Below are 67,598 nucleotides of genomic sequence, written 5' to 3' on the forward strand. Positions count from 1 at the left end.
CATTACGTGTTTGGGGTTTTCTTTAAATACTTTGAGATCATCATTCTGTGTGCATGTGAAGTAGTCCATATTAGATACACTTTGCTTGTAGCTAAAACATTGCTAAGATCGGAGGAAGCTACTTTTCTACTCCTGCACTCCTGTCTTCTTATGTCTCTCTTTTCTTTCCACAAGTAATCCTTGTTGGAGTAGATTTTAGTTATTCCAGTAGCACAAAGGTAGCTATCTGAACAAGGCCTCTTGGACACGGGAGCTCTGACTCCCCTCTTCTGTCTGTGTGTGTAAAGAGAGATTGTTTTGATTTTCAAAGCAGTGTGAAACAGAAACAGAAAGCACTTTGTCCCAGCCAGAAATAGTAATTCCTCACACACAGCTTTTTCAACAACACATTGCAAAATGTCCCCTCTTGTCTCAGGGCAGGCAGGAACTGACTCTGGGAACTGGTTATCGCTGCCCTTGGAACAAGCATCCTGTTGAAGTACTGATATGGAGAAGGCAAGTTAAAGACTTGAGAGTATTTTTGTTGGAGAAAGGAGTTGATGAGTGAGTTCTAATTGAGGACTTTATAATAGAACACAGCTATAGAGTTGTGGCTTTTTTTGTCAGCTCTGAGAAAACAAGGATATTTGAGAAGAGGAAGCCCAATAACTGTAAAATAAACATGCTGAGAAGCAGAGATTTGTAGAGACAGGCTGTTCAGCTGCCCAAGAAAGGCTGCGGTGACCTCAACAGCTTCAGGTTCACTGAAAACTTGATTCTGATTTGCATCATGTGATTTACTATTGCAGATAGGCAAAGTTTCAATGATAATAACTTAAAATAATCCTTTGAAAAGCAGCAGTTTATTAAAAACGACTATCCAAGATGAGCCACAAGGCCCAAAATGGAAGTTTTTAATAATTGCTGAGCTGAGGCATTACCAGATATAGCAAACAGGTAGGCAGGCCCAGGGAGAAGACTCAGCAGGAGCCACGACAAAGCAGTTGGAAAATAGATATGTAGATGTTCCAAGGCTCCCCATTGTGAGTATTTGCGTCACTGGGAGGGTAGCTCTTGAATATTCAGCACACGTAGCAGGAATATTATGATCTATTAAGAACATTCTATGGTTCTGTAACCTCTGGGTTATAAGTGTTGAGCACTCTACATTTTCTAAGCAAACTTCTCATGTCCTCAGTTCACTTTTCACTGAACTAGCTTTGCTTAGCTAGCACGTATATTTATACACATATACATACGTGTGTGTATACATACGTACATGTGTGTATATATAGAAATACTCATATGTTTACTAAAAGATTTCCAGCAAAATCCACCATCCACACACAAAACTGTCACTGAGACCAGCATCCAGATGGGGATGCCTGTAACACTGAGGAGCTGCGCACAACTGTAAGTAGCACAGCTGTCACTACTGTGTCCCAAGGTTCTCAACCAAAATATTACCTTCACATTTGCTGGTAAATTTCAACTCAGTTTCAACTGAAAGTCGAAGCTGTTTTTGTTTTCCCTCCCAGAACGTTAATAAGTATGGGCACATAAGCAACTAAGGAGGGATGGCTGCAGAACTGGGGCACAAAGCCAACAGAAGCTCTCTGAAGAGAAGGTGGTTCTGAGAGCACAGGCTGCACAAGGGTTTCAAGACTTACTTGCATGCTCGGCTTTCAACGCGTGGCTGGGCTCAGGTCAGAACAACTGCACGGCTGTGGCCAGAACTCTGTCTCAGGCTCAACCTTAACAGACATTTCCCACATAAAGAAAACAACCCAGAAGTCGTATTAATATAAAATGTTTTTATTGTTTTTGAAAACATTTAAAAAACAATTTTTGAGCACTTTCAATAAAAAAAATAACTGAAATGCTACTGCAATATTCAACTACTGTAGTTTCAGCAGTACAACAGACAACGAAACACTGCGGGAGAGAGGGAGAACGGGATTTCCTGCATTAAATGAAAATGTAGTACAGGGATTTCTTTTTTTTTTCCTTAGGGTGCAGTTAATAAAGCACGGTATGGTACAGGATTATTATATGAACCTTGGATGCACTGCACAAGAAACGCTTTCCTTCTTTTCAGTTCAGAAGTCAGTGCTTATTGCAATTATCTGCAAATTATTTACTTCATGAATTCGTATCATGATAAAACGATGCAAAAATATCTCTCAACACCCGAACAATAAAAAAAAAGAATCCGAAAAAGGAACATATTCAACAATAACTAAGCGGAATTAGTTAACATAAAAAAGTAAGTAACTTGTGAATAACTATGCTCACCTGGTTAACACCGAACCAGCTTCAATACAGCAAAGAATAAAAAAAGAGTGGTTACAGGGATATATCTAGTACTGTACAAGATTAAGTCATTAACACTCATGCACATTTTGTGATCATGTATTAACATGGTGAAGCAAACTAAACTTGATTTTTCCTGCTGTAATATTCTCGTTTAAGAGAATAAGAAATAGAAATATCTCATTGAGATCAATGCACATTGCTACATAAGACAATTTCACCTGTCACTTTTAATGACATTTTGCCTTTTAATAATGAAACACGTTCCATTTTTTTCTGTTTTACTTTTTTGTGGGTTTTTTTTTTTTTGTTTTCTTTTTATTCTTTTATTTCAATCTGTTGGCCGTATTTGTTGCATTTATCCTAAGGAATGTGCCTGCCACAGGTTCAACAGAATATTAGTGCAATACATGAACCCAGATAGTTTGCTGGACTAACCAACCAATCTTAAAGTGTTTGCTGCAATACTGTACACAGTGTACAAGATCACTAGTTTGTATATTTTAGCAAAAACTGCTATCAGAATTATTTATCACCTTAGTTGGAAGCCAATTATGTAAACAAGGGGTCAGAACTGTCTCATCTTCTTTGTTCTGGAGTGTCTGACAGACAGGCTTCCGTTTGCTAAAATCATGGAACCTTCCTTTGGGTGTTGCATACTTTGGTGTGCAGTAGTGCTCTGTCTCAATGTAAAGAACTAACTAGCACTAAATACAGGGACCTCATAGAACATCGGTTATAACACCAACACACAAACACTGCTAAAAGGACACATACCAACGTACAGAGCTGTGTCTATGCCTTGGATTTCACTTGAAAGAACCCTTCCTGAATAGAACACTTCTTCAGTTAAACACACATTTGCTTTAAATCCACTGATCGCAGAATATTCCTGTTAATTAAATCACTCGTTAGGTTCAAAGTAATGCTTGTATTTAAAAACAATCTAAAAGGTACTTTAAAAACCTTTGGTGATGGCTGCATAATTTAGAGAGCATCAGCTTCAAATCTACTCTTGTTTTTAGTAAGAAATGTTCTGAAAAACTAGTGGAGTTGGGTGAGAACTTGTTTACACCAAGCCCACGTCAGTCTCAGCAACACGGGGGCCAGGCCAGCACATCGTGCAGATGTAGAGACTGCCACAGCACTGATGGAGCTCGAGTCCTCCCCTCCATCTCCACTGGGAAGCAGAGTTCACACATTCACTGGCACTTCGCACAGGGTCAGGAAAAAGAAGCGCTGAGCGTGTCTCAGACCCAGCCAATTCAACAAGGTAAGAGGATGGTGAGCCATACCTCTGGCTAAAGGCCGTGGACAGGTTTGCAAACTTAAGTCCTGCCACTGGCAACTTGTGTCTAAAGGAAAAACGGTTCCAGCCTCACTGCAGATACCTAAAAGAACCATACCGTGCCGTTTTTAGACTCCTGACCTCTTCCTTAACTAACTAAAAAGGGTGACCCGGTCTTAAAACAAACCACACCATTGCATATCCCTATGTTTCAAGGAGCAATCTGAACTCTCCAAGCCTGTTCCTAACGAAGCAGCAAAACTTCTGATGTGAGCACAGTGAAATCATGCTCCCTGTAAGGTGCTACGGTTTGTCACAACAGTTTTGTCCCTGCAGAAGCAGCCACCGACTGGTGGTCAATCAGGGCAAGAGCAAGAGAAGGCATGATACACCAGCACCTGAAGTGACAATGCAGCAGCACAGTTCAGACCAGCACTGCTAAAAAGCTCATCAGTATGAGATCAAGTCCTTAGCAAAAACTGAAGAAACAAATGACCGCTTAGTCACTTTAACAAACAAAAATCAAAAACAAATAATAATCTGAGCATCTATTCCTTAATAAATCTTAGGGGGGCTGCTGTGCCTTCCCATTCATAAGTTCATGACCTCTTACCCAAAGAAGGAATGCAAAGAGAGGAAAATGTCTTCTGCTCTTATTTCAGTTTGTCAGTTCACAAGAGAAGTAAGAAATCCTATTCTGAGCTTTAGGGATGGTACTGTAGCATTCTCAGAACAACTATTTCTTAACAGCCGGCCTCTGCAAGTCCTCTTCCTAGCATCAGGGCCGTGGCTGGCCAAGCACCTCTCCATCATCAGAGAGACTCGCTCCATGCTGATAAAGCAGGCGGCCGTTTTTGTTTTGGTTCAAGTGAACTGGTGAGTTAGAAGTTGAGATTCCATTTTCAAAGAGGGGCAGCTGAGGACGTCTAACAGAACTCAGCTTCATCAGTTCATCAAATCATTCGGTGAAAACTGAATTCAGGCTTCTGAAACCAGTAAGCACTTTTAAAATAAGTTTCATCCAAAGTGAGATCACATCTATAAAGTGCCTGGCAGTATTATGGCTCTATACAAAATATTTTTAGATCCACCACGTTTTATAATATTTTAATCATCTTTTATTTAAAAGAGAGCAAGACAGGCTCAACCTACTGAAATAGAGGAAAGAACATCTTCCTACACTCTCCACTATGTTAGAGAAGAGCAAACTTAAAAGCGAATCTTTAAAAATAGTATTTAAACGAGCTCTAGCAGCTCTTATCTAAAAAAGAGAGGGAAGATCCCACGTCACTTCTTTACCTGCCATAAATAATTAAATAGTACCTATCATTTTAAAATGCGGGGTTACACCTAGATTAAACCTCAGCGCTAAAATCTTTTCTTACTAATTTTACCTGACATAAAAACACCGAAGTGAGAAGTAAAATATCAAGTATGGCGTCAGAAACATTAATGGACAAAATAACTACATAGATCTCTTTCTGTTAAATAAAAAATTAGTGCATCTTTCTTTTTTTCCTTGATCGCTCCTGCTTCCTGTCATCTCTTCTATCTCTGTGTTTTACTAGAGATGTAAATGGCACCAGTTCACCACCAGGCAGTACTCAAGACAGCTACACAGTGACCAGGCACCAGCGTGCCCCCTGCTTCACTACTATCCACTGCCTGGACATGCCCCACATTGCCTGCAGGCTCCCTGCATTTCAGACCTGAACGACAGAGGTCAGTATGAATCATGTACTAGAAGTAACGAGCAATACCAAGTATGGAAAGCCTACCTATGAGCTCAACTTAAAACCCTCCCGCTGCCTCAACCAGAGCTGTTGTTCCTAGCTATTAATCACTTATTTACTACAACAAGAAATGCTGAATGGGAAACACTATCAAATTAACAAAGTAATACTGGCTCTTTGATGGCCCAATCACCTTCAGAGATTTGTTTCGAAATTGCTAAGGCTGCCCTTTCTGAGCAACTGGTACAGCAAACTCTTGTTTGTTTTTTTAAATGCCACAATACATAGCAAGTGTTTCTGCTGCAGGAGGCACTTCCATTAAGACAAATACAATACGTCTGTCTTTTACATACAGTGTGCTACATACATACTATAAAACAATATTAACCCAACATTTCAACAGCAGGATGATCCTTGCTCTCCATCCACTCAAAACCTGATGTATTAATTGAGTTCATGGATTCGTTGCAGATTTGTTGAAACAAGGGGTCGTTTTTTAATTCCTCCAGTGTAGCATCATCGTCTTGTCCCTGCTGACGACCTGGATCAAACAGTAGATTTGTGTCTAAAGTGTTCAGATCGTTAATGCTGCCTGAGAGTTCGGAAGACAACCTGATGTCGCTGGGAAAGACAGATGTAACGCTGAGATCTGATGCCACCTGATTCACCAGCTGCTGGTTTGTTGGCAGACCGTCCTCCCCTAAAAGGTCTTTTACAGTGCTGCTAAAATCTAATTGCTGTTCTCCGATGTCTGATTGTGCTTGGTTATCTCCAGAAGAAAAACTGATCTGATCGGTGCTGCTTTTAGTGAGGTAATTTGGTGTTTGGAATTCGTAAATTGAAGTGCTGGAATTGATCATACTCTGTGGGTTGGCACTAGGAAAAGCGGAGGACGTCTCTAAAATCTGAGTGAGATTCATCCTGGCCGTGTAATTTGAGGGCATGTTGTTCATTCCCAAACCTCTCACTGCATCATCGCTATCAGAATCAAGTTTGTTTAACAACACATTGGTTATTTTTTTAGCGTTTGTTTGTTTCTGAAGAGATGGGAAGGCCGTCTGCATCATCACAGTCAATGGGACCGACTGGCTTCTCTGCGCTATATTATTGGCACTAGTGTCTGCATGGATATTAGTAAATACGTTGTGAACTTCAGGAGTCACTGGACTTCCAAAAGGTGCCAGGTTGGAGCGTGGTATATTGGAAACAGGGTAAACGGTGCTCCCGCTGAGATTACGCTGACGATGGACAGCGGGGCTCACGCTCCGGCATCTCAGACTGTTATTGAGAGAGGAACTGGCTCCTTTGTTGTCCAGAGGAGCAGGAACTGCAAAGCCCTCCTGCTTGGTGGTGCTGCTTACAGGGGCTGCCTGGTGCTGCACAGGTGAAACAGGAGTCACACGGCCAAAGTGAGTATCGTGGTGGCGTGGCTGAGATTGGTACGACTGGCCAGGAACTGCAAAAGCATGAGGTTTCCTGAAGCGATCTTCCACTAGCTCCTGGTAGCTTGGAAGAATGCCATGGTTTGCAACAGATGAATTGCTAACACTGCTGTACCCGTTATTCATCCACTCAAGTTTGGTTTTGTCAGGGTGGGTAGCCATAGGCCGCTGCATTGGCTTCACAGGGCTGCTTGAAACGATGCTGGCGTCGTGGTAAGCCATACTGGAGCTTATGGGAGTAAATGCAAATGGGTTCCGGCATTCCACAGGACTTGGAGGAACGCTGCTGCTGCAGTTCGAATGCGGTGTGCCAATGGGTGTGTGCCGGCTGCTTCCTAAAGCACTGTCCACAGGAGTCGTCTGAGCCAGCCTGGAACAGGGGCTCTCGCGTGACACGTTCTGAGATCCAGCAATCATTTCAGAGGTGGGCGTTGGAGTCGGGGTGGGGGTGGGAGTCGGAGTGGGGGTGGGAGTGGGAGTGTGAATTGGAGTGCTGTTATTATGGATCGAATGGTAGAAGTGTGTGCTGCCTGGGTGGGATGACACAGGAGCCCCTTGAGCTGCTGTCTGACTCTGAAGTGCCATTCCTAGACAGCCGCCGTAAGCATGAGAACTGTTCATTGACATTTGCTCCTCCATGAGCACCAGCTCCTCCACAATGCTGTCCTGGGTCAGGTCATCATCAAAGGAAAAGAAGTTCTCATTTGACTGAGGGACTGTATGTTCAAATTCTTTCAGCTCAGACTGCAGAGGTAACTGATTTGAAGACTGTGCTTGTATTTGACTCAAGGAGGAGTCTTGGATCTGGCTCTGTAACTGCTGGTTGTACACATCCTGCTGCATACCCTCACAGTGCACTGGCTCCCACGCAGCCTCCTGTAAGTCACTAGAGCCAGAGTGTCCCGCAATAGTCATAACACTGATATCTTGCTGCTGTTCGCAATTCACAGATGCAAAATCGGAAGTTTTGGTGATATGGTGCCACGCATTTGGGTTAAAGCTGCCATCGGATTTTGAATCACTTTCTATAATAAACATGTTTCCTTCCAATTTCACTTTTATGTCTGGAGATGATGCTGATGCAAGCTGCTGTTCTAAAGTAGAATCACTGGTATTTAAATCGGCGCTCAAAGAACAGTCTGTCACTAAGTCTGCTGGAGCTGCAGAAGGTACAGGTACACTGACAGGTACCTTGCTGGGAACTTCAACAAGCGTGGTATTGTCACTGCTAGCTAACGATACAACCTTTGGAACCTTCGTAACACTGTTTGCTTTCTGACTCTCCTCAGCATTGCCAGTTGAAAGCTGCCCCACCAGTGGTTTCTTGACAGGCGGTACCTGGGAATCCTGAAGCATAGAGGGTTGTCGTTTTCTTGGACTTTTAGTGCATATCTTGTCTTTAATTGAAGACTCACCAGTAGGAGGTGAATCAATGCTGGTGCTGGACAAGTTGTGACTGGCAACAGAGAGCTTTAGAGTGCTTTGATTATTGCCTGCTGAAGAAACCGGTGTGATCTCACTGGACTGCATCTTGTATTTGGTCCCTGCTTCTTCAGCTCCCTGATCACAGCCCTTAACTGGTTTTGCCTCCACGACACCATCAGCTGAAACCTTCATGGTTGCAACCTCGAAATTAACCTGTTGAGCAGGTGGCAGGTCAGGGATTGCCTTTATGGACTTAGATGTGTCGGAGCTCTCCTGGCCCTGTCCTGGGTTCTCATCCAGCAGTCCTTCTGGTTCCATTTTGATCTCAACTGCAGATGCAGCCACAACAGTGCTGGGCTTGGATCCTGGAGACTGAAGTGAAACAACAGAACCGTTTTTGATCTGTGGAGTAGTCCTCCCCTCTTCCACTGCTCCTGCGCTACTATTAACTGAAGGTGTCTGTTTGACGGGCACACTGCTGCTGCTTGGGGCAAGAGATATTGCTGTCATTTTTACGACGTTTAAGGAATTCACGTGTGGAGCTGGCACAACAGTCTTGATTGGGCTACTGGTAAAAAGCACCGTTGTGGGAGAGCGGATGGTGAGAGCACTGGTATTTGCTGGCTTCGGTAAGATCTGCGGGTAGCGATGTCGGGCAGAGCGGTCACCAACTGGGCTGGCAGGAACGTTCTGGGGAGTCTTTGGTGACTGCTTGACTGATTGCATGTGCTGAGTGACCACCTGAACGTTGAGTGGCAGGACCTTGTTGTCAGATGATCCCATAGGACTTGGAGATGTCACCAGCTGCCTGGTCCTTGGCACCTGTTTAGAGAGAAAAAGAAATGGTGTGGCAATGAAGCAAGGAAGTCAAAGTCCACAGACCGTTCCATGCGTTTCAAAGATTAAGGACAATGCAACTCAACACACCAAAGCGTGTACACTAGCAAATGTCATTTCAAAACAAAGCAAGATCTTCAACTGCATGCAAGACAAGAGATACGTCTGCCTACGATTGGTAGATATGAGGATTTGATTTTTAAGGTATGCCTTTAAGGCACTGGTCTACACATTACTCTGCTCTTCTATTAATCAAAGGGTTATTCTCATATAGTTCTTCACTAAGTGGAACCAAAGACAGCAATACAAAGGATGAAGAGAGGGCATGTCCAAAACTACTAATTTTCAGGATTCCAAAATCAAACGCAAGCTGAGTATTAGTATCCCCTATCTATTGCAATGAACAATACAGCTGAAGTCCTAAGAACAAATAACCTTCCTCCCAATCTTGTGTTCTATGTCCGAAAAACAAACAAGTCCCATATTACAGATTTCATGCAAAATTAAAGATGTTGCTGTCACTAAATCCACCAGGCCAATGCAAATCAATTTAGATTCTAAATGAGATGGCTCGGTGACCCACGTGACCTGTAGACTTTGCCATCTGGTTAAATTCATCTCAAGAGTAATTATTCCCACACATAATCTACATTATTGCTAGCTGAAATTCCACTGTCATCGACTTTGAAGATGAACTCAGCCAATACGATGTGATCAGAATTCTGCTGCCTCTTATTCCTAGTTCAGGCATACTGCTATACCAGTCACTGGGACAGAAAAGAGCCAAGGGATTCACATCTGAACAGAAACCATATTTCCATCCCACTGACACCACTGCTCAGCTACGGGCCATCTTCAATCCTTTCCTAAGGGGACTTCTATAGAGAACTGCTGGAGAATTACCGGTATCGGGCTGGGGACAGCTGCCACAACAATGCCAATAGGCTGAGGAGACAGAATAGCAGGACTCCCATTCGATATACTAGTTACACCATTGGTTGCGGTGCCTTCTGTTTTCTTTGCTGGAGACTCTCCTGGCAAAGGAGACTGCAGTTTCTGTTCTTGCTGCTTCTTCTGGATCTTACGCTGCAGCTGCTGCTTGGCATCAACAGGAGATGACAGAGTTTTCACTTGTGGTTGAAAGGAGTTGCTTTCAGCAGTAGGTATAAAAGCTGAGGGCTGGGGGATCCCTTTGATTCCTGAATATAAAAGAAGAATTAATTATAACAACACACTCCCTGTCTGCTGTAGTGCCACATCTGTATCCAGCCGCACAGATACACGGCAGCATCTCCACAGCCATTTGGTGAACATCTCACCCATGAGAGCACTTCATGCTCAGTTCCCCCCAGTGTTACAGTTTCTCTCCACACTGAGGCAAAGTCTCTCTCTGTTACGCAAGCTGCACACTGGCTGCTAAGTGCTGGCATCTTGTTTCTAGTAATCCCAAATAACATCTTTTGTTTCAGCAAAATCTAAAACCAATGCATTTCATTTAACTGGCAGTAGAGGGCAGTGGATATGTTTCAGATGAACCTTTAAAATTCATCATCTCCCATGTTTTTGTTTTGTTATCTGTACCGAAAGCAGTTTTAAAATGAAAAATCTTTCCAGGAAGCCTTTGCGTCACGAAGGAGCAGCTCTGAAAAGATGGTATCGGCATGTAATGCCAGAATGGATCAACATCCAGCGTGTGAACAGGGACAACAGTGAAAGAAGGGCAAGAAGAGAAGTGACAAGGGAGAAAAAACAATCAGAACCATTTTAAGGGCAATTATTTCTGTTTAGCTACCCAGTATGTGCTCAGTAACTGCCTTCTGGTAGCCCACCCTCCCAGCAGCAGCTTGCACGGACCAACAGAGAGCATGAACACTGCAACATCTCCACTTTGTGCTTTCAATTCCTCCTTCACAGAGCAGTGAAATGCCCCAGTGTATTGCAATTACTGGCAACTAAGTGACCTATGTCGGCTGAATACTGAATTTATCAGGAAAAAAAAACCAAACCCACAGCTTTACATTTGAGATTAAAAGCTTTTTCTCCCCCCCTGCAGTTAATACACAGTGACAATGTAGTTCTTTGCAGTACTGAGGAATGGGAATATCTCCTTTGCCATTCTAGACCATACAACCTCTCCCAAAATGACTGTCCACAACACACTCCAAGCCCCCCAGGGATGCAGTGGAAATAACGGCCCATTTCCTGGAAACACCATTTTCTGTTGAAGGAGTAAAGGGAGGGAAGCTACACGAGTCAGAGAGCTACGCATATATCCAGATTTCCTCCTAGCAGCCACAGAAGAAAAGCAACGACAATCAAGAACTGTCACCATCACCTGTTAGTTCCAAGCTGGAAAAAATAAATAAATCCATAAGGAAAAAGAAAATGATCCAGCATGATCCAGAAAGGGATCACCCCCATCTTCAGCCCTGGCCATCAGTCTCCACTTACAGTCTCAAGCCAGTTCATTTGCCTCGGTTCAAACACATTTTCCTAAATAGGCCTGAGCCTTCTCTGTGGGAAGTTGGAGGGAGATGCTGCATGTGTGAACTTCCCACACCACGCGCAAGCTTTTACAGAGACTGAGCACAACAGGTATTCCTCTGATGTAGCAGAAGTACGAATAAACCCCTCTCTTTACCTAGAAGCCAAGTGCTGGGATCTCAGCCACACAACTGACTCCACAGAAGGCCCTTCTGTCTCAGGGGGGCTCCCAGAGCCTCTCAAGCCCTTACTTCTAGGATGAAGAATGTAAAGGAACGCTGATGTGGTGTTACTACCTGACACAGATCAAACACTTCAGGAAAATTTGCATCTGACACACCAGAAATGCTGGTAGGAAAATCTGCTATAGAGAAAATGGAGACAGATAATTGTTTCCAGATTGAGACAAACTATCAGAGAAACACAGCTACACCAGCAGCACGGCTACAAACCCCCACTATACTGGCCCCAAAACCCAGATCAAGCAAAGTACAACTCAGCAAAATTACTCACATACTGAAAACTAGCAATTCCTTTGAGTGCTTTATAAGACCTGCATCCTCAGCAGAGGAATTGGAGGAGACTGCAGAATCAGTTTGGGAAGATAGGTTTTTCCATCCAAGTTCCACATGCAATTACTGCAGGCTGTCTCCCAGGAATCACCAGTCAGCCAGTGACAGCACTGCACACACATTCCTGCCTTTGGTGTAGGAGATGCTGATCAGAATGGGCCAGGATGGACTACAAGACCCAAATTCTGCCTGCTGACACTCAGAGATTAACTCCTACCTTTCATTACCTCAGAGAACATAAGCTAAAAAACTGATGTGAACAAGACCACTCAGATTTATTTCATTAATTATTTACTTGACACAGGATTTCTTGCTTCAGTTTCTCTGTTGCTAATGTGTTTACTCAACCGTAAGCGTTTCTAGAAGAGTAATCAGGCTTCCAAAGTCTTCTAAGTGACCAGACCCCAGATAACCTATGGTTCAAACTGACTGTTGTTACATCGTCACTTCAAGGCCAACTGAGACTTCCCCTCCCTCAGGTAGCGAGCAGTTCTCAAGAAGCACAACTGCTCTGTCAGACATTCTTACCCCCAGTCCTTAAAACAAGACTATTAACATGAATCTAAACAGCAGCAAAAGGCTGTCAAACAGATGACAGTGACACAAAGTAAACATCAGAGCATGAAAAGCTAACATCACAAAATAAACTTGAAACCACTGCTTCTCTTCACATCTCCCTGCGCAGACTACCAGCAAGAAGAGTTTACAGCAACATGGATGGAAATAATATAAATGCATGTGCAAGACTCAGCTGGTGTCACTGTTTAAAGTCTGCCCTGAAAAGAAGTGCTTCTTCAGAGATATGACACAATCAACAAAGGACTAAGCCATCATGCCTCACTCCGGCTAACACTCACGGAAGAGCACAAAAACAAAATGACCTGAACCGGGATACATTCCCACTCAGAGCAGGGAAGACAAGATGCATCAATCCCTAATGGTCCAGGCCTGCCCAGCCATCCCACTCTTTCTAGTCACACCAGGTAAGACTCAAACAAGTCCCTCCCTCTCACACTATGTTACTCCAAGGAAAGAAATTCCCACTATCCAGAGCTCATTACCTGCTGGTGCCCCTGCCATTACAGTTAAAGCTGCCATTGACTTGGTACCGATGTAGTGACTTTTGACAAGGAAACGAGCCAGTTCCAAGACTGTATCAAAAGGCTGGCTGAGCACTTTCTGGGCCCACTCGCAAACAAGCCGGCAGGCCGCAGAGACAACTTCCTCATCAGCGCTTTGTAGCTGTCCAGATGATTCTGTCCCATCCAACTAAAACAAACAAAAAAGGTTACTTCAGTAATTGAACATTATTGAAGAGCGAAAACAAGAATACAGAGCAAATGATGATGAGAAACATGCAAGTCGAGTAACTATGCTCATATATTTACATGAAATTGGGAGAACAATTCTGATTCTCCCTACACCCATCGTCTTATCAACTCAGCAGCCATTTACACAGGAACTGCTTTCACAGGAGTTCCTCGATGCTGAATTATTATTTTAAATATGCAGCAAAACCAAAACAGGCTCAGAGTTAAAAAGCACAGCAGTGCCATTCTCTATGAACCTGACAGAACCACCAAACAATAACTCAGAAGCTGAGCACTATAAAGTTAAAAATGCTAAGAACTACACAGCTTCTCACTTTGCTTTAAAAACGTCAGATTGTAAAAATAACATATTAAATGTTAATTTGCACAAACGTGTACGAATAAGCAAATATATACCATACCCCATCTCCAGTCTTATGAAAGTCAAGGTTGGGCAGTGTTGGCATATGCACAAAAGCCTTCTTCCTCAGTCCACTGTAGCAATATGTGATCAAGAATTAAGGTCTACATAATTTCTGCTTGTTAGCTGGGGGCAGGGAGGCAGAGCAGTAATTCCTTCCGTACTTCTCATACACAAACTCACCAAGAGGTCTCAGTTTTAGTGCCATTAACATAACCTCACAGCAGGACACAACCAAAAGCTTCTAACGGCTGCACACTTGGGCATGTCAGTGGGCTCCCCAGTCTATGCAGAAGAGAGATGCTGGATGTGATGAACTTTACTTGACAGTGACTTAGAAGAACCACTAAACTAGGCCAAGCAGTCTCAACTAGATCACCAGTATCATTAACATAAACCATGCCATTATATATCAACCTAACCAAATCATTAACAAAGAGTTGGGCTAACCTCTCTTCCCAAACCAGAGTCAGAATGAGATGGTGAATACATCATTTCCAAAAGCTAACAGATACAAAAAAATAACACGTTCCCATATTTAGGTTTTACACACTGTGAGGTTTTGGATGTGGGTTGTTTGGGGTTTGTTTGTTTGTTTGTTTTCAACTTGCTTCTTTTTACCTCCCCAAGTAACTGTTTGATCTTCTCCTAAGGGACTTCCACAAACTGAAGAAATTCCCCACGATCAAATAAAGAGACTGAAGTTCCCATATGAACACATTTCTTCATAAGATTTCATATGTTATTTTTTGGCTCTCACACAACGCACCATTTTCTTTAAAAATACAGACACCAACACCAAGATACTCATTTACACTGATCTCATCAATGCTGCACACAAAGATATACTCCTACCTTCATTCTTCTCACTTGCTCATACACCTAAGAATTAAGTCAGCCCTTCTTCCTTCCCACAGCTTTACTCTGGCAGTTCATGCAGCGTCTCTTCTCGATGACAAACAAACCCATTTCAGAATCACTCATTTTTCACTTAAAGTATGTCTGTATTTCTCTTCCCTAGACCGTGGAGTTTACATTTCCTTACATTAACAGCAAAACTAAACTGAAACAGCAGAAACACCAGTGCTATAAGCTGGCTTTTTTCCACAGCATATGCTCTGACCTTTTCATAGTGGATTCCTATTAGCTGATGGGCTAATCTATCCCAGCATTTAATTGTGTATTTCTCCACCTGTAACAATGTCTTTACTTACACTACGACATCATCACACTTCTGGGTCCTTTAGGCTTTCTAATAAGTTTCATCTAAACAGGGTACTATTTCTGCACGCCCTCTGGGATGGACTATTTCTCTACCACGGGTAAGAAAGGAAGGAAGCAGATTTCCATTCAAGGCACAGGGAACAAGACTGCAGTCAGGGGAGAGAGGAGACACTTCCCATCCTAGGACCTCCGGCTCTAAACTGTCTTTCCTATCTCAGGAGCTCTGCTCCATGCGAAGAAAGCAGTCTCTCCCTTTCCCACTGCAGGACACCTCACAGGTAAGTGCCTTCCAAGCCTGTAATCAGTTTTTTTGACTGCTTCCCTGTTGTCCTCTAATCTCCTTCAAACCGTGGGTTGGAGGAATAGTCTTATCAAAGATCTGTAGAACCTCTTAAATATCTTTGGCTTTACAGCCAACTTTCCAACCACTGGTGTGCACAAGTACAATGTAACGAGAGCAGAAACGTTTTGATCATTCTCAATTCTACCAATGAAGTGTTAGTTACTGCACTTATGTGAGGCAAGTTCCTTTGCTCCAATTCCTTTGCTCCCTTTACACAAAGTGATACGACTCCACTGGTTCCCTGCTGCTGTAGCAATGTAATATTAAAACCCAGAAAGACAGTATAAGCTGTATTTACCTTCCAACTCAAGGCTGTAGCGATTAACAATTTTTTAAGGATTTTGGGAAAGCGTCTGCATTCTTTTTAATGTAACATTGCTTCTACATTTGGCTGATAATTAAGCCATAATGGCAGACGTTCTCCAGGCATGCACAGAAGTTACCGAGAAGCGTTCTAGCAAAGGATATTTTGATTTGCCTCTTGTGCCCAGACGACGAGCCTTCATATTCGGAAAGACATTCTTCATTATCTTCCCAAAGTCAGCAGCACTTAAGGGGTGGTAGCCAAGATTGTCGCAATAGCTCCTGCAACAAAGGGAAATAAAACGTGAATGGAAGCAAAGTTAATACAGAAGGCCAGTCGACATCTTAGACTCCATCAAAGGTTATCAAAAGAAAACACTCAAACCCATCCATATTTAGTACCACATTTAACATTAATGAAGCTATCCAGAACGAACTGAATACATTAAAAATGTATACACAGAGCTATTAATACCATAGCTTTTGCCTTGTTCTCTACTGAGTTCAAAGACAAGTCATGTGAAGATTTAACAAGTAGTGGCATTAACTAGAGCACAGTTAAAATATACTCCATAACTTAGTCTCAAGTTTATGCTTCAATTCACTTATTTTAGGACGCAACAAAGGCAGCGACGTTCTCCAGCCAGAAGTACGGCTTGAGTGTGCTAAGGCCTGAAGGAATATTTGGAAAGCAGCAGGTCGGCGACTTGCCTGTGTCCACACAAAGATTCTGCATACACAACTGCAACTTAATAGAGCTCAACTGAACTGAATGAAGCATATCTTCCCATAGAACCAGCTTTGCCTTTACAGCGCTAACACAAACATGTACTGAGGAGTTAGTCCTCTTACTACTGTACAAGCAACTATTTGCCCACGTTGAACTGTAAGGTCTGTTTATAGATGTCCTTGTTTTAATTAACAGCCCCATATTAACAGATTTCATCTGCCTCTGCATGTGTAGATGTGTTTATCTTCATACAACTGAGTGCACCAACCTGGTAACAGGGGAAAAAAAAAAGCAACAAAAGACCTCATTTTGCTAAATTCACTGTTCTAGTAAAAATGGGCACCATTATCTGTCTAACACTCAAAAACAGCAGTTTTGTTTCAATATCTATTCATCTATTTCAATGCCTGAGATACTTAGAAAAATATCTCCTTTAGGCAGAGAACAAGAATCGCTCATTTCACTGCAAAATGTGAACGTTCTGGAAAATCACAGTCATGTGAAAACAGAGGAGAAAAATGTAAACTGCTCTGGAAGGTTAATCTACATAGCAAATGCTTAAGGCAGCACAAAGATATGAGCACTATTACATATTGACTTTTGTTCCAAGAGCTGTGTGGTATTTCACTGATGTTAGCATGCTTGGGCCCAAAAACATACACGAAAAACACTCTTATTCAGACTTCTACGGTCAGAGAGTCAGCACCATAGCAATGGCCTCTTTTATTTCACAAGTCCTGAAAGAAACACACAAAACCAACCTATCTCTGACAAAGAGGAGGTGACTGTACACAGTCCTGTGTGGGTATCGCAGCAGGAATAGTGCAGACAAACTCCCCCTGACCTTCACAATGACAGTGACAGACCACAGGTCTGTCCGTAGCTGGGGAAGCTCCACCCTCGGAGCATCACAGACAAACCTGAGTGGGAACAGTGCCTGGTAGGACTTCAAACCCCATCCTGAAGCAGGCTCAGTAAAGCAGGCTGCTCAAGGCATTGCCCAATCAGGTTCAGAAAACAGACAAAAATGTTTCCTGTCCCCTTTGGGCTGCCCTTCTAATATTTGATTTTCCTCATTCATAAATAATCTGAATAAGGCCCCCCTGCACACCATGAAATGTCAGTGTCAAACCCTGCTTGCACTGAGGGGCTGGATCAGGTAACTCCAGAGGTTCCCTCCGACCAGTTCAAGTTTCTGTATCAGACACCAGGAAAATTTTTACCCAATATTCATTTCATTGCATGCACGTCACAGCACCTGGATTCCAGCTTTGTCCCTTTGAAGTTAATACAAAGGAATACTTATCCAGCTTTCCTGCACCACCTTAGGAATTAAGTCACTGCTTCATGCGTAGTGGTGTCCTAAACAGGTCTCTCTGCTTCTTTGTTTGTGTTAAATCTCGCATTTTGCCAAGCTCTGTTGGATTTTAAGTTTCCCCTGAACATTCCTAAAAGGCAGGTCCTTGTCACCTACTGATGCTGATTACAGGCCCTGAAGTCTCAATTACCACGTAAAGGAGGGCTCTCCAAATTCCTCTGCTGTAGTCAGCAGTATCTTTGACTGCAATTCAACAACGTCAGCAAAACAAAACCTTAATCGTGTTGGTTTGCTACCAATCAATGAACTTTAAAGTTAAAATTATTCCCTCTCCAGGAAAATAAAAAGACAATAAATAGTTCCTCAAGCGAAGCACATCTGTTTCAAGACAATTACTCGCTAGCAGTAATAAACATACAGTTATATGGTCCCCTTGTATCCATATTTGCAGTTCCTGCAAGACTGTGCATTCTGAGCTAATACTATTATCATGTAATTTCACTTTTCAGACACATCGTTCCATATGGCCCCTCCTTCTTCTGCCTTCTGAGAACCCTACTGCTCCCTCTGGGATCTCTCACTGACTTGAGATCAGGAGTTTCTTCCTCCCGTGAAGCTCTTCTCTCTGCCACTTGCACTCTTGGCACATCACTGAGCCAGGAGCTGCTGTGCTTATCTTAAGGGTGGGTGAGAAAAGAACCATGGAGGGGCGGTCTACACAGAGGTCAGAATGACAATGGACACACAGCTGCTTACGTTCCTTTGTACAGAGCTCCCCAGCACAGTGTGCTGGACAAGAAAAGTCCTCTTTTTGGTAAGATTTTCAAGACATAAAATACAGTGGGAGTGCACTTGAATTAATCCTCCAAAAAGATCAACAAATTAAAATCCAGTGAAGATAGACTATGCAACTCAGCTTAATTAGCTTTCTGAGCAAAGGACTGGATGAAATGGTGATAACAGACTGCACTGAGACAGAAGGGTCACAGCAAGTCTACGTACACAGCCATTCAGAAACAGCCTTGAAAAGAAGTGGTATAATTACCTCATTCTGTAATATTTGGAAGCATCGTTAAAACAAACTGACTGGGGTGTTATAAGGAAAATGAGATGACTTGATACAAGAACAAAAAAAAGATGAAATAGTTTAAAATGCAAAACAATGCGCAAGAATTAACAGGTGCTACTGCTGCGAAGTATGCAGCCATCAAGAGATAAAATGGATCTGTTAGCCTCCCTGTTACTATCTACAATATAACCATCGCAGCTGATAACGAGGTGGATACAATGTTACAGCAATAACAGCAGCGTTGTGTGAAGGGAGTTTCAGCCTCACTGTATGTACAGGCACAGGCATCATATTTCTACACCTACTCCCCTCTTCTGTTCTGGCTTCAGAATATTCTAACTTGTTAGTTAGAATCCTTCACACCTAGTACACATACAACCTATGCATCAAGTGGCAACAAGCAGCCCAACAGCCAGGAACATTAGGATTAATGATTTACAGACCAGATGAAAGAGATGGAGGCTCATTCTAAGACCCCTTCATCTGTATTACGTGCACAAAGTGAATCTATAGGGCACCAAATACGGACGATGTGACTTCCTTTCCTTGTGTCACCTGCAATAGCAGCAATGCAGGCAGACCCAAGTGCTTACTGAAGACTCAAAAAATCACTTTGTGGACAGACAAGCATTTTTTTTCTGTGAACTGCCAGAGTCAAAATCTTAATTCCCTACACTCAGCTCACCCCACATCTGGGAGCTTCCAGGAGGGTGTTCACTAATAGGAGAGATGCCAAAGATACCTAAGTACAACTGACTTAGAACTAGAAAACACTGAAAAGATTTCATGGGAAGCAGTACCTATTCCCTGCAGGCTACATAACATGGTAGGCAGCTCACCATGAGCCCCCATAACATTTTCCAGATGGCATCAGTCCCCCATCACTCCCAAAGGAAGCTGATAGACGTACCACACACGTCCAACAAACACAGCTTCGTACAGCACAGTATCACAGCGCCAACAGGAGAGGTGGAACAGCTTTCATTTACCTTCTTTCTAAAATACAGCTGTAAGCTTTCAACCTTCCCACGGCCTTATATTATGATGCACTTCTCATTTACCTTACCCCTTTCAAGAAGTCAATGTACCCATTCACTTTTAGTTAGAGATATGAAACTGCAGTGAAATACTAAGGAAACAGAAAAGGATCATTGTATTGAACTAGTTCAGAGACAAAGGGCCACTGAAATATGAAGAAGTTGGAAATGCTACTGACTCCTGCCAATGCTGAATTTGTAGAGTGTAAGCTTCTGTTTTTCTCTCTTCATAGAAAAAAACACAAAGGTAATGGTGAAGATCAGGATTTTTCTAACGTCTATTGTGCCCCAAATTTACAGCAGGGCTTGAGGTACAGCTATGATGCAGCAATCTTTTGAAGCCTTGCAGCTTTGGTTTATGTATGCAGAATGTGAGCTCATGCAACATCTATATTTGCACAGGGAGGAGAGAAATCGCAACTAGTAAATAAGGCAGGAGTCCAATTTGAGAGGACCTACCATCCCTAGGTAATAAAAAATGATTTATCCAAACTAACTCATCTATTTATACGCCTTGTTCCCTTCTTCCCGCACCAAAGCTATTCTCCCTTTGGTGTGCACAAGAATAGCTCATAAATACAGTCGCGGAAACAAGATCTTTAAAAATGGAACAGATGCTTTCAAAGGAGAACAGATTCCAAACATTTGATATTTTCCCAAATATTCGCTTACCGCCCTTATTTTGTCAGGAAAAAAAAACAAAACCCACAATACACAAATACTCGATACAGCTCTATACAAAAGCCATCCAAATTTCACACTCCAAAATCTGTAGATGATAATTTTTCTGGGCATCTGCAGCTTGGCACAGCATGGAAGCCAAGCAGATTTGTCGCTGAAGCAGGCAATAAATTATTAAATAAGAAATATATTTAAGAATAACGCTTCCATTTCTCTCCTGCACAGCAGCTGCCGCTGTTGCTGAGTCTGTGTGAGCGGCTCCTGCTCAGGGATTGGCTACCCTGACACATCTGTGCTATTGGCTGCATTTCCAGGCTGCGTCACCATTCAATAGTGAGATTTCAGAAATAGGTGTGTGCATGTTTATCAACCCCAGGCAAGCTAATGCCATCGTGCTTCTGCTCAGTCACAAATAAGACACCAAATAAAACCCACAACCATCTACCAGAGAGAGATAATTAAAATGAGGTATTCACATAATACAACGCTGCAATAACAACTAAGGGCTGAATCCTGCAGGCACTTGTGAGGTGAAGAGAGCTGGCTCCTTGCAAATGATTGTAATAGTCTAGATTAGGGAAATATTCATACTAGATCATCAATCTGTTATTCATCTTCAGGCATTTGGGATTTTTTCCCCTGTGGGGAAATACTCTGTAAATGAATTCAAATCCAGCTTCCATCAGGCACCTCGCTCTCCCTTGCTTCTAATTGCTTTCTCATTACATGGTAGCTTTGAGACTTGACAAAACAGACTCACAGTGGCCTTGGTTACTGTTTTCATGCATATTCAGAAATACTGTGCCTCTGCAGAAATCGGGTTTGCTGCAGTAAGGTCCAGTACTTGCACATCATCCTGGAGAGAAAGGTATGACTGGCTAGATCTTACAACCAAAAATCCACCTTTCCAGCTCTTTATCCTCATTAAGACAGTCACATATATATGTACGTATAATCAGACTAAAATGTACTGTAAAATAGTGTCTTTTTCCTGTGCCACTCTGCCCTGAAAATAAGATGAACACTCATACCAAAATTGTATTGCTAAGAAATACCCCTCTATTTATTTCAGCACAGGTAATGCACAATTTGAACAGCACAGTCCTATCTTCAGCAGAAATACTGAACACACCTCAATGCAGCTACAATGCTCTTAGTTACATAGGTACTGAAGTGCAGAGAGCCTTGTTCTTCCGTATGCATTTGTATGTGTACAGCAATGGAGCACCTGTAGTGTCACAAAACTACTTACAACTTGCTAAAGCCATATGGATGAACTCAGTTTAGGAACACTCACTTGTACTCATCATAAACCTCCTGTTTGGGAAGGGATGTCTCAGGGTGCTCTTCCAAGGTATTCCGTATCCAAGAGAAGGCATGCATCTGCTGCGCACGGCTGGACGACATGGAGATCTGATCACTAGTGAGAGAAGAAACAGCTCTGATGAAGGTAGAACTTACTCTGTAGTTCCTCCTCCATCACAACTGCTTGTTAACACAGGCAGAGAAGTGCCAGAGACAACACGAGCCAGTTCCTCACTACTCAGCTACCCTTTAAGGCTTTGGAAGGAATACCTCCCTCTTTCCTGCATGATTTAACACAATAACCCCAGACTCTCCTTTGTGACTGATAAACAGCTATGTACCAGAAACTGGTGAGTTGCAGTGCACCTGTCTCTTCTCTTACATTGCTTTTGCTGACCTCTAAGGTTTTCCCCATCCAGTCTGCTAGCAGCCTTTTGCACAGACTCAGCAAACAGTGCTTCCTGTAGGCACCTGTCTGTCTATAATCACCCTGCTGGGAACAGATACAAATGTCACGCTGTTGTCATCTTCAGGTTGGTTTTCTAGGTCTTCCTTTAATCAAACAAATGCTACAAGAAATACCACTGGTTCTTTTCCCCACCATCACATTGGTGTTCCTGCATTATCATTTCCCATATAAAATGTGAAGGAATGATCACACACCGGAAAACATATCCTTCAATTCTCATTTTAGGATGTTTGTACTTACAAGATATTCAAGAAGTCAAGATTCAAAAATTTAATGTCTTCAGCAAAAAATAAATCTTCACATCTGATGAAGACAGCTTCCACTACCAAGCAAACACCCCATAGGAATGCCTGCTCAGTAGGTGCACACAGGAAGTTAAGTTAGTTCTCAGTACTCGCTGCTCACCTCTATGCACAGCCACACACCTACCTTTTGTCTCCATTGTTGGGACCCGAAGGCAGCTGAAGGTAGAGGTAGAGTTTCTCCAAGTCTGTAAACTTCTCAACTTCTTGCTGGATAACAAAGGTATTTTGGTTAAAAACAAAAGGAGGTGAGGAAAGAAAAAGCAAACGATAAGAGTGGAGCTTGACAGTTAACAACTGTCATCCAGCACTCTATTCCAAAAGAATGCATTTCTAAACCTAAGGGATAATACTTGAGTGAAAAAAGAACCATGACTGTGAGCGCTATGGGTCTAGAACTATGATATGCTATTTGCACACTGCTGCACGCTAGAAAGCAATGGTCCACAATACCAGCTCTGCAACAGTGCTGCAAAACTCATGGAACAAAAGCAAAACTTGGGAGAAACTACAGTAACAGAACACTTCTGTAACCAGTGTGCAACCTGAAAGCTTTCCTTACCTTCTCAGAACACATATGAAACACTTCTGAGAGTACAGCACCAAAAAACAGCTACGCTATAACAATGCAGGATGTCAGGCCTGATCCCATGACGCACAGCACTCTTATCAATAGCTGTGCTACAGCTAACTAAGATTTTTCAATATATACATTATTTCCTTCCTTCCAAAATCAATTATTGCAGATTCTAAAAAGAAGCCAGATACCACAGATCCCCATGAGGCTCAACTACTCCTGTAGAGGAGACAGCTGAGGGTCAGACACAAGAGGGACTTGTGCCTGGTGCTTGGCTTTGGTCATCTAAGATCAGCCACACGGACTCTGAAACAGCCAGTCTGCTCAGCAGCAGTGGGAATTAAGCCACGCAGTAAGGAGTAAATGATTTCTCTTCAGAAATATGCTATAGAATCAACATGAGGTGCTGCACCATCCGTACAGATGTTAAGAAGGCTGATGCCGTGCTGAACACAGCTCTCCTCCTGGCTGCAGCCCCAGGCATGGACTAGAGGGAAGCCCAGGGAGGGTGTTGAAGGGTGCAGAAGCCCCCTGATCCCAATTGGCTGCAGAACCGGGCCACCAATCGTGCTACATTCCTGTAACAGCCTGGACAGGAACCGTGCATAGATCACCAACTATCTGAAGAGGTATTTATTAACAGGTACACTTAGTAAAATTCTCTCTTCTTCCTTCCAGGTACACCCGATAGCATTTAGGCTGGCAGTCTTTCCTTCAATACTACATTATTGCAAAGATCATTCTTCAAAGAAGAATCTATGAAACGATGTTGAGAGGAACCTTAAAGCCCACCCAGCTCCAATGCCCTGCCAGGGGTAGGGATGCCTCCCACTACATCAAGTTGCCCAAACTTCATTGCATTTGGTTCAAAATGACAAGCACCAGAGAAGCACACCCAAGGATACGGTCCAGGGGAGATCACCTGAAATGCTTGGTGAGAGCTAAATCCATGCATCCACATAAAACAAACATAAAACCCTGATGACTCTGGAGCAGACGTAAAACAGTTTCTTATTTCCAAACTGAAAGTGCTACACTACAACATAAAGGGTAGGTTTGTCCTTTCATCAGGAAATGCAGCAGTCGTCTCAGTGCCCACTGCAACTGAAGCAACTTCTACTGTCTGCCAGTAGAACGAAGGCACTACATACAAGCTCTGTGCGAGCTGCAGAGATACAGCAACACAGGCCCCCTCTGACAAGCCCCACTATTTACGTGTAGAGAAGAGATCTGGCTGGGATTGTTTCAGCAGTATTTTTCAAACAGTGCCAGCAAACCAGCAACTCATCAGCAAAATCACATCCCAAGAGCTAAGGCAGCTGAGGATTATGGCTTTCTCAGTATTCTCCACAGAGGAAGGCAGACAGTAACACTGTCCCACTGTTTTTACTCAAGTTCCCTCTTCTCCCTCTTTGGCAGCACAAAGTCCTGGGGAGACAGGAGGAAAACAGCCAGGATTCAGAGGAATTTCATGGAGGAAACCATCATACCTGGGTGATAATTAGATGAACCTAAGCTTATTAGATGTGACCAAATCTATCTAGAGAAAACCACCTCAAAGCTGAAGAAGTTACACCAAAGGGATGGAATGCAGCAGCACAAGTTAGGAAACAGCTTTTGGTCAGAAACTTCTAAACAACCCATTTTGTTTAGGCTGTTTGCTTGGAACATTTCTCAAACTCCTAAAACTTCATTTAGAACCTTGGTAAGGACAATTTCCCCTTGAACCTCAGCTGAGGCCCACCAGCTCTAAGAGGCTCCAGTGAGTTCTGTAGTAACTGCTACTGCGACTGCTCCAACTATCAAAACTTGTCCATTTCTTAGTGCAATCAGGAAGCATTTGGGCAAGCAGAGGAACATCTCAGCTGGTCTACTGCCTAAGAATCTGACTGGGGGGGAGATTCATTTCATCCTGAACTTTGCCTTGTCTCACATTGAGTTTATATGAAAATGAATAAAAATAAAGCACAATACTGTACAATTCAAAATCTAGTAAGAAAATAGGTCAATATCATGTTTGGCAGAAATTGTAATTGTGCATTATGTGGAATGGAGTGGAAAGGAGTCAGAGCATTAAACAGAAGACTGCAGCGCTGGCATCATCTTGGACATGTAGGCACTTAAAGTTTATGCTGTGGTAGTTTTATAACACATACAGAATGTAAAATGTCTGGGGAATCTTTGTTGATGACTTGAAAGGACCTAAGTAAACTTTTTGCTTGAAGTTACCTGACCTTGATTGATTGGTTCTAATCAAATCAGATGAAGAACACCTCATTCTCCAAAAGTTATTTATAAACCATACTTCTTGGATCTGCATTAGAAAGATGCACAGGGGTGCTAAACTGGTTGCATGACTGAGGTGTGAAGCCATCACAAAGCACCACTCTGCTATTCTTGGTCTTCACACATTATATTTATCTCCTGTAATTGGAACCACATTAAATGAAGGAAGATTTGGTGAAGATGGGGAGCAAACAGCACTCATACTTATTTTTACAATCTGGCTTGAGCTTAACCAGAAAATACATAAAATATTACTGATCATAGGTGGAAAAACTACGGACAAAACTAGAAACCTCAAATCACAGGCAAAAAGCCTTTCAGTAACATACAAAGGAACAGTAGTCTCTGGTATTCGGCTTTGTTTTGATAGTCACTGAAGATGGACAAATCCACCAAACAAATGCACAAAACATAGCAAACAAACTAGAGATCTGCCTATGTTTGTGCTTCAGCAGACATATAGATCTGGACCAAATGAGTCAGTCCTTCAGCTGCCTAAGAATGATACAGAATAAGAACCTCTAGGAATGGAAAAGTCTGTTCCTAGCAGACTTTCTGCATGAGTAAACAAGCTATAAAATAACTGGGCTTTAATTTACCTTTTAAAATCGTATTTCACATTTTGATTCATTGTGACATTAAACAAACACTAGAATTTCTCATGGCACAAAAAATCCAAAGATCAGTTTAACATCAAATGCAGTTAAGAAATCCATCTGTGACACAGAGACACAGAAATACAAATTAACCACATTCCTGTTTCAATTGGAGACCCTGATTTCAGCCTGAGTCTCCAGAATTACTGAATACTGCTTAAAAGATTCCTGACCTTGATGGATTGGGTCTTTCTATCTGGGTTTCTGCAACTGCTGATCTGGCATATCAGAAATGTTACTTACTGAACGTTCATCTGAAGTCATCAAAACGAATTACCATGGGAAACTCCAGATAATCTGTTTTGTTTTTTCTCCTGGAGTTTTGTTTGTTTGTTTTTTTAAAAGAAGAAAAGATTTAGTCAGGCCAAATTTACAGTAACCCAGCAGAACACTGTAGTAAGTAACCATTAGCACAGTCACAGATTCCTGAATGCTGAAAAACATCATTCAAATTTCCTATTGCTACAACGAAAGTAGAATTACAGTTATTTCTGTCCTCGGGTTCTAGTGAAGATGAGTTGAAGGCTGGGGAATTGCTGCAAGCTTTCTAAAATACTACTATTTTAGAGAACATGGACTGATCTGAAAATGCCACACATCACGCATTTCCATGTGACCATATTCTAAATAGAAAAGGCAACGCAACTTGCACCTACTGGCAGACTGGTTCTAAAACTTGTCATATTTCAAAAGAACAAACATCTATTATTTAACAACCAGACTAAGAATAGCAGATTAGTCAAGCAATCATCTCCCCACTGTGCAAAGAGAAAAACAAGAAGCAAAGGTTAAATAATTTGCTCAAGGTCAGAGGCTTTGCTGAAAATACCATCAAGACAGAAAATAGCTAATAGTTGAAATGGAACCTATTATTCTAAAGAGCTGCTAATAAACACATTTGGTATGCTTTCTCTGAACAGAAGCCGAAACATATTTCAGGTGCTAAATATTCCAAACAAGCCCTAAAAATACATGGCAGCCTCATACTGACAGCCACCAAGTACATCTGCCAAAGCTGCATACAGCTTCTGCCTGTTTCCTGAAGGGCCAAAAAGCGACAAGCTGCTGCCTTCCCTGCAGTGGGACTGAAGCAGGCTGCTCCAGCAGCAGCTCGCATACATTGCTGCCTCCTGCACTGGAACTGTTCGGGCCTTCGGCAGCTTTGGCTTTCACAGCCATCGATCCAGCAATCTCTCACCACCAGCGCTGATCTCTTTTCAGAGGACAAAGGAAAGAAACCTTAACCAACTTGCTAAGGAACTACATGGGGCATACCACTCTTCTAATCAGGTTCAAGAGTTCGCTTCGTATGTGGCAACAAATGCAATGAAGTCATAAGAGACTTCAAGACATGTTTACTACAGTTAAAAAGATGTTACAATGAATTTTTAATGGCTGTTTACACCACAATTCTTGCTAATTACCTCTTTTTTTGGGATTGCACAGCATACGATGTTCTTATGATCTTCCAGAAGCTGACGGCACGTCACAGAATGTAAATGGTGCAGTTTAACAAGAAAAAGGCAGATAATTTTGGTCTCTTGTATGAATAAAACTGGCAGCTCTGGTGCAAAAAGTTGCACTTTTCTCTGTATTGCCCTGGTGTTAGCTACCTCCACAACAGAGACAGTACCCTCACCTTTCCTTCTCTCTTTTTTCTCTCTTTCTACCCATCCTATGTTGTATTGGGCAGCCAATGTTCTAAGGAGCCTTTCTGTGCTGCTTTGACACACTGTGGCTGTGACTGCTGCTACCAAACAAATGACAGCAAACCCGACCTGAGTCTTTGTTTCTACTGATGTTTGTTAAGGTTGCTAGCAAACTGACCAAGTTTAAAGGCTTTATGTCATCAACAACAGCTTTCCAATAAAGTTGAAAGCTGGTTCCAAATTTCTCTTTTTTACTGTAATAAATAAATAAACAAGAGGCAAGAGGTGGGCATTGCTGGTTTACACTATATGATAATGATTCAGAGGCCCTGAAAGGATTTCTATCCAAGCCAAACCTAAGGAAGTGCACTTAGAGGAAGTGTTCTGACTGCCCACAACCTGGGGCTCAGATCCTACAAGCAGCCTGGTCCTGGCCAGCTCTGAGCACCCTCCTCCCAGGACCGCTTTGACAAACCCATGCACACTTTACCACAGAGGCAACCTGCTCACCTGCCTCATGCAGGCAATAGGCCTGCAAGGAAGCCCCTAGGAAGTAATTTACAGCTATGCAGTCACAGCCTTTTAAATTAACATACTTCCATGCTCTGTCTTGCAGCTCACAGCTTTCCAAAAGCATGTAAAATGCAGCCATCAAGTTGGAAGGATTCAACTTCATTTTTATTTCTCACTATTCTCATGTTAGATTTGGCTTTTCCCAGAAACCTGATCAGCATCAGACCTACCTCTGCTACCTTAGAGTGGCCTTCCCACTGTTGAAAGGACTCCTTGAAACTCATCAGCACAGACAAGAAAGCATCTGGAACATAAAATCTGACCCTCATAAAACTGCTACTCTGATCCCAGGCAAGCCATGAAAACTGCTTGTTTACAAGCAGACTGTTCAGAAAAAGCTTGTCCATTCCATGGATGTTCGCAATCAACTTACACGGGTGAGTGGTAACACTGGCTCACACAAACCGACAATCCCTACGTCAGTATCCGAATTCCATAAATCTGATGAATTTAATGCAAGAATAGTCCTCGCATAATTCCATTTTCTTAAGACAGATCTTCAAGACACAGCTGACAGGTACTGCTACTTACTTATTCCTTCTCTGATGCTACTTAAGGACTTATCCACACTTCTTATTTTTTACTGCAGAAAAAGCCAGCGTTAAAGAGTTTTACAAGTGCAATTTGCCCTTTTGCAACTGAAGACTCATGTACAAAAGATTTTATATTCACCTGTTTTGTGTCCACAGATGTCACTGAGGAATAAATAGGACAAAAATGACATTTTACATCACACTTTTAGTTGAATGCATCCAACAATTCTTTTAAGCATAGGTAAAACTGGGTCCAAAGTCTATTTGCAATACAACAACGAAGCTTGCTTTAAACCTCTCGCCATGATAAATTAAGACAAATTTTAAGGGAACAGAATCCAGTGCTATCCGAATTAGCCTTTGACAACATGACTTTAAGGAATGTTCTTATTTAGCTCAGCCACACAGCTGAACAGATTCTACGTGAGAGTATCCAGATGGTTGTCTATGTCATCTTTTTATCTCACCCGCTGCTACTTATGGCTGAAATGCCAAAGGTAGACAGTCAGAATAAGCACTCCTTTCCAGTCTTGAGATTTATGAGCTACGACTCTGATTTAAAGAAAGTTGCAACCTGCTCCCTATTAAACACAAACAAATCCCCCAAGTCTGTCCTAGATATTTGCTTCCCAGAAATAATCTCTTATCACCGTTTAGATCCTGTTAGTTAAATGCACAAAAGACAGATACACTGAAGTATTTCAAGGTCTTTCCTCCTTAAAAAACAAAACCCAAAAAACCAGCCCAAACTGTACAGCTGTGCTAAGGAGACCTGCAGCATGGCTCTTTTCTGGGAAAGTATCAAAGATGGTGCTCAGAGGTTAGCAAGGTTTAAACGGATGAACCAACCAACCTGCCAATTATTATACCAGCAAGGTTTCACAGACTAGGACATTAGTCTGCCACAATTTGAGTAAACATGCAGCTCAAAGCAGTTAATTCCTTACAATGCAGTACTGGCCATGAATTGACTATTTCATGGAAGCCACAAGAGCAACAATCATTAACAGCCTAAAGAACAACGGAACATGATGGCGCAGTTAACTTCTTGCAGGCTCTGATCTGTGAAATGCAATCTTGCATTTAACAAAATGCCATTTACAAAAGCAGTAAGGCACTCTAGAAGTCATACCTATACCAACAGCCTCTACAAGGGGAAATCACAGCCATTGCTTCCAGTACTAGGAGGGCAATACTTCCCCAGGAAAGGAACACCAAACCCACATGATGCATTCTTTTGAGTACATTTAGTGGTAGTACCCTGACGTACTGCCAAGGAACTGCTTGATAATAGCTGTCAGTCTCCAGAGTCATCTATTTTGGTCTTACAGTTTTATTAAATATTAAAAAGTATTCAGGAGTTGTACTTACCAAAATGCAGTCCACTTTAGATTGTACAGTTTTGCTAGACGGGAGGGGAGAAAGAGAAAACAGAAATCTTGAATTAATCTAAAGAGTTATTATGAAAATATCACAAATTCTTATTGCTACCACTATACTACAGACTTAATATCCTGCTACAAAATCTCACATTTGCTTGCGGAAGAGTATTTAAACTTCAGTTTTTTAGGTAAAAAGGGCAAATCCAACTGTTTGTTACGGTTCTTGCTGTTTTGCTCTTTGGCATAAGGTCCACACTTAAAATGAAATACTATTGCAACTACTGTCTCAAGTTGCAAAGCAGCAAAGATGGATGTCACTGCTCCTATTGGAAACTCCTCCACAATTCGGATGTATTTGTTTATCTGTAAACATAATTAACACCTCCCTCTCACCACACTTCATGAAACCCACCACTTCAGTGCATTTGTAGCTTCCCAAAGAGCTGCCAAAAGCAGATAGAATTGATAGCCCACTATCAACCTATGGAGGAGTTTTCCACTTCCATCTCACCACCTTTCAGTTGGTTTATTAAAAAGATGTTAGGCAGAATTCAAGTTTGTCATAAATGACCTCAGTAAATGTGCCAAGGAGTGGACTGAAACTTGCTACACTTGAATGTAAACACACGCGTAAGTAACTTTTGTACTGCTTAGAATACTCCATGTTACAGGCTTTGTCTGACCCTGTATTAGTTGAAGGCATTTAATCATTGCTCTGAGCAGGAGAATGAGCTTTAACATGCAAAGATCCATCATTTTCACTGCTGGACACTGACTAACTGAGCTCTAAACAGACAAGTTTGTGGTTTAGGAAACATTTCATTGCTAGTGGAATACAACATAACTTACCCTCCTGTTAGTAGGACAAAACACATTTACACTTACTTTATTTTTGTATACATGCTACACACATACAAAGAAAAACCAAGTAAGATACCTGATGGATATGCTAAAATGAGAAGCAAGCAAAACAAATGGCTCTATTGTCTGGTGGTAACAGGAGCCAGAACTACCCAATCAGCATCTACTGCTATATCAAGATGTTCAAAGAGGCAGCAGTCCAGTTGTCCTCCTTATCACAGTATTGCATTTTGAAAGCAGAAGGTCTAAAATACGACCTGCTATTACTTACATAGAAGAACTGCATATAGCTAGAATGACAATACAATAAAAAACATAAGCAGGTGAAACCAGGTGACAAGTCTGCTGAAGCTCACCAGTGTAAAGATGATCAGATGGGTACACATTTGGGAGGGAAGCTGAGCTACTCGCGATTTGTGCACACAGAGGATGCTAATGACATTAACATAGAAGCTTTCCTCACCTAGGGGAAGTAGCTCCCATCTACTGCAGGAACCAAAGGACATCCAAATGTCACCTCACTCTTCATAAACCATCATCAAACTACAAAGTCAAAGGACGCCAAGCACGCATACATTCTGCTGCTATTAAGAAGTCTAACTGCCTCTGACTTGAAGCTGACCAAAGCCACCCAGCTGCTCCTACAGTGCAACTCTCCCCTTAACCTCCACCCTGCCCCAGTGCCTCCAGCAGGATTTCACAATGCCAGCACTGCTGCAGATCCACAGCCCCTCACAAGGCAGCAATTTTGGCAGCAGGTGATAGGGCTCAGACACGCGTGTCCACTCTTGTGGCTAAGCTTTTCTATGGCTTCACATGGCAGCTTAATACAGAAAAGCAGCATGGAGAACAAAGGGATGCAGGGTATAGGTGCACCCAACTCAGTTGAAATACAGCTGCTACTCTACAAGCTTGCACACGACATTCCGTGCTAGGCTTTTCAGGAAGGAGTGCTTCAGCCAGCACAGTCGAGAGTCAGGGCAGATCCTGCCAAACTGCACATAAGCATGCCCATTTGCATGAATATGTTCTTCCTGTAAAAAGAAAGGGTCAAGCTGCCAGGAGGCAGCTGGGCAGGAGATCCGTGAGTTGTCCTTTTATCTCCAAACATCACTCTGAGCCAGCTAAGCCTAAATTTTCTGATCCAGTTGTAACCTCCCCCTGCACAGCACTGCAACAGTGTCTAGAAGTAACAGCTAAAGAGTAATATTTGACCAGTGGATATCATTTCCTCTGTTTCTTTCTCCTGACTTCACACTGCCCGTGCCTAATGACATCAGTACTTCTCATTTATCTTCCAGTGGAGTTGTTCAGGCAACAGCAACCCTGAGGAACCAGTTCTTTGACTGGGAGCATGCGTGGACAAAGACCTTTGCCACAGTCCTTAGCAATGCACAGAAAAGTTCTGTGGAGCAATTTTAAGATGTTGCATCTCCATCTCATCGAGAGATAAAAGTGACAAATGTGGTAAACAAACAGCCATCCCAGTTACGATATATTTGCCAATTTCATTTATTTCTCCCCACTACTTCCTTTGCTTCCTTACAGGACAGATGTGTTTTTGAAAGCTGACAGTTTTCAATTTTAAAATAAATAAGCCTGCTTCTGTCTCTGCCAAATGCGTCAATTACCCAATAACTTCTTTAATTACAGTAACCGCATCCATCACATTCAGTTTTCTAGGCACTGAGATTTAATTTGGTCAGCAGCCTTGAGAGACTTCTGCCAACAGTTTGTTCAGTTAGCCCCCTACCACCAGCAATCACAACAGCATGGCTGAATCAGACCCTACACGGGGAGCTATTTCTAATGCTTGGAGCCTATCACCAACGCGCTTCGCTCCATGTCTAGTAACAGCTGCAGGAGAGAACCAAAAGTGATACATGTTCTCACTAATGAAAATAACCATTTGAATCTATTAGTGACACAAGCTCATCAGAAAACTAAAATTAGAAGTTGTACTGGAAGTTGTACTGCTCCTTCTGGACCATTGCTCCATGCAGCACCTGGATACCTGCTGCAGCTTCCATGTTAGTGACTGCCTTGAGCAAGCAGCACAGCTCTGCCATCCATTTGTCCGTAGTTCTTTATGCTGAAAGTACTGCCAACATGAAACTATTTTCCTTATTTGACCTAAAACTTAAAATGAGCTACTTCAAGCAGTTTCGTCAAGGGTACAAAGGATCTTTGTTGATTTTGGGGGGCTGTCCTTCCTGAGGGATACCAAAGGAGGCCATTTTTGACAGCTTGTACAAGTACTGATCAGCCACAAGAGCCTGGCAGGAGAAAACTATGAGACTTTGCAAAAAAGATTCCATGATCCTGTCACAAGCAATGAGTGGTTTACCCAGCAACTACTACCAGGTATGCAGCCTGTAAGTTCAGTTGCCTAAGTTCACTGCTGCTGAACAGAAACGCTTTGAAAACTTCAGCTCCAACCCAGAACACCAGTCTGAGCCAAAGAGCTCCCCTCTGAAGGACTGCCATTAGCCATCAGGTAGAATGCTCAAAAAGACAATCCCAGCATCTATTAATTAGTTTAAACAGCAGCAAAAAGGGGGACTATTTAGCCTGTTTTACAGAAGCATGACTGCGGTCCCCTGTAAAGTCTCTGTGCTTCACAGGAGACCTGCAGCCCCACATACTCCCATCAAATGCAAGGACAGTTTTGTGCTGCAGCTGACAGCCTTCCTGGAAGGCTCCTCATCAGTACTCAGACTCAGTTTCTGACTCAGTCTTTAGACCAAAGACTTTGGACAGGTTCTTGCACATTTACTTTTGAATGCTGCAGTAATTTAAGCTCCTGAATGCTGCGGCCATTCTGAAACTCCTGAAGTTATCTTTGGAGGTGGGGGGAGAAGAGTGAAATCAGACTCAAGCATTTCCTCAAACTGCTCTTCCATCTTGTGCCAAAGTACGCACGTCTGCTCTGCCTGACCTATCTGTGAATTTCTACTCAGAACAGCCCCATTTTAACAACCCAGGCTTGGCAAGAGCAGAAAGAAGTGTGTGTTCTCTGCTCAGGTGCTCAGTTAGGTTACTTTGCACTGAGGGGGAGGTGGAGAGGAAAGAGTGGGGAAAAGGTAAGGAGATGGAAATTTTCTTCCAAGTGGCATAAAACCAGATGTTGCCAGCCTTACTTTAAGGAATATGCAGCTGAACTATGTGAGCAATATGGGAATATCTTATTACAAGAGATGGCAGAATTCAGTTGCTCCGGGCACATTTAGTATGTTATAATGCTGCAAATAGTAGAGGCCATATAATCACAAGGGATACAAGAACTCTTACACCTGTGAGACCAGAAAGAGGAAGGTAGCTGGGGGAGGTAAGAAAAGCCCTAGAGCTGAACTTAATCCTCAAGTGGAGGAAGGTGTAAACAACAGCCCAAGTCCAGTTTGACAAGAGCCAGGAGAGAAGGAGCCACAACTTACAGCAGAAAAATACTGTAGCAGTTTAACTAAAGTGCCTTAGGAAGCCCACAGATACTTTATTACTATGGCTTTAATACCTTCAGTGAATGTGATACAATTAGTCTGTGTATCCTCCTCGGCTCTGTACCACAAATGTTTGCATAAACTGAAACACTCTCCTGAAAACACACTCTATGGCCTCAAGTATGGTATACTGCGGACATTCTAGGAAAAACATCATTATTCCCATTAACTCTAATGCAATTTATGAAAAGAAACGGCCTTTTGTAACTGCTCCTGGCTTTATGATACATTATAAAACCAGGATACAACTCCTGACCAGTCAGGAAGGGTTTCCCACTGCAGGGCTTCCAGTACACATGCATCAAGCTGCACTATTAGCTGACACACACTATGCATATATATATATATATACACACACACACACACATATATATATATATATATATATATATATATATATAACCATCATCGCTGTTAATTAGTAAGTGTCTCGCATAAAGCCGTTACGAGCTCATACAATTAATAAAAGGAGAGAACAGGTTTATAAAGCTCTAAAATAAGCTTCCTTCAGAGAAGCAAGTGGGGGGGAGAGCTGCAAGTTTTTTTCCTTGAGAGTTCAGCACAAAACCAGCAAATACTCAGTGCAGCCCCAACAAGGGCCAGAGATAGAGGCTGCTCCACAGTCACAAGGAAATTTCCCAGAAGCTCATTTGTAGCCTATCTGTGCGGTGACATGATGCAAAATAAGCCTTCCTTATGAGAATGGAAGGCATGGGAGATAGCAAAGCTACATGCCATGTTAGACTTGCTTTGTTTGGCCGCATGAACTTTTACAAGTCAGTTACTCAGCTATGAAAAGTCTCCATTTCCTGTTACATTAATCATTCCCCAACACAATTTTCAAGGGTTGCCTGTCAAACCACTTAACGCTAAGGGCTAAACACAGGTTTGAAGGCTTCTATGGTGGAAGAATACCAAGTGAGCAGCACTTCCCAGCCTCCCAGCACAGTGAGTGTGCTTTCTCCCAGCCACAGGAGGTATTTTGGTGCTGACAGCCACCAGGAGCTCTGTGGCTTATTCAGCTTTCTGCCGCCTCTTTGAGTCTTCCAAAAATCCAGTGAGTTCCCAAGGACTCCATTGCTAAACATCACCAGTGCAATTCAGGGAAAGGCACCTTTCAGAACAGTGATGTTAAAAGAGAAGGGGTAATTATTAACCTGAACACACCCCCTTTTCAAAAGATTTGGACATCTCCAGAACTGTGATGACAGTGCAGGACATTTAAAAAGAAATCCATGCATTTCTGAATGCTGGGAGGAACTGCTCAGAAGCAGGATTACCAACCATAGTGCTATAAGAGGTAATACCAAACACTCCCAGCAGTTCCTGCATGACTTGGCCCTTACTTCTTAGTTTTACTGAATTAATGCTTCTCCTCCTTAGACTAATAACCCTAAATTTATACAACCTCCCATTCAGAAACACAAAGAAATGTTAAACTGGAGCTAAGGATCTTCTAAGGAGGAAATTATGGAAACAGCCACCTATGCCTTTTACTCAATTAACATCCTCACATATGCCACGTTGCATTGCCTGGCTTGGATCATATTGATATAGAAGTAAAATGGCTGTAAAAGCATTCCAATTAAATATTTAGAAAGCAGAGCTGCAACAACGTTGCACTGTGTTTGAATTACTGAAGGGATGAGTGTATTGCTCAGCTAACCGAGCAGCAGCTACAGCGAAAGGGAATCACACCCAGGCAGGGCATTTCCACGGGTCAGCCTCGGCATTGCAACTACCGAGTCTCCTCCATCCTCACCTCTCCCCGCGGGACACGGAGGAGCCAAAACCCAGGGCTGCTGATGCCACCTAGGGGCTCTTTTCCTGCCTGCACCTCTCTAAACCCCGTGGATAATTGAACTTCATGCCTCAAGAGCAAGTTAAGCAATGTTACAGGCCACACCAGGAAATTCTCCAGTCCTGCAGCCAGCTGCAACTTCAGTATCGGAGCATTGTGGGGTGGTTGAATCTACCCTAAAAACCAAGCTTTGCAGAGGTGTTTCAAAAACAGAAATAATTGAGGACTTCACCCCATTTTGACTTCAAACATATTTATGAATTCAGCACTATCTACTCTGAAGATAATTAATCTGAACTCTGTATCTTTACACAGCAGAATTACATTGTGTGTGCCCCCGGTGGCGCAGTGGTATAAAGTGCTGCTTGTGGCACCGAAGGGCCCGGGATCGAATCCCCCCTGTGGCGCAGGGGGTAGAAGTGCCACTTTGCTTTGCTACTTTGCTACATTAACAAAGTTCTATTTCTGAATTCTCCAAACATCAATTTACCCAGCTGCCCTGTACTACCTACCCCAGTCCCAGCTAAATACCTGAAGCAAACAAAGGAGCAAGGCCATGGAAAACCAGACTGTGGCAGAGTAAAGATGAAATCACAGCCCGTGCATTCACCTGCAGAGGCCACTCCGAGTGCAGCACGATCCATGGAAGGCACAGGCTGCTACTCAACTCACTTCATTTTGCCTTTCTGCATCAGAGTGCCCTTATGTCACATCGTGCAAACTGCCCAGCCAGAGATGAGCTGGGTTTCCTTGAGTTGGATCTGTTTGCTGATCCAACAGAAAATTTTTCACTTCATTAATGCAGATCGGTTTCCCCCTGAATCCATTAACTGAACCAGCTCTTCCCACACGCCCACCACCCAACGGAAGGCAGAAACACAAAGCCACAGGATCAGCCATTTCAACAGGACAGTACCAGTAGTGACAAACTCACCCAAACTACTCATTTGAACTACCTGAACTAGCTCCAACACAAGCAAAGCATTTAACATGAGGCAAACCTGTATTCAAACGCAAATGTACTCTTACTTCAGATATAAGGTACAGGGACTGTTATCAGATCACAAAAATAGAACAATGTTCTGTCTACTGTAGATGAACAGAAATACCCAGCTCATGGCCCTACAAAGTAAATGCAAAAAGCATCCATCAGTTTGTAAATACTGGCTCTCCAGCTCGATCCAAGGCAAACCACTTTTCTTTGCAAAATAAGGAAGCAAGAAAAACAGCAAACTGATAAAACAGGGGAACAAGGCTGAGCTGCAACACACTGATCTTCCCTGTAACCTAATCTACCCCCTTCCACTTGCTGAAGTGAGTAAGCAAAGCTGCTTTTAAATTAGACACAAAAAGCAGCAGCACTGACTACAGGGCTGAAAAAAGTACGCTTCAGCATTTTTGGTTACTGCAGTTTAGTTAAAATTGGGCAGAACTCATGTCCTCAATGCTTATTACTAAAATAAAGCAAGAAAAATATTTCATACAGGATTAACAGTTATTTAATCCCTTCACCATTCCGCAACTATGACAACTTTACGAGTAGTAAATAACACCAAGCACACAAACAAAGAAAGAAGATGAAACTGCAAAGGAAATGCCCAAGTCTCAAACACAGCCCATTGCAATGAGCTGCAAAGTAAGAACTGATGAGAAATACTGAGCTGGGAGACATCATACCTGGGTCTGAAACGTAAACCCACCAACATCTCTTTTTGCTTTCTGCAGAAACCGAACTGTATGCAAAAGCTAAAAAATCCTCCCACAATTCTATAAGTAACTGGGAAAACATCACAACAACACCGGGTGCCCTATTCCAGTATAGAACAGTCACTTGCAGTTCCTGTTGTTGTTTCGGTTTCTATTTGTGAATGCATGTATTCTTTGTAATTATTTAAAGACATTTCTGCTGCAAGTTACTGGAGCGAACTCTTAGATTTCTAAGAGACAATGAAAATGGTTTCTCAAAATCAGTGTTTGCTCCTACACTGAGGCAGGACACTACTCCAAGGATTCAATGTCCTCTGTACATAACATGGGAAGATAACAAGACTTCAGAGGAGCTGTGCCCTGTGTTTATTACTATCAATCTGTATGAGACCCTGCAGGGTATTCCAAGAGCAGTCTGCAAGGACTGATTGCCTAGAAAGGCCAAAGACAGAAAGCACATCATGATCTCAATCAAACTACACCAGAAAAGACTGCTCAAATAGGGATTTAGTGCAAAGTTTGTTCTGCTAAAAGCAGGACGGTTTGTGGCTAAGTGGAAAATTGACTATCGTAACTTTGTGCATAGTTCAAAAGGAAACTGTTTTAAAAACTACAAGCTGTTTTGTTTCCAAATTCAGTCTATAGATAGCAGTAAGATCTGCTACAGCATTTTCACCTAACATCAGCAAAAGCCTAATCCAGTTATGAAATTATTACTCAAGGTCAGTATTTCTAAGGGGTCTGACCTGGAGATGCCGTAACTCATGAGATGTCTCTCAAGCCTTTGTCCCTCATGGTTCTATGAACAGACACCCAGTGAAACTAAACGGTGACATTCCTCAGCAAATCTTAAAAACAACAGAAAATAGGAAACACCCACAGCGCACAAGTGCACAAACGCTCTCTGCACCATCAGCTTTATAAAGCTCCCATGCAGAGGCACCAGGACATGGGAGCAGAGTGGAGCACCATGCTGTGCAGCACAGCACATGCAGCATGCACACCTGCTTCTGGGCATTCAAGTATGGCTGCAAATGCCTGATAGCAAAGTGCTGTGCTATACACACGCACAAGAAAAAGGCTGTGGCTTACATTTAATACACACCCCAAAGTGTACAGAGGTACACAAGGCTATGATAAGTGAACACAGACAAAGCTCAGACAACCCAATATAAAAGCCTCCAGTGTTAGCAGCACTCTCGGAACAGCTCCCTACACTGCCAGACTGCAAACATACATTTTTCTGTGCTGGCACAGGTGCCAGGCCAAGTGTTTTTCTTGTTTATTTCTCATGGTTCCTTTGAACATTTCCACAACTTGTAGCTATTCTAGTTGCTTTTTGTTAACAAACAGGTTTGCTGCTGGCTCCACTGCCTCATTACCCTATTAATTTGGTACCTGGGAAGGTATCCGTTCAGCAGTGCCATACTCAAGCTGTCCTGTGGCACTATCCTGAGCAAGCCCAGGCCCGGGCACTGCCAGGTCCCACAGACAAGCCAGTACTCTGATGCCCCACTCCAAACCCAACAAGGTCAGTAACTGCAGGGCTCCCATTACCTGTTTTGAAGGAGGCCTGCCTCTGTGCCTCAGGACACAGCCAGCTTTCACACCACCATTGCTGTGCTGTCTGGGTCCTGGAACATGCCCAACTGCAGAGCAGCAGTGCCAGGGCTGGCCAGCCCACCACAGACACACACCAGGAGAAAGCATTCCAGCTTCCAAACAGTGCAAGCACAGAAACAGCCTGGTAGCCACAAATGAAGTCTCAAGTAGTCAGAAGTCCCTTGCCTAACTCTAATGTAAGTTCACAGAACACCAGAGTTGTATATCCCATAAGTTTCTCATCCTCTGTTTCTTGGGAGGAAAAAAAGTCCTATTATTTAACTCCAAAACTAGGATCTGCAGAAGAGTTACAAACACATGCTGTTCTGCATCTCAAGGGTTTGGTTTGCAAAGTTTGAGTTCTCTTAGCCTGTAGCCCAGGTGAACTTTAGTTTACTTGCAGATTCAAGGGCTTGTCTAAACCTGTAAGCCGTGTTTGATTAAAACTGAAGCTGCACAAAAGTTAATTAAGCCATGTAAGTTCATACCTGCACGCATCTATTTCAGTTTGTACCTACAAAGCTCAGTTTGAGCAGCTGCACTTGCTCATAGTTGGTAGTTAAACTGTGTCAAATGAGCACACCAGGCAAGCCTGCAGTGCACAAGCAGCTGTTCAAAGGCAGGTACACATCCACCAGGTCTGAGCAGCTCTACAGCAAACACAGCAGCCAGCTCCAGCAGCAGTACCACCAGCATCCCTCGTTCAACTCACCTGCACTCCACCCACTGCCTTCACTGCTGGCCTACTCCTGCAACTGTCATCAGTGAACAAGCACATCTTCCAGATTCTCTCTTCCACCAACACCTCTAACTTCAAATTGAGTATTACTGACAGTAGGCATCTCACCAGTACTTAACATCCCAGCAGCTCTACGCTGCTCCCCAGAACAGATGACAAACAACTGGAGCTCTGCAGGCAGATTGCACAGTGCTTGGCTCTGCCACACCGTCCTGCTCCTCTGAGTGACCTCAGATAGAAACAAAAAGATAAAACTCAGCTGCTTACTTCTCCAGTAACTCCTCTGCTTTGCTAGCAGTTTCCCATAACCACTTTGATACCTCTTTTCCAAGTTCTCATTCTGTTAATTTTCTTTTAAAAACAAAGCAGAGGGCATGTGACCTGCGCTTGTATGAAGTACTGAAACCACAGCCTGCAGGCCCAACAGGTAGAACATTTACATGGATTCACTGTTCACAATGTGTCCATTCTGAATATCCCCCAGGTATGCAAAGCTATACTGTGACTTACCTAAAACAGACCAGAAAAACAGCACTGATTTTCTGAATTTCTCAAAAATTACACTGCCAGAAAATTAAGTGCATGCAGACAGAGAGCAAGTTACTAAAACAGTATTACCTGAGATAATGGCACTGTGAAAATTCACCTGTAGGCTGCAGCATGCAACTGGCTAACACCTGTCAGCATCTGATCACCTGCTGAACTGCACTTGTCACATAGGTGCTCTCCTGAGTTCCTGTTTGATGGATCCCTCCAGAAAGAGGGACACTGCCATCAGTACTGCAGAACTGGCTGCTCTGGATTATCATTCCTGCGAACCACGTGTAAACATGTTTAAACGTGTGTAAACATGCCAGCAGGAGAACAGATGTCTGCATTCAAGGAATGAAAATCTATTTTCCTGATTATTAGCACAATTTGCAGAGTGAAACATGCAAGTAGCTCCGAAAGTAATGCCTTCTGTTTACTTATTTTCGATATTTTTTATTATTATTAACAGATACAAAGAGCAGAATAACATTGTTTGATAGAGCAAATTCTCAGTGACAAAACACTTTTTCAACATAGTCACCACCATTAGCTATGCACTGTCACCAGCAGTGAACAAGAACTAGTAGGCAACATCTAAGCAAACATGGAGGTCTCTAAGCACTGTCACAAACAGGGCTTCCCCACACTCAAGCAATTAAACCTTAGTGTTTACTTCCATTACGTGTTTTGCCAACTTCAACAAGAAGCATAACCGCAGTGGCACAGGAACCTCGTGCTTCCAATCCTTCCAACAGAAGCAAGCTTCTAGCATGAAAAAGATGCAGCCATGCGGACACATGCAAGGAAAGCTACATAAGAACAGCTTAACCTCCTTGGATCTAAACAGACAAACAAAAATGTTTTTCCATTTTTATTCTCAATGATGTCAACAATTTTTTTTTTTTGCCTTTATTAACCAGGAAAAAATGACTAAAATATAGTTACCATATTTTCAGGATCAGAATTCAGTATTTTTTGCATGAGGGAATGACAATTTACAATATATTTTTACCCGAAATTTCACAGACTTTTTGCTCAATGTAACATAGAAATCAACATTTCCAAATTAACGTGAAAATATTTTCTTTGTGCCTTCAGCACATTTATTGATCACACGTGGTTTTTTGTTTTTTTTTTTCATTTGACCCAGTGAATTAACTCTAGTTGTTGAATCAAATTAATGGTTTCTGTTCAAAATATCCCCTTTCACATTCTTAGAACTATTTGTGATAACCTCACTTCACTCATCCATGGAATGGTTTCCTCTCAGCTGCCAATTCATTTCTCAACTTTTGATAAGTTAATCATTGAACTATACTGCTGGAGTCAGGCACAGGAAACGTCATGGTGCAGCAGGCTCCTGGAGCCAAAACTGGCTCAGTTCTTCAGCAAGCCGTGGTTTCAGGTGTGCAGCTAGTATCTACTGTCAGCACGGAATGTGACTGTCTTTTAAATATCAATTTATGTACCTAGTTTACATGGCCACTAATAGCAACAAAACTTCTTATTTAAAACACACACACAAAACCAAAGAAAACAGGCAAACTTTTAATGTATCTTTTAGAAAAGAAGTACCATACCTCTTCTGAGCTTGGATAAAAAGTTCCTAGGCCACAGTCTTTGACTCCTGCAAGAGTTTCAAAAGCTGTTTTTGCTTTTGTTTCAGCCAGTCTCATCATAGTAGAAAGGGCTGTGGTGCAAGGTAAGAAAGAAGAGTCACATGCATCTAATCTGCAGCTACAGACAACAAGCCAGCCCCAGGATCACTGAGTGGTTGCTTATCTTTCACAGAGAAGCACTGCTGGAAGTACGAAACACCCAAACCCAAACAGTGTGGGAGATTGCAGCTGCAGGCGGATGATGCCGTGTTTGTACCAATACAGGCTGCTTCAGAAAGGTACCTAACCCATAATGGGGCTGCCTCTAATGGCACAGCACAGACAGCAAGAGGCACTGAGGCCTGCACTCTCTACCAGGGGAACTACAGCCTGCATGCTGCCAGTATGGATGGAGAAACAGTGCTGTGTGATGTCTTTCATGTAGAAACCTCAAGTGCCAACTTCTCCACGCACTTTACAGGCTATGCTTGTAGCAGCCATCCAGTACCACTGTGCCCTTCTCCCCAGGCTTAAAGAGCATCCAAACCACTTCAGTACTTTCCTTCACGCAATTAACAACAAGAATAATATGTGCCTCTGGAGGAGGAGGCTGTCACTATTTTTCAAAACAGGACTTGAAATTCCATCCATAAAAATATTAAATAAATGTCACAATTTTTCAACTTCTAGATTTTCAAGTGGTTACAACTTCAGGCATTGAATAGCTAGGATTTGAGTTTGTGTTTTAATGTACTAACATTTCTGGATAAGAATGAAAACAAGCAGGAGTAACAGAGACTATTCAAAGTATTTTCAGGTGTCTTACAAATAGGGCCAAGAAGCAGCTGAGGAAAATGCAGGAAAAGAAAGCTGCCCATCCTCCAACCTAGCACACCTCAGCCACGAGCTAATTCTTGTTTGTCTTCGAGATGCTCTTAAGGCAGACACTTCCAGGCAATCTCATATTAAGAGCAGAGTTCCAATAGATTGTCCGTATTGCTGACAGCTTGAAAAAATGCACTCCTTCAGAGGGAACCAAAATAATGAACTGTAATTCCTCCCGCCTGGTACAATCCAACTTTTCCAATGGCAAGAGTCCCAACGACCTTTTAATGGCATTCAGGAATTTTTGATGCAGAAATATGGACTGCCTCCATACCTGTGAGTCTATCCATCAAAGAAGAGGGACACAAATTACAGACTTTGACATTTGACCCAAGTTTCCTCTAAGGGAAGATACAAAGAAGCCCCAATAAGTGAGTTCTCCCTAGCAACTTGATTCTCTTCCCAGACTTAAAGTAGCTGGCATACACAAAGCCATATCATCCACACTCAGCTCCAGGGAAATGCTATGCAGGAGCTGCCATTCTGGAGCAGTAAAGGTATGCCTCCAGAAACGTGCATCCTTAGACACAGCCCTCATTTCCACAACAGCCATGCATTTTGTCATATACTATGTTTATAGGCTGCCAGTAGAAAGACAGCAACTCCTGCAGCAGCAGTAATGTTCTAGGGCAAGATAAAAACAAGTTCCCACCTTTTCAATCCCTTGAGAGCATCCACCATGTTGATTTCCCCCTACCCAGAGGCCAAACACAGTGGGACTCTATGGGCACCCAGCAGCTCAGCAGGGAGAAGTGAGGCAACCACTGGGCCCAACAAGCTGGGTACTGCTCTGGACTTTAGCTCCTAGGCTGAGTTAAACTAAAGCCAAAATAAAACACCCTCTACCTTGAGCTATATCAAAATAACAATAAATATTAAGTGATTTAACTATTTTGTTTAAGAGGATGATTAAAGCAGCAGACACGCTCCCCGGAAGAGCTCATGTTAATGTATCTACAGTCCACTTTGAGCACTTCTACAGCATCCAGCCTGTATGTAGTATCTAGCAAACCCAGCAGCTGCAAATAATGTATGTTCATATATTAGAAGGTAGTAGCACGAAATGCAAAAATATATACATTTATACAAAAGGAAGAACTAGCTTACATTTTATCTCTTTCCTTTCTAAGCACAAAGTTCTTTGGGTAGATTTTTATATGTAATCTCAGCTATTAGGGATTTTTTAATTTCCTACGTGATTTGGAAAGGGAAAAAAAATAAAGATTTAAAGCAGCATGGTCAGTTCCTGTCCTCACCTGTCCCTACAGCACTGAGAGCATGTTACACTCACATCATGGAGAACAGACTTAAAACTACCCCTCTCAAAGCGATCACTTCAGGGCAGGAAGTCTCATGAGAAATATACTCAGAGCCACACGGAGCTTCCATGTATCATTAACAAGCCTTACTGGAGAGCAAAGCATAACAACAGCCCCCTCCACCGCTAAGTAACAAAACTCCACCTAACATCATACATTACACAGCAAACAAGAGTTTGGTATTCTGAAACTGATAAATAACCCACACTTTCGTTTTGCTTTTGTCTCTGTCCTTAAACACTGCAAATAGTTTGTGTACCCAAAGTTCAACCCTCCTGGTTGAAAAGCTGGGCCGTTCACCAGGTGTGATTCCAACTGATGACAAAAGGAGAGCTCTGAATGCCTGCACCCATCTCAGTCCCCTCCGCCTGACTTCTCACAGTCACCACTATGGACCATCCCCATCAACCCTGACTGCAACGAAACAGAGCCTCCCTGCCTTTGCACTGATATAATGTCACTGCATTGATCACAAGCAATTAAAAACAAGCAACAAGAAAAACAGCCATGAAGATTTGAATGTTTTTCCACTGTCTAAATGATTAAATATGCAAAAACAGAAAACACTTGGCAGCTTACCCAAAGCTTGTTGATGGCACAGCAGCCGATAACGAGCATCCTACTTGATGACAGATAATCCTTTTTCCATTAAATCAAGAAAGCATTACAACTGGAATACTGGCTAACCCCCACGAAAACAAAACAAAACCTCAAAATTCCCACTGATCTGAGGGAACACAACAAAACATTCCAACAACTTCAGAACTTCTAGATGTATTTAGGGGATTTTTTCTCACAGGCCTGAAACAACCAATTAGTGCTGGCCTTCTGCTTGGGCTCTTTCTGGATGACAGATTGTTTCATTTTTATCTATTCAATTTACCTCTTAAATCACCCAACAATAGCTTTTCAAATACACACTCCAGCACTCTATTCAGACTGCTCTAGAGGCAACTTAGAGAGCTACAGCCATCTCCCTGACTTTGCAACTTAAAAAATAAGGGGTTCTTTATTTATATATGAAGCTTTGTAATATTAGACATTAGAAAGGTTTGAACCAAAAATCCAAATTTGGATCCCGATCTGGATTTTGCAGCCCTGGCCCTTCTCCAAATATTTCTGTCGAGTGAAGTAACAAGAGAAGGCAAATGGGAACTGTATAAAAACATTAAGCTCAAACCCTGCTCTGCACACCCCAACAAAACAGTCCCACGTCCCAATCGTTTTAATCGGTGCTTCAGTGTAAAGCTGAAACCCAAACCTGACCAATACTATCACCTTAGCCAGTTACATGTTCTGAGTTGTTGTTTTTCTTTTTTCCAGCATCCAGAATATTTTAGGAGGTGTTTCCAAGTGTTCTTTTCAGATAGAGATATGGACTCCTACTTGTCAATGGTACACATTCATGCAAGCCAAACAGAACTGCTCCAAACTGCACACAACTCATCTACAGGGGCCTGAGGTGACAACCCCACCACTTTGTGCTGATTAAGAGCTCATCAGAGATGCCACACTGAACCAGTATCACACTGTCTGACTGGTTTTGATGAGAACTCCAGTGGAGCAAAGTGGAACGTAGCATATAAGCAACAAGGAATTGTGTACATATGATGCTTTGAAGTCAGCAACTTAATGCACTCCTATGCATTTTAAATGAAAAGCAGGAAAAGTTAGACAAGTATTTTATTGCTTGAATACTGTTTTGCTCCAAACATACTTCATTTGATCCTGTTATTTCAAGAAACAAAGAAAAACAAAACCCACAAACATGAGTGAGAAATCCACTCTTCGTAAAAGCAGATTTACAAAGATCTTCTTTCTGCAAAGCTATCCACCCGACTCAAGCCAGGATATTCAATAAAACTTCAGCTCCATTCTCAAAAGGTTATATAAAGGTCAGCATTCATTTTATTCAGGTTTATTTTCTATCCTTGTAAAAATGCCTGCAGACCAAATTGGCTCCCACACCTGCTGACCCAGAAACTCCACCACTACTGTGCCGGGTTGGGAAAGTTGCTTCTCCTCCCACACTGAGCTGGCATTGCTCCAGCAGGCCATGCAGGAAGGCCTTCCAGATAGGAAGGGGTGAGTGTGACCAACTGCTCTTTCAAGGCTCTTCAGTGAGGATCTCTTACAGGGAAGCTCCCCCCCCCCGAGTAGGACAGTTTCCTTCATATGGGAATGTATGGTGAGAGATAAAGGGCCTACCTAGATCTGCTCAAGGGAACAACCCATGGGCAGGATGGAGCAGCCATGCTCTGGGAAAAGAAAAACTGGCAAATGGTGAAGGATTTATGTAGTTCAATTCAAGAGATCTGTACCACAGATGGTTACATCCTGGCACTGTTCAGAATTTGCTTACTGCCAAAGAGAAACAGGCACATAAGGCAATCAGACAAATGGTTTAATGGCAATACCTACCTCCGGAGATAACTCTCATCTTAAAAGTCCATTTTTCTCTACAACTGCAACAAGTGAGCTCCCCTGACCACTGCATGTATAACAGATGAAGTCAAATGAAACCAACTCTGCTTTCTGTCCCTATGTATTTGAGGAAGAAGAGTGTGAAGGAAAATGACATGCTGCTAAATGCCTTGCACACAGAAGGCCAGCCCCCCAACCCAGAATCAATGAAATATGGTCCACACATGAATCTTTTTCCTATGCATTTGACTGCTTATATACTATGTTGGGAAATACACACAGAACAGGCAAGCATTACGATCATCTGCAGACAGGAGAACCACAGAGCCAGAGAACAGTGGGTACGTGACAAGCAATATTTATGGTTTTAAAGCACCTCTTAGCTGAGAAGCTCAAAGTACTTCTTCAAAAGGGGTAAATACACCTCTACCATTACTTGGACTTACTGAATTAAGTGTAGCCTATGTGTCTGTCAACAATTTTGAGCTCTTCCTCACAATCATTAGTAATCTTCTGTTAAATATTTTTTGAATTAAAGAATTACAGAAGTTTTATTTCCCACCTCCAGCGATGAATTAGGCCGGAGGAAGGAGGGGTTGGTTGTTGGTGCACTTTAGGCTGGAGGCACAGAATAACTAGAAAGAGCCTGGAATCAGTTATGGGAACTGAAATTCTCCAACTCAATTTCAGCAGACAGTTTAACAAAAAATAGAGGCATTATATTTTTAGTTTTTGCTGTTATTTGCTGCCCTCCTGTCTCAAGCTACAGAAAATCACAAGAGTAAATGTCACAAGAGTAAATGCAGCTGGATTGGTCTACTGATGAATTCAACCAGACTCAAATACATCACCTTTTAAACAAGTACTTTCAGGGTGTTACAGGAATTTCAACTGCAGAAGAAAACTACTGAAAAGGTGTTTGCACCTGCATTTGCTGAAATTGCACCTGCATTTGCTGAAAGCCTGGAACACGTAACCCTCAGCCTCCCTCAACCTGGTCAGATGCTTTATTAAAAATATTAAGATTGTCAATCATGCTTTTCTACTCACCTACCATATAAATAAGCAGCAATTCCTATTATGAAAAATCTCAACAGCATTTCCTAAATTGTGAAGTATTTGCCAATAGTTTGAGTGACAACCTACCCTTGGTGACAACGACTAACGAAGAGTGAAAGATGCACTTGCAAAAGCCCAAATGATGCAAGTCATGACCAAGAACGAAGCTTTCCAAGGACTAGAAAATACGGTATTGCAGTCAGCTAATCTGGTCTTCTAGTGCAATGCAACAAGCTCAGAACTCACAAGAGCACAATTCACCTCCCAGTCCTATTTCAGCATGAAATGAACCGGGCCTAGGACATGCAAATTTGGCACTATGTGGGCCAGCTCATGAGGTTCTCTGAGTATAACTTCTAGCTAGAAAAGTGATTTGAGGACACAAGTTATAAATCTGAAGCCTACACCCCATCCAGTTCAAAGGACTGCAAAAGCAATGCTTTGTGTTTGCGATCCTGCGCTGCCCAGCCCTCAGCACAGCTTACAGATGAGATACTGGGGGAGGGGGAGAGAAATTAATCTCAGGCAGAGTTACTATGTTCCAACCACAACAGATGCCTATAGGACAAAAAGAGCTGAGATCCAGGTTAGGTGAAAGAAGCTGTGGCCAACCCATGCACAGATGCAAGTACCAGATTACCATTTGCAGCAGTAAACAAGTCCTGATTTAAGAACCATTACCACTTATTCACCACAACGAGGAAAGCAAACTCCCCCATTTCTCCAACATGCTGAGCTACGGACTGGACTCCAAATTAATGCAGCGAGCAAAGGGGTGATATCACCTAAAACTGTTGGGTGTATTTTGCTCCTCCCAGCAGGCATAGAGAGCCTCAGCCAACACCTCTCTTCCCCAGTGATCTCCATACCTCAGTCCTTGTGCCACACTCCGTTGCATACATATGCTACCGACTGCCTTTGGCTACAGATATTCTTTGCTAACTTCATGTTCAGCCTTTGCCAGCATACGTCTGGGTACAGAAATACCATCAAACAAACATCACATGTTTGTAAATACAGTCCCCTCACCCAATAAAATAACTGAAGCCCCATTAGTCTATATGCTCAGACAGCTGACTGGGGAGGTTTCCTGCCTCAGGCTCCAACGTCTGGACAAAAAGCTATTAATAAATGTAAACGCTTTAATGAATCTAAAGGGGAATAAACAAGGCAGATTAGGGTTCAGTGTTCAGCAAAGAAAGACAAGGGCAATTCACCAACCTGCCCCAACTGACATTAATCAGCCGTCTGGGCTCTGCGAAGACGTATTCTTCTGTCTAGACTCCTAATCCGTCAATGGGAAAAGACATCTAATATTATTTCTGTCCTTTCCATCGACACCGTAAGAACACGTCCGACTGCCTGAACAAGTCACACACAGCGCGAAACAAAATCAGACATGACTTTGTTGGATGTGTTCGCGTGGGGCAGCTAGGAAAAGCACAGCCAGACAGCACTGAACTTCATTTCAGTTTGGCCACAGTAATTAACGAGCCGCAGCTACCTGCTGTACCCGGCCTGCTGTACATACGTGCTGTTGTAATGTGGAAAAATGCTTCCCCGTCCGTTTTTAAGCACAGCTAAGAAAACCTTTCTCTCCCCCTCCCCAGACCGCACTACTGGTCACTTAATATAGTAACAAAAACAAAGCAGAACCCAGACTGGACTCCTAGCAAGCACACTATCAGGTCTTCAGTACATACACTGACTGTGCCTTTCATTTTAACCAGAAGGACTTAACCTATTGTTTGATTTTAAGGGACTTTACAATTCCTCGAGCTACTTTTGTCAAGCTACATTTTAATTTCATAAACAGAATAAATTAAGGCTGAGTCGAAATGCTGAACAACTCATTGTCCCCCTTGAGGCCCACATCACATACTATATTTATATTTGTCTGCATGGTGGAAGGACAAGCACAGACTTGTTTGTGATCTTCAAGTCCAGCACTACAGTAGCTGCTATATTCTGCTACGCTATTTTCCTGCTCACCACTTTCTGGACACTAAAATCTTTTCAAAAATAAAAATAAAAAATTAAAAACAACTAAAAATATCCATGCACTGCACACAAATGCGTAGGAGAAAAGAGGCAAAAACAAATAAGAAAGAACAAAAAGCAAAACAATACAGAAGGGTGCTTATCTAGGTGTGCTAAATCCTCGAGGAAGGAAATGAGGACTTGGACATGCCAACTGGCCAGCACACACAGCTGGCAGGGCAGGGAGAGGGGAGGAAGAGGAGGGAAAGCAGAAAAGAGGAAGCTCTCTTCTACACGTTGCACCCAGCTCTGTTAGCAACACAGCACTGCCATTTTCACGAGCCTCCCACACTCGTGCACTGCTTGCTCCTCATCAGCACATGGCAGCTACTGACCAGGACAACAGACTCCAGACTGCAGCACAGAAAGGGCAGCTTGCTGCTCTGAGCACAGCGTGCGTGATGCCCTAGCTTTGCTCAAAGCAACTGCAGCCACACTGAGGCGAGAATTCACATGGGACTCGAGCTCTGAATGAAGGCTGTTTGACAGTAACACAAAAACAGGGAAACACACAGAAATCCTAGAAGTCATGAAGGATGGGAAAACACTGAGGAAAAAAAAAAGAAAGGTTTTATTACAGAAATGACCTGATCTTACATACTGCATTTCTGCACACAACCCGCACGGAGCTGACGCTGTCTGGAAGAGGCAGAGAAGTGCCAGCACCGTGCAGGGCTGCCAGGTAGTCAGGGAGGAAAGGTCACCCTCCCGCGGGGAATGCCTGCAGAGCACCCAGGAGACGGGGCTGCAAGGTGCTGGCACAGCCTGCTGGCACAGGGCACCCAGCAGGACCCCCACACAGACAGTGCTCTGCATTCCTTTGTGCCCAATGCAGACAAGCTATTCATTGAGTGTACCTGAATCCACGAAGCAAACTGCATTTAAAATGCTAACGTATACTCTCTTTCTTTTTTCTTGAAAAGAAAACCCAGAATAAAAGAGGAGGTTTTGTTAAGTAGCCATTTTGTCTTCAACTTGGACATGATACCTAATCTGAATGCAACGTAAACATGCTCCTGAGGCTCTCCTCCAAACAGCACGTTCATGGAGAGGAGAAAATCCAGAAAGGATGTCACCAAACAGCCTAATAAATTAGGACAGCGTGAAGATGGAATGATCCAAACAGACAGGAAATTCTGCAGCTCGGATCCCTTCTCTAGGTCACGCTGTAGAACAAAAACAACCACCAAAACAAAAGGTAGCGAGAGCTGGTTAAGGACGATGGATTATTATTTACCATTTCAATTCTCAAAAGAAGAGCCGAACAAAAGATTCAATTTCACTATGCGTCCAGACGGACGGTACGGATGTGTATACAAATACAGCAACATAACACACCCAAAAAATGAGATCTGGACTTGTTATCTTTTACAGCCACACAAATTCAGAACAAAAAGCTGAACACGGCATGAAGCAATGTACTGGATCAATGTGTTTCAGCAGGATGAATCCATGCACAGAAACATACATCAAGGAAAGCATCACCTAGGAGGAGCAGCCTATATTCCCTATTCTTCACTTCCTGATCCTACATCACTCCCTTCAGCCAGAAGCAGCCTTTAAAAACAGAGAAATGTAAATACTGCAGGTGGTGCCTCCTGCAGCTGGGGGTGGGGAGGGCTCACCAAAATACCTGATTTGCACAGCAAATAGAACCCAATTCATCGCATCCCCCCAGGCGCACAGAACTCAGTAACATTTTTACTATAAATTCTGATTGAATTTAAAGAAAAAAAAAAAAAAAAGCAACACGGATTCCTGGGCAGATACTTGCAAACCATCACAAGTTTGAGCCAGAGCTGCATTCGCATGCCTGCCTGGGAACTGGAACAACGGGGGTTTGTGGGAAGGCTGCGAAACGCACCGTATGCAGCGTTCTGGGCTACATCATCGCCGCGCTGGGAGCCGCTCTCACCCAGGAAGCAGCCGTAGCCCGTGGCGCACGCCGTCTGGTTACAAAGCCTCCAGCAGGTGAGACCCGGCAGGTCACACGGCGCCGCAGCGCAGTTGCCATCCCCGCGGGACACAAACGCGCCGACCGAGCCCCGTTACTCCGGGAAGACAACACGCCCGGCTCGCACCGCCCCGGCCCGGCAGCCCGGCACACCTGCGCGTACCGCGCGCGCTCCCGACGGCTCCGTGCCCGCGCGCCCCGGGGCGCCGCTCTGCGGGGTGGGCCCGTCGGTTCCGCGCGCCCCGGGCACAAAGGGGCCGCGCTCCCCCCCTCGCCGCCCGCCCGGCCCGACCCGCGGCGCGGCCCTTACCAGATGGAACTGCGGATCTTGTGCCGCAGCGCGCTGGCCTCGCCGCCCTGCAGCCCCGGCACCAGGGCCGGCAGGGCCCCGGCGGGCGCGGGGGTTCCGGCGAGCCGCCGCGGCGGCTGCCCCTCCGCCTGCTGCTCCTCGGCCATGGGGGCGCGGCGGCGGCGCGGGGACGCGGAGCGGGCTGGCCGCACTAGGCCTCTGCCGCAGCCCTCGAGTGAGTCGCCTTCCCTCGCCGCCCGGGGGACATCACGGGCGGGGAGCCGAGTCGCGTCTCGCCGCTACGCCGCAGGATGGCGAGCCCGGCTCGCGGCACGGCGCATGGCGGCCCGGTCCTCCTCCTCCGCCCCCGAGCAGGGTCGCTCCGCGCTGCCCCGCTTCGCAGCACCTGGCCCGGCCCGGCCCGCCCCGCGCCGCGCCGCCGCCGCCGCTCCTCGCCCCGCGGCCGCCGTGCCCGCCCGGGCGCCCAGTGCGCAGGCTCGGCGCTGCCCGAGCAGGCGGGCCGCCCGCCGGGAGGGGGCTGGGGCCGGGGCCGGGCTGGGGCGGGGGCGCGGCGGCGGAGGGGCGGGAGCGGCGGTTCCCCTGCGGCAGCCCCGGGCCGGCCTCGGGGTGCCGGGTTCGGGCGGACCCGCCGGCGCGGCGAAGGCGGACGCGTGTGCGTGCAGCGATGCGCGGCTCGTGCGGAGCCGGGCGTGAGTCGCACGGGCAGCGCGGAGCCGTCGCTGCGGACACGTGAGCCCCTCCCGCGGCGCGCAGCATTACATCAGCCGTCCGCCCCGCACCTCTCGCCCTCCGGGTGCTCCGCGCAGCCGCCCATCCTCTCGCACCCGGCGGTGTTTGTAAACAGCGCTCGGAAGCGCACGCCTTTAGCGTGCACGCAGCCCTCACTGCTTCCCACGGAAGCAGCAGCGGAGAAGCCGCGGCCGCGCTCGCCCCGGCCTTCTCGCGTTCTGCAGCTCCCGCAGCCCCCACGAATGCCAAAAGCAGCTCCTTTGCACCTCCGCTGCTCCTCTGTTGCCAATCCTTCACATTCCAGTAGCGTTCGAGCAGGAATTCACCATTTTCCATGTGATTTATACCAGTGCCAAACAATCACAAAACCCCCCAAACGGCCCTGGACGTGCCTCTCCTTCCCCCAGTGTTCTCACGCAACCCGAGCCCCGACAGCAGCAGTCTTTCATCTTCAGGCGTGCAGTCCCCATCCCCGTGCCTTCATGCAGCACAGGGCACCCAGCCCAGTCTGCCGGGTCTGTGTTGAGCCAGGCACAGCCAGACCCTTCTCAGCCTGGGCAGAGGGATGGGCGCCCCAGCACCTTCCTACACTGTACCTGAGGGTAAGTGAGTGCCTTCCTGGCCTGCAGTGATCCCTGCAAATGTGAGTCTTTTACACCAGTGACAAAGTAAATACACACGGTGTTGCTAAATGTAGGAGATGAGCATTTGTAGATGACTGTCACCAAACAAAATGAGGTTTTAAAATTAAATCGTCCCTTACATTTCTGCTGCCCCGAAGTCAAAACGTTAAGGATGATGTGGCAGTGGTGAGGATTTTCTTCTCATATCCAAGAAGTATAAATACAAGTAAAAACTGTAGTCAGAAGTAAACAGAAAGGCTCACAACTTCAAATCCCCAACTGCTACACTTTTGGATCAGCACACACACAACCTCGTACAACATGACCGAGCTGATCCTGGTGGTGTTTCTAGTTTTGTTGGTCAGATGCCTCTGCTGAGATCTGTGGTTTGACCCTTTGAAATCTGAGGCACAGCTTACCCTGTTTGGATCCCAGGCCTAAAATGGTTCTACCTGATTGAAACTGATGGGCCTGCATATCAGAGCAAGGTTCAACACATGGGCACCATGTTTAAGGACCACAGACTTATAAAATATAGATATAATTTTAGCATAGCTTTCAGTCAAAACCAGCAGTTTGAAGACCTGTTGTTTATTTAGCTCCTTGTCAATTTAGTTCCCAGTGATGTCAAATTGTAGTCATACTTATTTATAGCTGTATCGGCATCATATGACCAAAAAAGAAATTAGTCACATCTATTCTGCAAAACCTGCTGCACCGGGCACACGCTGGCACCCTCACACCACTGCCACCCTGCAACCACACCTGGTGCTTTAGGGCAGAGTGGGATTAAACTGGCACCCAGGTGAGTGAAGTGGGACAGAAGCCCAAGTTGCATTGCTGTGGTGGAAGTGGTCTCCGGGCCTCAAACCAATGTGTGCTTCCAAATCTCACCATCAATTTAATTCTTTTTGCAAAATATATATTTTTTTAACTGTGCTCTTCTGGCATGAAGCCTTTCAGCTGCAAGCCTGTTTCTGTTGCTGGGTTTGATTAGCTGTGATAGGAACTTACAGAGGCCCCAAATAAACTTGGGGTCTCCTAATGACTGATTTGGCCAGTAAGTGTTATTGGTGCAAAACGTTTTAAAGGATAAAATCCAGAGAGGTCTGTTATGGAATCAAATAGCAACAGCACAAAGGGCCACGCTCTGCTCTCCAAAAGCCTTTTACTCATGTTAGAAATGACTCCAGTGCTTTTCTCACATTCCTGCAGTGTGTCCAAGCACTACATTTGGCCCAGGTTTTCTGTATAGCTGCACTGACACTGAGTGAAGGCTTTTCCCCTTTACGTATGTTAGGCCAATACACAGAAGCCAGCTTAGCTGACTCTTACACACTGAATTTCGTATGGTCTCTGCAAAATGCATGAAAGAAAAGATGGCAGCTCTTTGTATGCAGTTTGTGTGGTGATATACAACTTTAAGAAAAAAGAAGAAACAGATCCAGAATAATTGTTCAAACAGAGGAGCTTGTGCTGACAGAATTATCTTGAAGACAGTGAGGAGGATCATTTCACTGCTAAGAGATGAACCTGAACTCAGATGAGCTGACAAAGCACTGAAGACATTCCAAGAATATCCACTGAACACCACTGTAGCCCTCTGTTGGAGTTCTTGTCCCTGAATGCTTTGAATACCTCTGGACATGTAGACTGAGGCTTCTGGTATAAAAAGTATGTGGTATAAATGGTATAAGAAGACATGAAAATTAATATAAAGAGGTTAATTGTAGAAGGCTAAGCAGCATTTTCAAGACCAGAATCTGAATTTTCTTTCCCATTTTCCAGACGTCTGTTTTTAAGGAGTACAGCAGCTCAGCTCAGATGAGGTAGGCAAAGGGCTTTCTGGTCTTGTGCCTCTGTTCCCAGGCATTCCCCTTTCACAGACAGATTTTGCAGATTCCAAGTCTGTTTATATTTCCTCCATTTCTGTAGCTATAGATCTAACATAAGCTCTCTCTGTAGGGAAAAGTTGTGCTTAAATACAGACTAACCTATTTGTCATTATTTTGTTTTGTAGTTGGTTTATTTTTTTTTTCTTCCCTGTTGTTAATTGTGTCTGACAGTTGGGGAATGCACTGTCTCATGCTTTCAAGGAGCAATGTCTCACTGCCCTTTCCAAGCAGCCAGTACCGAGGGTGGGTACTCTTCCCTGTTTCCTGTCAGTTGAGAGAGATCTGCCATTTCACGTTTAATATGGGGCCAAGAAGAGCCATGCACATTCAGAGACTAAACTGGGGGTAAGAGGCAGATAAATAATGAAATTCTGCTACCTTTATCCTCAAGGCAAGCATAAAACAAATTCTGTGAGGATAACTGACTTTAAAGCTTTGCTAAAAAAGACACCAAAAGCTTTAAACACTGGTTTAGCAAACTCCATTTTGACACCTTCTTTGCAGCTCTTCTCCCCTGAGGATGTATGTCACCACATCTCCTGAGCTATGCCCAAGACAACTCCCTCTGATTTTGTTTTGTTACCTCTGTTCATGTGCAGCAATAGTAAAACGGAAATACGATAACTAATCATACCCATAACCAAATTTAATATATACTTCAGCTTGTATGTTTTCAATCATTTAAAAAAGAATCTAGTTTACCTAGAAAACCTTCAAACTCATGTCATGATAACTGACAGAAGAAATTGGTCTGTGTTCAAATGTGACAGTGAGAAGGAGCTATTTTAATTCTAAAAAAGCAGGAAAACCTGCTTGATCAGGAGTTTGCTGAACTTTGCTGCTTCTGGAAGCATCTGTGTGGAGTGGGTGTGAGCAGTGTGTGGTGAGCAGTATCACAACCTAGCAAATAATGGGAAACACAAGGAAGTATGAAGCAGGCCCCATGATCACAAATCCATTGCCAGCAAAGGACAAGTATGAGCTACCACACTGACTCTATTCTAGAGATTGTTTTCTTGGAAACCATCCTCACTGTCTTCAGTTCTTCTCTGCTTTGCTGTCCCTGTCATCTTTTATATCTCTGCAAGGCAATTTAAGATGCTAACAAAATGGATATGTAGCCCTGACTCTGTGCAGTAGTAGATGATCATCAGACACAAGACAGCAATGGCCTAGGCTCACATAGGCCTGACTACAGCTTGCCCTGGTAGGGCAGATGAGGAGTGTGGTGTTATGCTGGGATAATACACAGATTGTTTACATTCTGGAAATCGTGATAACCCAATTAAATTTCCAAGGTCTATTCAGGTTCTTTGATGATATGGGCAGTTTGAAACTTTTTGTTTCTACAATCTTCTTTTCAGTGCAATAGGTCTTTGTCTCAGTGTAATTTCATGTGGGCTGCTGAGCTTGAAAAAGTTATGACTATGGTGTTTCTATAACCTGCATAGCTGTAATCAACTACTGCAGACTAGAAAGATACTTAAGAGGGGACCGTAGGTCATGAAAGTGATGATTCAGACTGTCCTGTACAAGGCTGATGAGTAGGAAGGAAGGCTGTCACTGAAAGGAGTTTGATGGTTCGCTGAGTCATATTTCAAATTGACATCCTTTCATTTTCAATGTTATTGAATATTTGATAACCTTGCTGGTAAAATATAGGGTTAAAAATATTTTTAGTTAGACCACTATGCAGTTGCTTTGTCTTTCACTTGTCTTTCATTCTGACCCAGAGGCTCAATTTTAGGGAGACTGACAGAATCAAAGGTAAGGAGAGAGAAATATATGCAAGTTTCACATAACAAAGCAAACACACAACACTTCTGTCCTTACTGTCCTTATTTTTTTCCCTAATGAAGTTCAGTAGTAATTTGGAAGAGTGTTCAAAAGTAAATGTTGCCTACTTGCAATGGCTGACTGCAAGGACCAGGACAGCAAGGACAGCAAGGATCAGGACAGCTCCTGTTGGCAGGTACACCTCCTGTGAATTGCCTCACCACATGCACTTGTGGTCCTTGCAGGTAATCGTGACCACATTAAGCTCACTGCATAACATGGTAATGCAGATGTGATAGAGGATGAAAGAGCACCAAATTCCCAGACTTGGAGCCAAGTAGAACAGACCCCAGTACAAGAAACTGTGAATTTCAGTTATGTTGGTTCAAGATCTGTATTCCCACATAAACAGTGGATGTCCTAAATTGGTGCCTGAAGGAATCCTCAAGGATTTCCAAGCATCCTGAGAAATCTGTTTGCATTTTCTCCTGTATGTAAATGGATAAGACAATGATCCAGTGATACAGAAGTGCTTGCAATTACAGCAGTTGTCCTTTGATTCCTTATCTTGCAAGCAGAAAGTGTCTTGTCAAACACCAGCCTGGGGACACAATCATGAGTTTTGTTCTCACAGAAGTTGTCCCCAGAAATGGAGGGAAAAGAAAATGCTGCTCGCACACTGTGCCCACAGAACAGACAGGTGGCCTCACACCCCAATACAATGCCATAATCTCATGTTTTGTCTTATCTTTAAGCTCCCTGTCTTTGACAAGACAGTACTGTACAGTCCAAGATCAAAGCAGTCATCTCCATCACTACTAGCTTGTGTCTGTGTTTTTAATACTTCTGTTCTTCTTGGTCAAAACTTTAACTCTCCTCCTGCTTGACTACTGGCATATAACTCCACCCTCTCTGAGGACCATGTCTGTTCATGCAAGTGCTTCAAGCTGTCAGGATCCTCCCTTCTATGCAACCTTTAGCCTGAAGGTCTACTTCAAGTGACCCTCCACAGCATTCCTGCCAGCAGGCTCTGCACAGTCAGCATCAGTGGCAGCAGTGCTATTGGTGCCTGGTCAAGGATGCGGCAGGAAACGTCTGGCCTCCACTCCATAACCATCTGCTAAAACCAGGCCTCCTCTGGCAGGAGTCCAACACAAAGTAAACAGAGTTTCACAGCCAGATTTCAAACTACAAAATATCTGAGAAATATGGCTCTCTGCTCCTAGTTTTCAAATTCAAGACATGGAAGCCTCCAGAAGCAAAAATCTTTTATGGATTCTAAGACCTTTTGTTTGCCAAATGGATTCATCACAGTTAACACTAGGGAGAGAGTGCTCTGATATAGCTATTTTAATTATCTAATTAGTTCAGTTTAAGCATTTGCTAATTTTAAAGATGATTTCTTTTCCAAAATCAGTGATGGAGAAAAATTAAATTGTCAAACCAGAGCCTTCAGCTTGCAATACGTGTCCAGGAAACTGTATACAGAGATAGAATAGTTCTGAATGTTGATACTGTAGGATATTTTTCATGGCGTAAGAGAGAAAGAAGGACTCAATGAAGTGTGAATGATTTTTTAAAAGAACAGATTGCCATGTCTTTTAAAATAGGTCAAGTTTTTTGGCCTAGTTTTGTTCAGGGTTTCCCTTAAAGCAACAAGGTTTAATATCCAAGACAAAAACACCATTGCATTTTTGTTTCTAGCCACATCTATATATGCACGTTTTGAGGCAGAAATGCACCAGTGTAAGAATAGAAGACCATGCAAAGACCATGTATCTCAAGCAACATTTCTGAACAAGTTACACTGAATAGTAATATCTCACTGGTGGCCACACTTCATCTTTAATGTGTAATGTTAACCTAAAACAAGCAGCTAAGTAAAAACAAACTATAAAGGAAACTGCCAATGAAGCCAATACCTGTAGACCCAACTCCTATCCAGTTTAGCTCTCTCAAGTCCATTGAAGTTTAGCACCATTGTTTGCTTTCCATCTTGAAACCGATTAATTCAATTGATTAATTTGATTTAAGTAGAAACAGAACTACAATAATGACATTCAGATTGAAGGTACACAAGATAGTACTTGAACAAACTTACTGAAAGGAGATAAAATACAACTGCCATCTGTCAAAGCAAAAATAATCTGTATGTATGTATTTAGATTCTAAAAATGGACATTCAAGATATTTTAAAGAGTGAAAAATTGTGCCTGCAGCATTAATTAGTATGGAATAAATACAATTTGTCTTCTATGTAAGTAGAAGTCTGGTATACATGCTTACGGATGCACCTTTGTTCTAAGAATGTAGGTATAATGCATGCATACATAATCATGTTACATAGACTTAATTGTTCAACATAATTTAGCAGTAATTGAAGTTAGCCTTAGTGCATCTATATGGAATGAGGCAAGGCATGACTAGGATTTCCTCCATCCCAGAACTCTGGAAAAAGACCAGGTACAAATCAAGAGTGGCTATGCTTGGAGAGCATGTGGACAAGGCTTGTCACTCTACCTACACTCCCCCGAGGCAGAGATAGGAGCTCAGTGGATCTTTATTAAAATAGAGATCTTTCTCCCTACTAGGATGATCCAAAAGGGATAGTGCCCTTCAGGCACAACCCTTCAAGAATGTACCTTCTTGTGGTAAAACTCTACACTGACCCAATGCACAGCTAGTAATAAATGTCAGTTGGCTCACCATTTTGTACAGTAATAAAAATACTGAATAGCTTGTCAGCTTCAGGAAAGAAGTACAATCTGGAACAATGGTGTCTACACATACACTTGTAATACAAATCTTCTGCAAGTTGTGGACTTCATTATGAAAACTGTTCATGAATCTAATCTGTGACTGAAGGCAGTGCAAAAGCATCTCTAGCATCCATTATGCTACGTTTTGGAAAGACTTCAATCATAGAACCATAGCATCATCCAGGTTGGAAAAGACCTCCGAGATCATGAAGTGAAGCCATCAACCAGACTTATCAAATCTCATCACTAAACCAGGTCACTTAATTCCATGACAATATATCTCTCAAATATCTCCAGGGAAAGGGGCTCCACCACTTCCCATGGCAGCCCTTTCCAATGTTTGATCACCCACTCCCCAGAGAAATTCTTCCCAATATCTAGCCTAAATCTCCTCTGGTACAACTTGAGACTATTTCTTTGTGTCCTATTATGTAACAAGATAGTTTTGAGAAAAACTTTGTTTTAACAATTAACACTATTTTGCATTAAGCTTTGTAGCTGTAAACACCATCATGGACTAGAACCTTTGTTTTTGTACCTGATCCTACTGTGTACCCTCTGCTGATGAACCAGAGTGAACTGGTACATGTGTGGCTTTGTGCACACAGCTAGTGACACATAAAGGCAAGAAGAAGGAGAAAGGAACTTTCTCTTTACAGAATACCATGAAGTGCAGGAAAACTCATTCAGAGAACTCCAAGGGATACTGATTTGTGAACAGCTCTTTTTCACATATTAACTCCCACTACTTCCTGTAGAACAAGAATACTGTGCACACAGATCTGTTTTCAGTTTTCTCACTGGTGGTACCTCCCAATACTACTCATATATCAAGATCACTTTCACTTCATAACAGTTCACAAATTCTTTCAATAGTAATTCTGTTATGTTTCGTTTTCTGCTACAGCCTAAATAATTAACAGAGATGCCAGGCAGATTTTAAGCAGCAGTAAAATGTTACTATCCCTGCAATGATCCTTCTTACAGTAGCTGAGAATGTCTTATTTTACAAAGAATCCCACTGAAAGGTCTTTCTCAGCATAATATATGATTGCATCATTACTCAGTAAGGACTTGGAGAGTAAATCTCATTCATTTTATAATCTGAGTCAAATTGGAAAAAAAAAATCACATTGTCTATTTGGATTGAACAAGTTTATAATCTTCATAGGGAGTTCCTGTCACCTGCACAGTGCTCAATGGAGCAGGCACATTACTTTTTATTATTGTGATGATACGTATGAAAGACTGATTAATTCTCTTTGTTTATGACACTATATGTAGGTCCAAATTCTTAATGCCTCTCCTTACCTTTGTAGGAAATTCGCAGTGAGTGATCTTGAAGATAGTATCATATCCAGATTTCATGTGGAAAACAGAAGCTCTGTGTAGAACACCTGTTATAGGGAACATACAGGATAATTATATAGCATGCTGATGTAAAGTGACTGGTTCATCCGTCTGTAGGACAGGGTTTTATTCTGTTGGATTGAAGCAACTTCTGTGGGACTGGAGCCAAGAATATTTGAAAAGAAAATGTTGCTTACAATCAATCTGGTTGAAATCATATACTTATCTCATCTAGGCAATAGGTTTAGCTAAAAGACAAAACCTAGCTGTACGGAAAGGTACTGCTGAGATGAGGATGAAGCTTTTTAAGGAAAACCAGTCCCTGGGCAGCTAACCACATGGGAATGGGGGTGGAGGGGGAGTGGCAGGTTCCCACATCAGATGAGCATGGCAGTGAATGAGTCAGCATTGGTGGCTGTAGTCTTCTCTGTACCCACAGAGATCTTTGTGGTCTTAACCAGCATGTTTGGATTGAATCCTCAACATAGCAAAGAAGTCAACAGCGAATCAGTTCAGATAGTAGAAGAATTATATCCTTTATCAAGATGCTTTGTCAACATCTTAACAGTTTATTGCCAAAACTTCTAATTAGTTTAGCAGTTACAATATCACAGCTCTTATAAATCAACACCACATACAGCCAAGAAGCAGCTGTTCTCATATTCACAGGCTTCTAACATTTATCTAACAATTCAAAAGAAAAACAGAATGAAGTATAAGCATCAATATGAGAAAGGACTTCCTGTCCTCTGTTATTTTTAAAGTGAGCTCAAGAGATGTCTGATACGCTTAAATAGCTTTTAAATAAATGTTATATGTGAAAATATGGAAATTCAGATAAAAGCTGTTAGTTTACAACCAATATGATTTGAGCATGGGAGCAAATCTGGCTATTAAAATGGATAAAATCCTGGACTTTACTGTCTGGGATAGCTCTCTGAGGTTCTCAGCAATTTTAGTGTGAATATGCTATACTGGAGCAGCTGAGTTTACACTTCAGACCTGGGTTTTTTACATAAGAATAACATAAACAAACAAACAGATCACCTTGTTAACTTGATTTTCCTGTGGCAGATCAGGAAGCAAAGAATAGATCTCTTCCAGTGTCACGAAGAGAGGAAGTAGGGAAAGCTTTCGCTGTGCTCGTCATTTTCACTTTAACCTGCAGAACAAGTTGATCATATTGTGTTAACTAAAATTTCCCGTGTTAGGAAGTTTTTTGTTTTTGTTTTTGTTTGGTTGTTTTTGTTAGGTTAAACTTAGTTTTCCTTTCATGTTTTTAAGAAGTCCTCTCCCTGAATTCTGGCAGAACCCAAGCTCAAGAATCCTCCTGTCTAAGCCAAGTTTAAGAATACTGCTATTTACATGGTGCAGTAAGGACAAGTTAGCCAGGTCTGGTATCAGCCCAGGAGTAATCCTTTCCACAGATACAGGCTGTGTTCTGTCCACATTCAGGGGGTAGGTTGGACAGAAGTAATGTGGAGTCCTTTTATTAATACAGCAGGCACCCAACTTAGAGCTGTGCCTATTTAGGCTTCTAAAAACAGTTTGCACTGAACATGCCCTCTGGTTTCCTGGCAGGGCTACTCCCATACCAGTAACTTGATATGTGCTCTCATGGTCACCATAACACCAGCCAAGCACATAGAAATAAGACCATCTTTAGAAAATACCTCAATGGGTTAAAACAGTAGGACACAGCTACCAAAGCCATGTTTGAGATTTCTCACCCTGCAAGGCAGAAAGAAGTCCCTGGTACTTTCTGGCTGTTGGCAGCTCAAAGAGGAAAAGGATGATTGTGCAAATGGCAACTTCTTGCATAGAAAATCTTTCCAGAATTACAACAACTGAGAAGTTTGACTTTGAGTTGCCTTTTCCTTCCGGCACTGAGGTAGAGGAGGGGGCAGGAAGGTATCAGCTCTGCTAAGAGTTTGCAGAGTGATTAAGTATATGTTGCAGGCCCAAATTCTGCCCTATTCATACTGCTGCAGCTTATAGGGGATGATACAGTGTCATAACCATCTTTGAGGACAAACATTGTCATGGCAGGAATACAGAAATGTATTACTAGCAACCTAACTGCTAAAAGGGAAACAAATTTTTACCACATAAATGACTGGTAAATAGTTAGAAAACATGATGTTCTTAGTTTTATCCACAGTGCATTTAAACTCAAATTACTTATGCAGACGTGGAAAGTACTGATGTGACATTTAAATATACCAGACCTATCCCACTGCATATTTTCTTTTTTCTTTATTTTCCTTTGTTCTGATTTCTTTTTAATTTTGACTGATTTCTTGAATAGAAAGATCTATGATCATAGTACATGGTCATTTCTTGGCCATATAAAAATATTACTGTATTTTTCAAACTTTCTCCCTTTATTTCTGAAAGCACAGGCAAGTTAAAAAATAATCCTAGCTTAGTCATAAAATCAGTATGTCAATATTTACTTGGCGCTCCCTCATGTCTTGGTCTTTCTTTGCTACTCTGATGCTTCAACTAAGTCCAGTATGCGTCATCAAGCCTTGGATCTAATAACTTGGGAAGATGATATTTTAAGATGCATTTGCATTAGCAAGTGAAAATCCAAATAGCACGCAGAAAAGTGTGCTGAGCATGATGCAAAATAATTGCTGAAAGAGGAATCGAGATATAATAAGGTGGAAAAAAGTAGTATGTGCAACAAGGAGAAGGCCTCTGGGTGCATTTGCACGTTCCTCACGCACACAGTAAAATTTAATTTTTTTTACATTTCTCTACAAATAAAGATGACATAATTGTGCTAAGTCTATTTTAAAATCCATTTGCCTGAGTTTCTGACACCAGTTTTTAGTGGTCTAGGGAAATTCTTTTAAGAAAAAAATTGAGGCTTGAAAACTTCCAACCACTACTTCAACCAGGGGCAACAGCTGGTGTCCTAGGCACCGTCTGGAAGAAAGAGCAGTTTAAGAGCTATCGGATTGCTTTTCCATCTCACTGGCGTTACAGCTTCATAGTTGTGACTTACTGGGGATCAAACTTGGATATTGATAGATATTTCAGCGTAAATATCATTTATCTCCCTAGAAGAGGGGGCTTTCTTTTCAGTGCAATAGGAAAAAGCCCATCGCTTTACCGGGGCAGCAGATGGGTGAAGCGAGTGAACGCTCTGTTAGTTTCTTTGCACATACATAAGCACTGCTGCATCTGAAACCCAATTAATATAACATTTAGTGCAAAGAATAACTCACAGCAAGTATGAAACCGAAAGTACTGCCACATACATACAGTATGTTTCTTTCAGAGGGTTACTACCCGAAAGTGTGATTGTTAGATGTAAAGCAGTCTCTCTCATTCACGCTTTAGATTTCTTTTTCATTATAGTTTTGTCAAATCTGCAGTTTGGAAACCACAAAATAAGTTTTATATCCCAAACAGCTTTATCACAAGTGATTACATGAGAATGCTACCTTTCTCTACGTATTCAACTTCTCTTTTAAGGTTTGTAGTGTTTGTGGGGCTGGCAATATTGCATGGTCAGAGAAGGTGCTCAAAACACAGCTCAGCGGATTTAGGGGATCATACCTGAATTTCTTCAGTGAATTGGCATCTGAATCCTTGTCTGGGGAGCAACAGTATCACACAAGGCATCACACAAGTGGTTCCATCCAAATAGTTTGCTTCTTTTAAAGTTCTCAGACACTTGTGGAAAACTTAGCATCGTGTTATTGCCAAATGTGCAGAAGCCTCTTCCCAAAAGACTGGCCCAGGAGTTAATAATGTACTTTGTGGATTTGCAACACAATTGCTAAGCAGAGCACACTGTGTGTACTGCCCTGCTCTGCAGCTTGCCTCACTTCAGGCATTCTCATTCAGGCTGCTCTTTTAAAAGCTGCAGCTTTAAAATTTTCTCCACAGTTCATTTCCCTCCTAAAAATCTCCCACATAAGCATTCTTACTCCTGCAGCTTCACCAATGCTAGCAAGTGTGGGAGGGCTGGCATTTTTGGTACAAGCACATTTGGAGTCTCTCTACAATGTCTGCTCTGCCCCCCTGAATACATTTGCAATTAATCAGAGGGACCTACAACAAAGGGCGGTCTACTGTGAAAGGTATCTACTGCATCAGGACTTAATGTCCCCTCATTTCATGCAGATAGCGATGCTCTCCTTCCCCCGAGAGCCCCCTCTTTTTCTAGAAACTACTGAATGAGAAAAATGAGAATTTCTGTCTGAGGAAACTAAAAACAATACAAGATCTCTGATCTGCTCATGAAAAGTACTGTAAGAAAGCCACGCTCTATACTATTACATTATATACAGTAGTGTAGCAAAGCACTATTGAAATTGAAGCTGTTCATTTTCAAATAGATCATGTGTGGAGATAAACACTCTTCTGATTATCCTCATTACTAGAGGGAAGGTACATTTTACATTGATTTTCATATAAACGCTGTATGGTCTTATGTGGTACATATTCAAATAGCTGGAATCCATTAAAACCATGCTCCAGCTGTGCAATCACTGTCCTCACAAAGATACATTTTTACATGTGGTTAATGCCAGGAAGAATCCTCAACTTCAATTATGAGATCACCAAAATATGTTGTTTATTGCAGAGAAAAGCATTTGTAGCAATTTAAAATATCCAGCCAACACCACACTACTAAAACTAGATAATAGAAATCCAGGAGAAATTTGAGCTAAATCTGTCGGGATTATAGCTGTGGGATTATCTGAATGCTAAATTACTGTATATGTTTTACTCGCAAGCATAAGCATAGACAGTATGGGAAGATGGATGACTATGCAGATCGCAATAAAATCCATCCCCAGGAGACTTTTTAATACACGAGGTAAACAACCCCTCTCAATTTATCAAGCATTCTGGATTGAATTAATGCTGTCATTTACTTTGCTGTTGCTGTGTAGACGAATACGGTTAAACTTAAACAGCTCCTTTAGCAGCAGAAAAACAAAGGTTTCCTCCTTGCATCCTTCATAACACATGGCGTGCAGGAATATTAATTGGCTGCTGTGTTTGTGTAACTGAATTAAAGAAAACACAACTGTAGTTTACTGTGTAATCAGATAACCAAATTATATGCAACATTTAGAAAAAAGATTAACTCCATCTGCCTTGTTAAACCTTCCCTTCCCCTCCCCCGTTGTTTACACACCAGAATTCCTGGCTTTCTAAGGACATACAGTGAGTGAACCTGGATTGACCTGACACATAGCATCTCTCAAAATTTCCCCTTGAATGATTCACAGATGTGTGAGCTGTAACCAAAAAAAGCAAAGAGAAAAAATGCAGGGCACTGTACAGTCTGAGTGTATTTGAAAGAGGTGATACTGTCTGAGTGTGCCATGCCCGAGTCCCTCCTTTACTGAAAGTGCACAGCAAGGGATTACAGACACATTCCTTTGGTCGCCAGTTCAGATCTGTTTGACAATTGCAAGTGAAATTACCTTCAGCTATAGTGGTGCAGGGGCTATTCTAATTCTTATTATTCTATTGATGAGTATTACTGCTTGTTTGTGCTTTTTTGGCATTTCAAGTAGCTATGTCACATGTTTATGTACCATACAGTTATGTGACACATTAAGCTCTCAGGTAGGCTCTCCTGGGGAAGCAGGCTAGACAGTAATTTCTGCTCCCTGTGAACAGATATCAGATGATATAGAAATGGTCACTTTCATTTCCTTCTTTCACAATCAAAGAAGGTACGTAGCTTTGTAAACAGATTAAATACAATTTTAGGTCCTGGGAAGCTGTCAGTGTAATACTTTGGTCAAAGTACAGACAAACAAACAAAAGAATCGACCTTAGCCAGAGAGCTCAACTGCATCCAGCTTTTAAGATCCATAATTTTCAGCAGAAATCAAATATAGAAAGAGCACCAAAATGTTG

General features: G+C 42.8%; 1 protein-coding gene across 1 annotated transcript; it reads right to left on the minus strand.

The window, feature by feature from the left end:
* Positions 1-1,780: 1,780 nt before the first annotated feature.
* RFX7 (regulatory factor X7) lies at positions 1,781-52,985 on the minus strand. Its single transcript, XM_072345513.1, has 9 exons — positions 52,569-52,985; positions 30,231-30,264; positions 22,713-22,795; positions 21,807-21,929; positions 15,836-15,956; positions 13,806-13,886; positions 13,135-13,342; positions 9,921-10,216; positions 1,781-9,002 (listed from the first exon to the last, which is right to left on the minus strand). Exons 1-9 carry the CDS (start codon positions 52,712-52,714, stop codon positions 5,697-5,699), a joined length of 4,398 nt encoding a protein of 1,465 aa, XP_072201614.1. The 5' UTR covers positions 52,715-52,985; the 3' UTR covers positions 1,781-5,696.
* Between the last annotated feature and the right edge of the window lie 14,613 nt (positions 52,986-67,598).

Source organism: Excalfactoria chinensis, chromosome 10 (assembly GCF_039878825.1).
Source record: "Excalfactoria chinensis isolate bCotChi1 chromosome 10, bCotChi1.hap2, whole genome shotgun sequence".
Lineage (NCBI taxonomy): Eukaryota > Metazoa > Chordata > Aves > Galliformes > Phasianidae > Excalfactoria > Excalfactoria chinensis.

Coding starts and splice junctions, on each gene's coding strand:
- RFX7 (XM_072345513.1), bottom strand. CDS start 52,714: ATGGCCGAGGAGCAGCAGGCGGAGGGGCAGCCGCCGCGGCGGCTCGCC. Junction 22,796..30,230: donor CTAAAGTGGACTGCATTTTG/GTAAGTACAACT, acceptor TTTGTTATCCAG/CAAGAAGTTGAGAAGTTTAC. Junction 10,217..13,134: donor AATGGCAGGGGCACCAGCAG/GTAATGAGCTCT, acceptor TTTTATATTCAG/GAATCAAAGGGATCCCCCAG.